At 46.2% G+C, this 70,965-nt stretch overlaps 4 protein-coding genes and 1 long non-coding RNA gene across 7 annotated transcripts; 3 read left to right on the plus strand and 2 right to left on the minus strand.

Annotated features, from left to right (window-relative positions):
- Positions 1–6,741: 6,741 nt before the first annotated feature.
- Positions 6,742–9,346, minus strand: LOC124648949 (NADH--cytochrome b5 reductase 1-like). The gene is made up of 9 exons (XM_047188629.1): positions 9,217–9,346; positions 8,678–8,819; positions 8,403–8,493; positions 8,210–8,287; positions 7,923–8,003; positions 7,743–7,832; positions 7,528–7,593; positions 7,251–7,337; positions 6,742–7,139 (listed from the first exon to the last, which is right to left on the minus strand). Exons 1-9 carry the CDS (start codon positions 9,326–9,328, stop codon positions 7,047–7,049), a joined length of 840 nt encoding a protein of 279 aa, XP_047044585.1. The 5' UTR covers positions 9,329–9,346; the 3' UTR covers positions 6,742–7,046.
- A 5,253-nt stretch (positions 9,347–14,599) lies between these two features.
- On the plus strand, positions 14,600–16,947 carry LOC124706775 (E3 ubiquitin-protein ligase SIRP1-like). Its single transcript, XM_047238442.1, has 2 exons — positions 14,600–14,965; positions 15,748–16,947. Exon 2 carries the CDS (start codon positions 15,798–15,800, stop codon positions 16,779–16,781), a length of 984 nt encoding a protein of 327 aa, XP_047094398.1. The 5' UTR covers positions 14,600–14,965; positions 15,748–15,797; the 3' UTR covers positions 16,782–16,947.
- Positions 16,948–24,688: 7,741 nt separating this feature from the next.
- LOC124706776 (myb-related protein 1-like) lies at positions 24,689–27,108 on the plus strand. 2 transcript variants are annotated; one of them, XM_047238443.1, is made up of 7 exons: positions 24,689–24,846; positions 24,920–25,127; positions 25,198–25,274; positions 25,355–25,412; positions 25,500–25,596; positions 25,674–25,743; positions 26,169–27,108. In XM_047238443.1, the coding sequence occupies exons 2-7, from the start codon at positions 24,923–24,925 to the stop codon at positions 26,877–26,879; spliced, it is 1,218 nt and encodes a 405-aa protein (XP_047094399.1). In that variant the 5' UTR covers positions 24,689–24,846; positions 24,920–24,922; the 3' UTR covers positions 26,880–27,108. The 2 variants fall into 2 exon arrangements, with proteins under 2 accessions (XP_047094399.1, XP_047094400.1); XM_047238444.1 differs by having other exon boundaries at positions 24,923–25,127.
- Positions 27,109–27,586: 478 nt separating this feature from the next.
- On the minus strand, positions 27,587–28,498 carry LOC124705548 (uncharacterized protein At5g19025-like). Its single transcript, XM_047237249.1, has one exon. The coding sequence runs from the start codon at positions 28,496–28,498 to the stop codon at positions 27,782–27,784; it is 717 nt and encodes a 238-aa protein (XP_047093205.1). The 3' UTR covers positions 27,587–27,781.
- An 8,372-nt stretch (positions 28,499–36,870) lies between these two features.
- LOC124706777 lies at positions 36,871–41,377 on the plus strand. Of its 2 annotated transcripts, XR_007004563.1 has the most exons (5): positions 36,871–37,116; positions 37,236–37,327; positions 37,606–39,589; positions 39,871–41,019; positions 41,089–41,377. It is a non-coding gene; the product is annotated as an uncharacterized LOC124706777 (long non-coding RNA). The 2 variants fall into 2 exon arrangements; XR_007004564.1 differs by lacking the exon at positions 36,871–37,116 and having other exon boundaries at positions 37,128–39,589; positions 40,502–41,019; positions 41,089–41,376.
- The last annotated feature ends 29,588 nt before the right edge of the window (positions 41,378–70,965 follow it).

A 70,965-nucleotide genomic window follows, 5' to 3' on the forward strand; every position in this document is an offset into this window, starting at 1 on the left:
GAAAAGACAATACGTCAACCACGCGCATCAGGCACCTCGGCATCTTATTAATAGGTTAGTCCCAGAAAATGCATAAAATCATTATAAAGTGTGAGCAAAACATGTAGGTATTGTAATAAAACTAGCATGGAATATCAGAAATTATAGATACGTTGGAGACGTATCAGTATCCATCCGAGGAAGGAGAGAATCTTCTTACAGTGCGGCTTGGCAGCCTTCACCAAGGACTTCCACTTCTCCTTGTTTATTCCCTTCGTTTCACCAGCTTTCGCCCAGTCGACGTTTTGCTGGCTTTCGGCAACCAGGGCTATGGTACCTTCAACTCCAACCTTTAAGTTTTCTTGCCGAAAAGCCAGCCCAAGATCCTCCTCAGGAATGAAGCGCTTGGCAAGCTCAGAGAAGGCATCTGGTTGTTTATGCTTGGGGAAGAAGTAGGGGAAGAGGCGTGTGAACACGGTCCGCGCATCGACAATACTGCTGCGCGCCAGATCCCCATGAAGTTCAAGGATGCAGAGGGCGTCGAGAAGACGATCCTCCTCAGCTTCCCGAAGGACAAAATCTTCACCCATTTTTCCTGCTGAAACAAAATTCGGGTTTATCAAAAAATATGTGGAGAGCCAATCTTAGAAGAACCTTGAGAGAGGTGATCAAATAACTTACTGACAAAGCGCCGATTTTGCGATTCTAAGCGGACTATGATGGCCTCTTCACGCGCAATTTGTTGAGTCGTCTTCTCGCTCAAAGCATTTTCAGCGAGATGGAGCCTTTTCCGAACATCTCCAACAGAGGCAGCGTCTTGCTAAGCTTTCTTCCGAGCTTTTTCGCTTTGATCAATTTTGACAGCAAGATCATCGGCGCGTTTGTTGGCTTTGGCGAGAGCCTCTGGCGAAAGGAGAAGTTGCAGGAATTTTAAGTCAAAATACAACACAGTTTAGTTAAGGAAAATTAAAAAAAACCCTATCTGCAGGAAGCAAGGTTTACCTTTCAAATCTTCGACGGTATCACGATACCCAATATATTGAGTACCGAGATTGATGAAATGTTTCATCAGAGGCTGCAAAAAGAAAGTCGACAGACAAGCTCAGAGGGGAAAACCTGGACAAACGATAAACAATATAGTTGCAAGAAAACTTACATCATCCAACGAAGGAGTCGTCGAACTACCAGCGAAAAAGTCGTGGCTCTCGCCAAGCCCAATCCTTGGTATTTTCGGCGAAGGGGCTCGTGGGCTAGCGACAGGAGTCGATGCTTCCACATCTTGCTGGCGAGGAGATGAAGGTTCTTCCGCAGCACGGCGTGCTTCAGAAAGAACATGGTATTCGACGTGCTCGTTGGAGCCGCCATATTGGCAACGGGTTCTTCTTCGCCTCTGTCAGGAAAGAAACATGAGAATATATTCACAGGAAATATGCAAACATAAGAAACATCGTAACTTACAAGCTAATGATAGCATCGTCGTAAGGGAAGAAGCCACCCTCTTCTTCAGGGGACGTTTCCTCGACAGGTGACCCAGTGGGCTTGGAGGTGCTGGAATCTTTGACTTCTCCCCTTTTCCTTTTGTTCCTTGGAGAAACAACGGAAGGAGGAGAGCGCGCTGATTCAGAAGCCTCTGACTCAGTTTCCTTTTCGGAGTAAGCCGCGGATTTGTTAGATGCAGCGACTTCACTCTCTAGAGGAGTAGATTCTTGTGGGTCATCATGGACAATGGCTTGCTCATCTACCTCTCCGCCTTCAGGAAGGGGGACAGAGAAGTCAAGACTTGATGGTTCTGCAAGGACAAGTGTATAGATGAACCCACAAAATATAAACAATATAGAGCAGTCAAAAAAAGAAAAGAGCAACTCGAGGATGTATCATTTACCTTGGGAAGGGGGTGGCTGCCGCTGTATGGCTCCACCCGACAAGAGACTGGAACCTCATCTTTCTTGCTCAATGAAGAAAATCGTCGAATAAGCTTTTCCAGGTCCTTCATAGCAAGGTCCTTGGAAATGCGATCAACGTCTTCCTCGCCAGCATACATCCAAAGGGGATTTTTGCGAGCTTGTAGAGGTTGCACCCTGATCCTAAGGAAGTACGCGGTAATCTGAATACCCGATAGCTCTTTACCGTGGGTATTCTAGAGTTGATGGATGCGTTTCATCAGAGCGTCGGTAGCCGTTTTTTCTTCGGCAGAAGCTTCGGCGTTCCAGGATCGACGTCTCACGATTTTCGTGGCACCATCAAAAGGAGCAATGCCATACTCCTGGTTGCCGACAGATTCGTCTTTCATGTACAACCACCTCTTGCGCCATCCTTGGACGGAATCGGGGAACTTGGCATCAAAATAATCTACGTCGGGTCGGACGCAAATGCACACGCCGCCTACATTATAGACAACGCTGCGAGAGTTGTTGTGCCGGAGGTAGAAGATATGTTTTCACAGGCCCCAATGGAGATGGGTCCCGAGGAAACATTCGCAGAGGGTGATGAAATGGGAGATATGAAGGATGGAATTTGAGGTAAACTGGTGCAGCTGAATCCCATAAACAAATAGAAGTCCATGTAGAAATTCATGGACAGGGATGGAGAGACCGTGGATGAGATGGTCAACGAAGGTTACCCGATATCCGATTCGAGGCTTTGGAGCACTCTCATCGCCGGGGAAGATGACGGAGTCCTCCTTCTACGCCAAGCCAAGCTTCTTGAGGCTCCTCTTGTCCTGGTTGGAGAGCTTGGATCTCTCCCATCCGGAGATCTCCACATCCTCCATAGCAGCAGTGGTCTTTGGAGCAGAGTGTTTGGCTAGCCTTAGGCGTGGAGGCATGGAGCAAGCTTTGGCGGAAAGGAGAGTGTTTGGCAGCGCAAGGGAGCAGAGTTTGAGGATGGCAATGGCGAAGGAGAGAGAGAGGAGATTTGAACGGCGCAGCGAAGGGGAAAGAATAAGGAAGAAGACGATGGTTTATAGGAAAGGATTGATTCATCGCGTCGTTAGATGGAAGGGAAATGGATTCGATGCCTTACATGTGTCTACAAGGGCACAAGAGTCTTTATACTTTGAGGTAACTAAACAGGCGCTGCAGTACGCGTGCTAGGAAAAGCGGAGGACGTGTGCCCCCACTTGCGTAACGTGTCAAGCGACGTAGTGTTTGGAGCCCACAGGTCAGTGACACGACAGAACCCGCAACTTCCCAATAAAACGATCGTGGCCATCGTCAGTGCTGATGTCACTATAAGGGAAATTTCGACTGCAGTTCTTCGAAGATTGGCGGTGAAGGAGTATTAATGATGCAGACAAAATAATTCCGGGAGCCTTTGATCAAATACAAGTATTTTTTCAAATGCTCGGGGGCTACTTTTATAAGGAGTTTCATATGGAGTTGTCTCAAACAAGTCAAACATGACCTACAGCCAAGTATAAATACTCGACTGTAGTCTCGGGGGCTACTCCCATCGGGACCGCTAATCGCGCACCCGGTAAAGATGGGAAAATAGGCGACAAGCCTACAATACAGTTACAAGATAATAAAACGGTGAGCCTACAACCAAGTACAAGCACTTAGTTGTAGCCTCGGGGGCTACTCCCATCGGGAACGCTTGTTGCGTACCCGATGAAATTGAAGAAGTTAAAATAAGTATATTTCAAGTTAAGATAATAACTCTTCATAAGTCAATATAATAAGTCATCATTTGACTCGAACAAATGTGCCATTCCAACAGCCGGAAAAAGCACTCGACAATATATTCTCAGAGTGCCTTAGTCGCGATTTAATCTCTGAATGTCGTAATACTTTACGAAGGTAAGACCCCGGGATCTTTCATGTGTGGCGTGGTATCGCACATGAATGCGCTCTGCTACTTTTTTCCGTATCAACAGATGCGAAGAAAAATCATAACGGACGGGTTAGGTATTGGAATTCGGCATATGGTAAGACCTTAAGCGGCACATGTCGAATTACGCTAGTATACCGAGGTCAAGTCCAGGTACTTGACCTTGAAGTAGGTTTTTGCGGGATTGCCACGAGAGCAGTACCTGATCCGTCAGATGAACCAGCCCCATCTACCATTATCCAATATATAATTGTTTTATGAAAATTATTCATATACTCGTAGAAATCATATGTTAATTGTAATGATGGAGATTTTACTTTATTCTTCGATTCAAGCAAAATCTCGGGGGCTACTGACATAGGCATCCCCAATGGGTCTGCCGAAGATGGTACCCGGGGTTTACTGAAGGCCCATGACTCGAAGGAATATGAAGCCTGGAAGCCCAAATAACCGTCTACATGGAAAGATAGAATTGTATTAGGAATAAAGATATTTGTAACTTTACGGGTCAAACTCAAAGAGTCTCCCGAATCTGTAACTTGTGTAATACGAAACCCTCGGCTCTGCCTCCTATATAAGGGGGAGTCGAGGGACGAAGAAAGGATCGATTTCATTATCAACACAACCCTAGTTTTCTAGCTGTCGAGTACCTTTCCGGCTAAAACCCTCGAGATCTACTTGCCCTCTACTTCCACGAAAACCCTAGTCTACAATCTGTAGGCATTGACAAGTCGATACCTTGTCACCGCCTCCCATCGGCGGCATGCCGGTGGTGGCTGGTGGTGGCGGACAACGCCTTTCCCTCCGCCTCTCGCCGGTGAGGGGCGATGATCTTGGGCTTCTCCCGCGGTACGAGGTCGCCCGGGGCAGCAGCTTTGGGTTCGACGGTGGAGGCGGCTTTCTTCTTCGCCGGAGGAGGTCGGCTGGTTGCTGGGGTGGCGGATCACGAGATCCCTCTACCCCGGCGATGAAGATCTAGTCGACGACGAGCTAACGGCGAAGGGGTCACCGGTGAACACCGAGCCTTGAGTTCGTTCTTGGTGGATGATGGCGGCGGCTATTGGCGTCGTTCCCCTGCGATGGTATCATCTTTGCTGGCATCTCCGTTTGCTCTCGCCGAGTTGGGGACTCGCGGCTGTCGGTGAAAACCGTGTCAAGATTGGCGGGCTATGGCGGCGTTAAGCGTCGCTTCCTTCTTGAAGGCATCGTCGTCGCAGTCCGTGGGAACTCACTCGTGTTGCTCTGGGGGACTAGATCCAGCCAGGATCGGACGATGACGGCGCTTCCTGCGTCGTGCTACCTCTTGGGGCATCGTTTTTGGAGCAGCAGTTGGATGGAGGTGGTTTTTGGTGGAGTGATGTTCATCTACCACGTTGTCGTCGATGATTCTCAGCGGCGTGGAGTTACGGGGTATCGAAGACGGGCGAGGATTGCTGGACGCGGGCAGGATGGTGGAGCTGTTTGGTGTTATGGTGACATCGACGGCAGGCCTGACACGGTCCATACGTTGATCTTGCTTGGATATGGGTTCGAGATAGATGGCGGTTGCGAACTTTGCGACGTGTGCAATGGCACACCCTCAGGGTTTTGCTTTTTGGATGATGTATGTTGGTGTACCGTCAGGGAGTATGGCCTTGTTCATGGCCCCCCTTCATAGTAGGTATAGCGAGTTGTCGCTAGGAATGAGGCTTCGAGATTGATTTTTGTATTCCCTTTGTAAGGCATTGCGAATAATTTAATAAAGAAAAAAGTTGTGTGCATCCTTTGGATGCAGAGGCTGGGGCTATGCTCCTTGATCGAAAAAAGTACTTCCTATTTGTGTAGTTTTGCGGATCTAGAAAGAAAGTTACACAAGTTTTGAGCAAGATTACCCCTAAATAATTAACATGAGAAAATAGAGGACTTTACATAAGATAAGAAAACATAATCAAATTCCTATTATAAAATCTCCAAAAGAGTAGTGCAATGCAATATGCCTTATATTTTGAACTTTTTCTCAAAAAACTACATTGCTTATATCGAGAAACAAAGGGAGTATATACTAGTGCGTATTAAACTATTTTTTCTTCTCCACCACTGTTGATCTTGGACCAGCAGAAACGACCACCTTCCTTGCCGTCGGGGACAAGACCACTTGGGACAGGGATGGCGTGCGGCGCCGCACCGTGGTCGAGGAAGATCCTCCGCAGAGGCATGTCGGCGAGGAGGATGGAAATACACCGGTGCATGGAGCACCAGAGGGCGGAGTGGCCTTCACCTTGGTCAAACATAGCTTGGGCTTGATGTCACCATCGTTGAGAAACTCTGCCGATTGCAGCTTCACCACCATCTCCAAGAACTCCAGACCCTGGAGTCTAGCCATCCCAGTCGTCACCTTGACGGCCACATCTGGCGGGGATCCCAAACTCTAGAACTCCAGCGCACTTATTAAAGGACTCTTTGTCGCTCTTCCCTATACGGCGCCACCACCATGGGAACAAACCGAGGACTTGCTGCAACGAGCATCTCCTACCACCGCGCGGTAGCGCTAGCGAGAACATCCTTCGTGCCATAAAGCCATACTCCACATGGAAAAACAACAACCTACAACTACCCCTATCTACAGGAGAGAGTCAGCCTCTCATTCCCCACCCACTCCGGCTAGCGAGGCCGCTGGAGGAGAGGGGAAGAGGAGCCAAAGCAACGGAGACAACCCTCAACAAGAAAGGAGAGGAGAGGGAGAGCGAAGGGGAAAATGAGAGCTGTTGTTCCGTACTAAACTGTTTGGGTACATCGTATCAAAATAGTATTTGTTACTACATGTACTGCTTCCAAAATACAGAAGTTTTATATGTAAAGCCATACTACTGTGGATTTTAACCTCTAGGGGAAACTATATTACTACTATGGGAGGTTGATTGTTAAAATTGACAGTTTCATGTCTTCAACGGAGCATCATGTGTCAATCCTTTCTTTATTGCAAAGCGGAAAGCAACGTACAACATGAAGAAACATTCCTCACACAAGAAGCAGCTGCTTCACGTCTGAAATGGGATAACATCCGCAGACAACTGGCACGGCACAATAGCGCTCCAACTCAACTAGGTTTTGTATCACTCAGTCAAATTATGCCGCTGTATCGACTATGGGGGTTCGTCTGTATGAGCTAAATGGCACCAATCGGCCCAATGTCAAACTGAATTGAATGAGAAAGGCCATGCGGCAATCGTTATTTTGGTAGGTTTCCCACCCGTCGGAACCTAGAACTGGAACTGCATTTCCTTGGTGTAGCCAATGTCGTCTAGGTGAGCAGCCATGGCTTTGTTCATCGGAGGAGGTCCACATCTCAATATCTGAAACGAACAGTTACACGGTGTCACATTCTGCTAGATGAAAAACGCGTAAGCTTTCACATAGAACTGATGGTTCACTGTTCAGTGGTTCAGTGAAGACTCGACACTTACCTGAATGTCTGCAGCAGGCGCTGGACAGTGACTCTGGATCATGTCCTTCGAAACAAACCCAACACCACCATCCCAGACTGTAGGTGGCTGCACGTGAAAAACAACGTGTATGATGTAAGGTGTATGCTAGGAACTTCAGCATAATATATTGTGCTAGAGAAAGAGTCAACACTAGGTTAATGTGTAAAAGTTAATACTAGGAAAACAGAAAGGGTTAGCCAAGTAATTTATTACAGGTCACGAGATAAAGTTCTAAACTTCAGGACAGAATATAAACCTGATTCAAGACATAGTAGATCTTGAAGCGATCAGGATAGTTCTTAGCCAGATTGTCGAGTTCTTCCTGAATGAATCGAACAAAGAAATAAACATTAGTCTAAACACCAGCAATCAACACAACCATACCGCCATAGTAAGCTGCATTCATCATAAAGAGGTCATAGTGTAAGACGAAGTAACCCAAAAGCAGAAGGTTTGCGAATAAAATCATACCTGCAGAAGAATGTCATCATACGTGACATTAGCGTAGATCAAGTGGACTTTCGTACTGTCATTTGGGTTCTCAAGAATTGCCCTTGTGACCTACAAGAAGATAGCAAGATGCGTTGCTCAGTACTTACAGAATTGTTTCGAATATTAACTGCCCGCAAAGAACTTTGGACCATCTATTACTTGGAACATTGGGGTAATTCCTGATCCTCCAGCTATCATACCAAATGCCCGCACTTGTCCAGGTTGGTACTTGAAACGGCCCTAGAATGAGAGATGAATTCATTTAATCTCCACATCGAAAGAACATGCATACCATTCTGAGTTCGCACATTTCATAAGCAAAATTATGCAGTGTAGTGTCAGTTATGTTTCAGGGGATGTACAGACACGATAAAATTAAATCCACATAAATGTACGAAAAATGCCCAAATGAAGCAGAGTATATATGAACAGAAAGATAGACATACCTTGGGCCCCTTCACAGACATATAGTCACCAACTTTCATCTCACGAAAATGATGAGACATTCTTCCTTGGGGATACATCTATATAATTTGAAATGAAAAATTTAAGGTGAATTCACAACATCAGCACAAGAAAAGATGCCGAGACAAAACAACGCAGCGGTAAAATAAAGAGAACATGTTCAATAACAGTTACCTTAATAACAAGCTCAAAGTATCCGATATCAGAATCCAGCGTTGTAGGAGTATAAGGTTTGATTACTTCCTCCCCAGTAGCATCCTGCCCTCTGCAACCAGGTAACATGCAGAACAACCAAATTATAAAAAAAGTACTCACTCTTCGGACCAGAAAAGGAATTTTCTGGCTGAAAACCATGACTCGTATATCAGGATAAAACTCTCTTTTCTATCAATGCATCGAAACTTTGCATTTTCGTGATAATCAGGAAAGAAACGAGGATGTGCCCAAACCTGCAGCTTATATGCTGGCCAATTGGAAGGCCCAACACAGAAGTAGGTGTCGGGAGAGCAAATTTGAACTTGGCCACATTATGACTGATCTGATTCTTCTGCACAAGCTTGAACTCCCTGAAGTTCTCAGCATCCAAGCAGCCTAAGGGGACAAATCATAGCGCACACTTACAATCACCCACAAGATTAAAAGGCGGGAATCTTGCTATAAGTAGCGGGAACTGTCTGCCCAGAATTAGTAAGATTATGTAAAATGAATCGCAAGGACTGCTTAAAAGTTGCATAGAATCTGCAGATGCAAATAAACGCGAGCTAAACAGTCGAATCATACTGCAACTCTGGATAAAGACTGAACAGGTTCAAAGATACCAATAGTTATCTCTATCGACCCACATGATTCAGTTCAGATCAACTCCCCCCAGCAGAGCATCCGCGATCCACAGAACCCACACACCAATCGGTGTGGGACGCGCCGGACAGAGCTCGACCACGCACGCGTGAATGCCCATCAATCGGTACGGTTTAGCGCGCGGACGTACCCTTGGGTTTCTTGCTGCGGAGGAGGATGAATCCGGCGCCGGCGGCCACGGCAACGACAGCGACGGCGACGGCCACCGTGGTCTCCACGCTCTGCCCCTGCAGGAACTCCATCAGCCAGCAATCTTCGTCTCTAGTGGGCTCGCTGCTGGCGAGGAGAGATTTGCGTGGGGCTCGGGATTTATGAGAGTGGTGTGGCGATGGGGAGGGGTAGGTGGGGGGAGTTTGGAGGAGGGAGACGGCGAGGTGGAGAAGACGGGGGTTGGTCACTCTTTTCGTTGGAGGCTTCTATTGCCCGTGCGAGTGATCTGCACCGTTCGATCGTTGATCGGACGGTGCAGATGCATGGAAAATGTTGGGTCTGTTCCGTTAGTGGTAGCTGTGTCATTAGGGCATCTTAGTTTCTACATTAGCTAGATTTTCTTTTCGAAGTTGCATTAGCTAGACTTTCGTTGACTCTTAGTCTGATCATGTGGGTGGAACGATCTGTTGATGTAGAGAACATAAAGAAAATGGGAAATCATATGGAGCGTATGGACTTTGGAATCTTGCCCGCCCCACATCGCAATCACATCTCCAGCTATCGGATCTCGATTCAAAATCTTTCCCGCGAAGCAAACACAACCGTCAGATCTTGAGGTGAATAATGGATCACAATTCCCTATTTTCCTCCTTGCCACATGGCAACTTCCCATTTGTCCTCCCCTAAGAAGCCACCCTACCCGAGCCCTAGAAAATTTGCTCGTTGCATATGAATGCATTCATGGCTATTAAAAATTTCTCCGCTCTTCGTGTAGATTCTATGTAAGATGTGATTATCCTGTATAGGTTGTTTTACCATCGACTCTAAATGACGTGTAGGACCAAAGAGTCCAGACTACTCTACTTTTGGGGGTGTCCTTCTAGATGTTATGGTGAATGTTTACTAAAGACGCATGCAATTATATGTTACCAACTACTACCTTTGTTCTTGTTTAATCGACATGCGAACATGCATACATCCCCCACTAGCTAGCCTTGACTCCGCATCAATTATATCCGAACGGAGGGAGTAATTATTTGTCTTGCCACCTAAGATAGTTGAAGATGTGCAGAGGATACCATTAGAATCGATGATTCTTGACTAAGAGTCATGATCTATCGATAACATGATCATATGAGTCATTTTATTGCTTCTATAACAAATTTGCATTTAGAAGACACAAAAATTTAATCACTATCTAAGTATGCCATCCTAACTTGGAAGGAGAAGGTTATCCTCTCAACATGTGGATCATGTTGATGCACAACATATAGTTTCTTGTAAGACCACCAACTCCCCCGCTAGTTCCTTTCCACGTCATATATATACAATATTTATGCATCATCACCTCCTTTCTTCTTCTTTTTGGTAATTGTAGAGCTTAATACACCTCTTTACTATCGGCACAACTCTTCCCTCTCCTTATCGTTATCCATCCAAATGTCTAGCCGACCGCCTCATATTTTTCCTTGTACACAACCATCGAACATCACGTCCATCACTTTTTTTTTCGTATTGGGAGTTAGGTGAATCTCGTCAAGTATAACAATAACATCATAATCATGTCTCATGCATGTCTACCGCCGTGGTCTTCATCGACAAAGGCACCAACACATACACATAGTAGATGTGTGTGACGGGTGTGAGGGAGAAGCTAGTATAATCTACACGTATGAGGTGAAATGGCCCAAGCTAGCTAGACATGAGATGCAGATCTTGTATACAATGTTGAAGGAATTTAGAGCATCCCCACTCGTTGGCGCTCCCCACGCCCAAATCCGGACGAAACTACCGCCGGATTGGACGAAATTAAGTCGTGGGGAGTGCCATATTTCCAGTCGTCCACCCGGAGTTCGGCGGATAGAGTTTAAATTCAAACAAATCGCCGTCCCGCGCTACAAGTACGGGCAGTTGATCGGCAAAAGGAGCAAAAGGATCGGCCACGGATCGGCGATCGGAGGGAAATTACACGGAGACAGTGCTCGTCGGCAGTCCCGCCGGCACGGCGGTGTCCGACGGACCCGCTTCCTCACACGCCGTGGCCGAAGCGGCGCTGCGGCGGGCGACGATGAAGCGGCGGCGGCAGTGGACGTCGGCAGCGCCGCAGTCGACGAGGTAGATGGTGAGGTAGACGAGGTAGGAGCCGGCGGAGACGACGTAGTGGCTCGGAGGATGTCGTTGCGGTGGCCCCGGTACCAATTCCTCGTCTCCTCGTCCATCGGTTCCATGTCGCCGCCGCCCACGAGGAACGCCAAGTCCGTGTTCCTCTTCTTCGCCGCCACCGTCGTCTTCGACAGGGCGATCCGGGCGCCTTGGTTGGCGAGCATCTCCCGCCACCTGCCGTCGAACTTGTCGTTCCTCCCGTCGGCGTGCGATCTCAAGTCGGCCCAGCACTTGTCGATCGACGCCTGCATCCTGTCGGAGAGTGGTGGTGGACGAGAAGACGCCGCCAGGAACTGGAGCTGGAAGACGAGGAGATTGGGGGATTTCGGCGGGAGAGAATGGGGATATGCAAGCAAATTGGAGGGAATGGGGAAATGCAAGCAAATTGGAGGGAAAATCACGAGATTTGGTTTTCCGGCCGCCGACTACGCGGGTCCACACGCCGTTTCGCGCGCTTTCGTTTCGTCCGAGTCCCCGAGCGCGCTCCGGGGCCGGGGTTGGCGTGGGCTCGCCGGATGGATTAAGGGCCAAATCCGGACGAAAACGAGGAACCGGGGGCGCGACTGGGCCGAATTTCGCCGTCCGGATGGAAAAAACGTCGCTCGGGGGCCTCGTCGGGGGGACGAGTGGAGATGCTCTTAGACAGATTTCTATGGGCGGATCCAACCGGCCGTTGTTAGGGTGGAGCAGGCCTCATCCTAAGATTATGTCATGTATGTCAACGAAAGAAGATGAAAAATATAATAAAACGCAGTGCACATACATCCCAGGATCTTTGTTGCTCTGCACTATCAAAACTTTCTAGATCCGTCGATATCGATTTCGATCCATATATGATCACGAGAAGACCACGAACTCAACTCTGCCATGAATGGTGGCTGAAAAGGCTTCGACGTTTTTGTTTCTGGGTACACTATATATCAAATTTTAGTTTGAGACGAGCCTTACGTATGTCAGTGTGGCCTGTTTTCCAAACTTTTCAAACGTCATCCTACATACGACATAGACGATCGCAGTTGCACCTAAAAGCTGCCCATGCTTTTTCCTCGGGTTGGTAGGCCCCGCGGCGGGCGGGCAGGCGTTTTTCGAGCATGGCAGGCCGCGTGAACTGCGCCGCTCTCGATCAAACTACTCGCGGCGTTCTCGGTGTCCCGTTGTGCAGTGGGCCGAAAAATGGGGAAACTGGAAGAATCAGAAAGCGAGCTAAGAGCAGAACGGCCCATTTCCGTCTCAATCCCAGGCTAGAACGCTGATGAGCGATGACGACATGTCGACGTGGGCGCTTGCGTGATTCACCTTTCTTCCTTCCTTGCGGCTGAAAGCGTCGCGAATATTTAGCTTGCTGTTCGAACCAGCAAAGTCACACAGAAGTTGTTGATCTGTAGAAAGATCACGGCGATAAGTCAATCCCGCCAGTTAACTGGCCTACCAAAGAGGAAGAGCTGAAACAACGATCCATAGTGGGTTTTTTCTTTGAAGAGTGCTCCAATCTATTCATAATTCACAAGACTAGTATATAAGAAAATCTAAAAACAATAAAACTTACAGTAGGTCTTTGTACACCTAGCGACGACTACAAATACTGTAGCGAGCCGAATGTGTCCACCGTCCTCGCCCCTCCCTCATTGAAGCAGAGCAAAGCTTATCATTGTAGAGAGCTTGGTGTAGTACATAGACGAGAAGTGGTCATCCAGACCCCAAGTAACCAGGGCAACTGTCGTTGATGAAGAGAATCGTAGATCAGAAGACACACGGACCAAATCTAGCAAGATCCGCCGGAGACAAACCTCCACACTCCCTCCGATGAGCCTAGACACGCATCACCGAAATGGGGGCTAGATGGGGAGGACTTTATTCTATCTTCAGGGAGTCGCCACCGCCACGTCTTCCTGACATAAACCCTGAATGTACCGAGGAAAACATAACAAAAATGGAGCCCTCCCGCCAATAAGGATCGGGATCCACCTAGCCTCCTCCATGACCCTAAGTTCATGTGAGGCAAGGCAGATCGGCGGCAGCACCGACAGAAGGCAGGGAACCCTAATCACCTAAGTCCTTCTCAAGAACAAAAACAACAAAGATTTAGTTAACCTTCCATATTTCTTTTCTTGCTCGAGGCACAACCTAGTACGCCTTGGAAGGCTTGGAAGGCAGATGCGACGATGATGGAAGGGGTTTCGGCTACAGTTATAGTGCGAGCTTAGGCAAGCATGTAAAGGATGTTTTTTTGGGTTTCGTGACAATGCCTTGTTATAGATTGTCACACTCAATTTAGGTAAGTTAGATGAGTGTTTGATTCTAGCCACACCGTCGTTCGCTTTGGCTCATGGGAGGAGATGCTCCAATTGCGAATATTTCACTTTAAAATACTCGAAATATATATTTTCAAAGTATTTTCCTTTTTGACAATGTAGGTGTTTGTGTCTTCTACATGTCCGAATTTTTTGTGAAAATTTACATACTATGTAGTATCGTGGTAAAGAAAACACACACAAAAATCTCCCTAAAGGCTATCTGTCTCCAGGAATTGTCTCTTTGCACAGGCCGCAATACTGTTTTGCTTGAAACTTTAGATAGTCCAAGATGTACATCGATTATTCTTTTTTTTTTTACATTTTGAATTGTATTTTTTCACAATGGTAACATCTGATCTGCGAGTCAAAGTGGATTTCCACACCTTAGACAATCAATCTTTATATATTCACATACATTAAAAAAATGCAAAATTCTCATGGCCAAACCAAGAGGGTGCTCACCTAAGATTAGGCAAGTTTGGGGGAAAAAAAGTGTGACACGCTATAGCAAAATTAGCTCCCACCAAACAGACCCTCCCACGTGTCGCTAAGTGTGTAGGACAACAACTTGCAAGCACTAGCTAGCTGGATAACCGCTTAAAAACGCATGTTTTACGTTAACCTCACACTTTATACCGGATTTCTTGCTTGCTATCAACTTTGTCGAAAATCGGACACAAAATATCTGAAGGAGAAACACCTCGACCGAATCCATTATCTTGTATATTCCACCCATTTCCCCCTCATTTAGCGTGTGAAGAAAACAAGCCGACAAGTTAGTTAGCAGACCGACAAAATAGAGCAAAAACCCCAGCAGCACCAGCAACAGGATTAATTTGCAGGTGGGCTGCTTTGGATGATGACGAAAAGGACGTGTTATCAGCCAGCCAAGCTAACCCCAACTTACAGGTATTGTAATCAGTCTTCGGAAAGATCAGAAGCTTTGCGTGCTTCCGAGTCATAACAAACTTCACTAGCTGGATCTTCCAACAAAAGAACTACTAGTTCAAAAGAAAACGAAAAGAAGTTCATTTGTTGGAGATTTGCGCCTGGAAACATATTAAAAAAGATCCTCCCTTTCTTTATTGGCAAGAAAAATAAGGGACGATAGCGTCCATGGAGTAAAAGTAGTACTATCCGCCAGTCAAGCCAGCTAGCCTGCTCTGTAGCTTCTTCTTCTTCTTTGGCTGAAGCGAACGAGGACGACAACAAGGGGCGGGGGCCGCCGCAGTCCTATCCGATCCAATCCGATCCACGGGAGAAAAGCCAAAGGTGAGCCGCTTCTTCCCATGATGAACTTTCTCTCTTGCCCTCTTAGTTTCGAGCTAAAGGATGGATTTTTTTGGGGACCGGTGTTCTAAATCAAGAACGGATGGAGCCGGTTTCTAAATTCCATCTCTCCCCTTCGAATAATATATTGTTCTTTCGTAAATGGATCGAGGTTAGGTTGTTTGTTCGTTCGGGGATTTCTGCGCTGGTTTGTTTTAGGTTGGGATCGAAGACGAGTCTCGCCACTTAATTATTTCCAGCGCAATGCCGCGTGAATCTTGAGCAGGTGCCGGAATTGGTTTCTTGTTTTCGTTCTTCTTTTGGGGGAATAGTATAGTATCCTGTTCTCCGAAGAATGGAATCGGCACCTGGTTCTTGAACCGAGAATCTTGGCTCTTGATCTCTGCCTCCCCTTCTCAGAGATCTCGGTTTCGCCTCATCTTTGATTGGGTCTTCTCTTTAGGACAGCTTTGCCGCTCCTGTTCTTAAAGAAACCATAAGTTGGGGTTAATTTGTGTTTGATGCAAAAGCTAGCTCTGTTCTTCTCCTTGTTCTTGTTCTCATGTAAGATATGCTTGTTTGTCATAGTCACAGATGTATATACAGTAAAAAAAAAAACAGATGGACACCACACTGTTCATCATGTATTCATGTTCCACTTATTGGTAAAATTGTTCATGGATGCTCTACTTATTCTCGTAGATAATAAATTATATCATATAGTTGATTGGTTCGAGATTTATACAGGTCAACCTATAACTAACTCATGGTGCCTGATTCAACAGATTTGACTCTTGCTGGTGCTCCACACTTGATCTACCGAAGGATTTGCAATATGGCAGAATCCACCGTCACGAGGTATTGGTGCCACCAATGTGAGCAGGCCATCGAGGAGGCCATGGTGGAGGAGGTCAAGTGTCCACTGTGTGACAGTGGATTTGTCGAGGAGATGATCGGTGAGCACTTTGAGGCATTGACAAGGCAGCTATCGGAGCAAGGGCTCTCGCAGTGGGACCCAGTGGACAACTCTTTTGAGCAGCCAGGATCAGTGGGGGACAGCGATGATGAAGATAATAGCGATATAGGCCGTGAGTTTGAGGGATTCATCAGAAGGCATCGACAGGCATCGGCACTACGCCGTGTGCTCGATAGTATCCATGATGACCTTAGAGATGACAGGGAAAGAGACAACTCCATTCTGGTCAATGCCTTCAACCAGGCCCTCGCTCTGCAAGGTGCAGCACTTGACCCTGACGAGGACCGAGGTGACAATGGCAACTCAGGTAATGATGATGGTTTGCTAGAAGAGTATGTCCTCGGGGCAGGGCTGAGCCTGCTTCTTCAGCATTTGGCTGAGAATGACCCAAGCCGGTATGGCACCCCTCCTGCAAGGAAAGAAGCAATCGATGCACTGCCCACTGTCAAAATCGAAGAGGCTGTCAGCTGTTCAGTCTGTCTTGATGATCTAGAGCTTGGATCCCAAGCTAAGCAGTTGCCTTGTGAACACAAGTTCCACTCTCCTTGTATCCTGCCATGGCTTGAACTCCATAGTTCCTGCCCAGTTTGCCGGTTCGAGCTGCCTTCCGGTGAGACAAAAGACTTGAGTGAGCCTAGCAATGTTGATCGAGAGAGCAGCCAGGAGGAGGTCTTAGCTGATGGCCCTGCAAATGACAGCGAGGACACTAGTAGACCTTGGGCCATTGTTCCTTGGTTTAGTGGACTGTTCTCGACACCTGAACCACAGAATGTCAGAGGTACTTCTACCGATCAGCAGCTGCCTCCCGCTTCTGGAACCAACCCAAATGCAGGGCATAGTTGATCTCTTCCACTGTCTGTGAATAATGATCATACATCTGAGGATAGTGATGCAACTTTGTTCAGTAGAACTCCTATTTTTATCTATCGGGATGAACAACTGGGTACAAAGTTTGTGACTGCTTTTGACATATGATTTGCGCTCATTTCAGTTTGCTTCCGTCTTATAACGAAGTAATCGCCATCTTATTACACCATCTTCTTTCTTTTCCCCTTAGACATGAAGACTGATGCATCCATGATCCTTAATATCTTGATCTACTTTGTTTTTACAAGCCAACGGTGGGGTAAAAGCCCCACCGGAAGTTACTCTGCCGGCGAGCGAGTAACTTCTATATCTTGATCTACTGCTAGTGTTAATTCATTATAAACATCGCCCCGAAATCAACCTCTCTCATCTTTGTTCAAAAGGTTATGAGTAGGGTCGTAGGGAAGTGCAGCCAGTGTTGTGCATACAAGGTGGAGGTATTGTTGCCCACAATTATGCATCTGGTTGAAAAATCGACTTCTTCTGATGGCTTTGTGTTGATTCGATGGAATTTCCTCTGACAGGCAGCTACTTGTTCAGGAGTAAACAGGAAACTATTTATTGTCTATTTGTGTCTAGCTTTCCAACCCCTCCAGTCATGTTGTATTCCCATGGGCACTGTCTTCTCTTGGTGTTATTTTGATATAAACCTTTGAATGGTGCAGGTTTCATATGTCTTTTGGCATCACAAATGTCCCATTCCTCTTCTTGTAACAGTCATCGGCGATTTAGCTCCAAGTTGATCGCAGCCTCTTGTTTCAGCCTGCATCATTGCTCATTTGCTTAGTGGGTGCCATCGAAACAAAATGATGCGATATCTAAGATGATCGCATCTAAATCTAATCCAGTCTGTTCATCTTTAAACAAGCAGGAAATGCTCGGTTCAACTCAGGACCATGGCGGCGACAAAGAAAAGGAATGCCAAGCTTAGTGGCTGTGGGATCTATGCTTGCCTTTGCATTATGCATCTGATTATTATTCCTAACGTTTTAAGAGGTGCTTATAAGCATTGTCTGATATGAAATTCTCCAATGTGGTACTAATCAATGGTGTCTAGTTAACTTTCTATTCTCGAGTATCGGGTGCGAAAACCTGTTACCGTCCTGGTTTCTGGAGATCAGCAAAAACTACCAGTTCTCAGTGTTAACCGGTTTCTTGGACCTGGTTAATCGTCTTCGTGTGATGATTTACTATGGATTTTGCAGTAGACTGATTTCCCCATGGTCCATGGAGGATCAGACAAGTTTTTTTTTTTTTACCATAGTTGATCAGACAACCCGTGCAAGCAAGCCCAGGCATTAGTCGGAGTTCTCATGAAGTCATGATCGTGGTTGTTGTTTAACACTTGTCGAGTTTTGGGGTTTTAGGCGAAGCATCATCAGGCATGCATGTTGCTGACTCAGATGCATGTCCCTGACTGCCATTGCTTCGCAGCAACTCAGTTAGCTTTCGACATCCTTCCTGTATGCATCACCCTCTGGCCCAGTGAACCTTTAAAACGAGTGATAGTATTACTGCTGAAGTGCTGATCATATTTGAATTAAAACAACTACAAGAATTATCAAACAGAGGAAGTATAAGAGCATCTCCAGTCGCGTCCCCCAAACCGTCCCCCAAAGCGCGCCGGATTGAGCGTTTGGGGGACGTGTTTTGTTCGTGCCGCCTTTGGGGGACGTCGCTCCCCAGCCGCGTCCCCCAAACGCCGCCCCAAACATTTAAAATAATTTTTTTAACACATAAACCATTTATATCAAATGTAGCATATGAAAAAAAATGTTTTCGAGGATTGTTTTCAAATTAAATTACAACAAACAATAAAACAAGTAATCAAATATAATAAAAAGGGCTAGATGATACATCAAGGTGCCACGGTATTTCCTTTGATCCTCCACAAATGCTCAACGAGATCAGCTTGAAGTTGCTCATGCACATTGCTGTCACGGATCTCTGCGTGCATGACCACAAAATCAGCAAAATCTGCGGGCACCTCATGATCAACCTCCGCGAGAGGTCCTTGACACTCATAGGGACCAACATGTGACCTAACATGATTCTTGCGGTCATCCTCGATGATCATGTTGTGCATGATCACACAAGCCTGCATCACCTCCCACATTTGGTCGTGAGACCAGCTTAGAGCAGGGTGCCGGACAATGGCAAATTGTGCTTGAAGCACACCAAATGCCCGCTCGACATCCTTCCTGCAAGCCTCCTGTCGTGTAGCAAAGTGAGAATTCTTCCGACCTGATGGATTCGAGATTGTTTTGACAAAAGTGGCCCATTTTGGATATATACCATCGGCTAGATAATAGCCTTTGGTATATTGGTGGCCATTGATCTCATAGTTGCATGGTGGAGCATGCCCTTCCACTAGTCTCGCTGAACACCGGAGACCGCTCGCAACACGTTGATGTCATTGTGTGATCCCGCCATGCCAAAGAAAGAATGCCAAATCCACAGGTCATAATCTGCCACGGCTTCAAGCACCACACTTGCAATATCCATGACGCCCTTTGTATATACCTTGCCAAGCAAACGGGCAGTTCTTCCATGCCCGAGTGCATGCAATCGATGCTTCCAAGCATTCCGGAAATCCTCTGGCAGCATTTTGTGCCATGATCCGTGCAGTCTCTTCCTCGGTTGGCCCTCTCAAGTAGTATTTGCCAAACTTTCCCACCACAGCTCGGCAAAACTTGTACATGCACTCAATGGCAGTAGACTCACTCATGCGAAGGTAGTCGTCCCGTGTATCGGCAGGTGCTCCGTATGCAAGCATCCTCATGGCGGCGGTGCACTTCCGAATGGATGAGAACCGAGAACGCCTACGGCGTCGAGCTTGAGCTTGAAGTAGGGGTCGAACTCTCGAACGCCGTGGAGGATATTCATGAACAGGCCCTTGCTCATCCTGTACCGGCGCCGAAAATTGTCGGCATGTGTTGCCCCGTCGGCGAAGTAGTCGTTGTGCGGCATGGCATGCCCCTCCATCCTCTGCCGGGGCTTCGACTTCCTTCTTCCCGGCCTTGATCCTCCGCGGCGCGGCCTCTTCCTCTTCTCCGCCTCGGCGTCAAGCATGTCTCGGAGGGAGGCGATGATCGGCAAATGCTCCCGCAGGTCGTCGTCGAACGCTTGCTCGTCCTCCGGCGACGGGGCAACCATCTCATCGTCGTCGTCCATGGCTAAAGCAAAATCAATGGTTAAAATTGCGCCGAGGCGGACGACGCAACAAACAGCGACCAATCGCGCCTACACGGCAAGTCGTCGAGCACCTTACGTGCGCGGAGGCGGGCGGATTTGACGGCGCGTTACGGGAGGCGGCGGCGACGCGGCGGCGGCACGACCGGCGGGAGCCCCGGCCGCGACAACGGTGCCGACTCGCAGCACGGATCGGACGCCCAAACGGCCGGGAAATCCAGCGGCGGCGGTGGGGTGGGAGGCGCGGGAAGGAAGGAGCGACGAGAAAAGAGGCGCGAACCAACGGTTTATGCAAATAGTCGCCGACATGTGGGAGCCCGCCTCGCTTTTCGTTGTGTCCGGCGTCCCGATGCGTCCCCTGTGGGACGGGGACGGGCTCGGGGCGCCGGACACCGTATCGGGCGCGCCGGACAAAAAAGGGCTTTGGGGGACGCGGCTGGAACGCTTTTTTTGTCCGGCGCGCCCCAAATCGCTTTGGGGGACGGTTTGGGGGACGCGACTGGAGATGCTCTAAGTTCTCCAAACATGGTTGCTATTCCGCACCACACGGATGGAGCGTTTGGCACATTGGAATTCTGTCACAAAGACCGCACAATTCCTCTACCAAGTAGAGCATTTGGTCCAGCGAACAAAGAACAACTTCTTTACAAGCGCTAAGCGCATGTAACCCGAACTAGAATGGCGTGTGGAGAGACTCACATACTACCTCCATCCACATCCACCTATCTCTATCCTAAATCTGATCTCCAGCGAGCCGCGTGGGTCTACGATACCATTTGCACCCCTCCAACTTTCGGTAGCCAGCTTTAGAGCGCGAGCTGTGGAGCTGCTTGCATATCCACCATCGTTTTCATTTTCTACCTATCAGGTGCAAGCAGATTCGTCGATGCCGAACCTGATAGAACAAGAATTTTGCAGGGTCAAATTTCTTATACATGGTTAACACACATTGCTAACATTTTGCAATAACTGTGAGTTTTTAATTGCGCCAAATCATGAACATATTCTATGTCAAGAGGAGGTTTCTCAAAAGGAAGATACTGAGACTTACGGAAGACGCACCTAGGTAATCATTCTCCTCTGCCATCTGCCAAGTCTAAGTGGAGCCTGCAGCACTATATCTAGTGCCTGTCTAGGCTCCTCTAGCATGCAGCCATGTAAGGAACCCAGGATCCATTTTCGGAACTAGAGCCAAGACTCCGCTGATAGAAAGAAGGCAACACAACTATTACTCATATAGCCGTGCCATGAACATAAGCCACATACTCAAACAAATGAGGAAGAATTTTGAGATCCTGCACAAGTTAGTGCACCTAGTGCAGACAATTACAAGGAAGACCTGAAATTCCAAATACATGCTATCATATAAAGAGAGCATCATCACGTTTCTGCCGAAAGAAATAGGTGATTGTCAGCAAGTTTTTTTGTGATCCCGTTGATCAGTACCGTCTCCTACCAGGCAGACAAATCTTACTACACCTAACACCCGAGAATGTGATAACAAGGTGGCTATATCTGCGATAAACCAGGAAGCGAAATGTGGCACCATTGCGTACAATTTAAGGGGAATATTGCTCATGAATACGACTGATGTTAATCTGATCACTGGAATATGAAAAAGGAGCAAAATCAAAAGCACTGACCAGGATTGAAAATACCATATGCTTCAGTGATGCTCCCAAGAAAGAATATGAAAGACGTCCCTCTCCGACCACTTCAATATAATTTTAATCATAGATTTGCTTGAAACAAATCTAACCACGCGGCATAAGCGCATATACATAGCTAACAAGGTAAAAAAAAAACTCAAGTGCAAATTCGGCATTAGATACCATATCAGGAACGAATCTTTTCAGGTGCTTCCCCGGTGCCCATGAACTGCAAGAGCATCACATAACCACTAGACGAGACTAGTTGCTTAACGAGCATCGCTGAACAGTAACTGTCAATAAGTGTAAGATAGTCGCCGCCGTGATAGTTTATTTTGCACGCTCAGGCAGCATATATTCTCTGAAAACCACAGAAAGCTGCAGTGCTTGCAAGGAATAATGAGATTACGATGTGGGCAAGGAGCATCAACAAAAAGAAATAAAAAAAATCATCTAGGAGCATTGATGGGAAAGAAAATGCATGCCAAAAGCATACCTCGCCAAAATTATGCGTTCAACTTGAGGTTGAACACAGATGCCAAGGACGCTGAGAAAAGTATTGATGCCTTGGCGCTTGGACGAAGAACCTCCATTCATGAGATAAGTAGCTCGTGCAATTGGGATGCGCTATTCATGATTGATTCCAACTGGATTTGTACTTCACTTTATATGCCACCAACAACCAATTTACAAAGGATGATTGGAAAAGGAACAAACGGTGTACTAGTGTACTCTTCTGAGAAAAAAAAAAAGGATCAGACGCTTGAAAGGCCCTTCAGTTTTATTGACAACGGAAAGATTCTTAAGACCAAAGATGTTTTCTTGCTTACCAAAAAAAAAGGCACGCGGAAAAAATGTATGCTTGCAAATCCTCCCTACCAGCTGCATCAGATTCGTTTGTTTTCTTATACAATTATCTAATTACGATTACCATGCTAGTCTGCTGATTGTGTACTCATTATATGCAAGAAATTCAGTGTAGTAGCAATCTATCAAACAGACAAGGCTCTAGGTTAGCAAAGATGCAGAGGCAACAAACGTGAAAAGAGGTACAAAGAGGCTATAGCAGAAAGCTTTCAGGCCATATATAACCCACAATTCTAGAACAGCTACCAGACCAGTCTCTTACGACAGAATATGCTCCCACAAGCTGAAGCAACTTTGTAAAAGATGGAAGAGCAAAGGATGATTCTTTGGATTCTCTTTTGACAACTTCTTTACACGTTGATAGCAAGACAGCCCACCCTCCCCAGTTCAAATAGCATGCAATACCTCATAGGTAGGTAAGCAGGAAAAGAAACAAAAATTGACATACAATGCTAGATAAAGTAACCTCTGAAAAAGAAACATAAATTGACATACAATGCTACACAGACGTGCACAGTCATCAGCACACAAGAGTAAATACATACAGTACTACATGGATGCTGAAATGAGTCAGTTGTATTGCCATAAACATCAGGAAATGAAGAGCAAATGTTCTTCCCTAAAATAATGGAGGGTATTAATTTCTGGAAGACGGAAAAAGATGTAGCATAAAAAGAAAGTTATGGTTACCAACTTACAATTGCCAGTGGCTGGCAAATGAAGATTTTAATGAACGGGGCAAGGGTTCATCAGTGATAGTGAAGCAGAAAGAAGGATATTCCTGATAGTTCATCCCCTTAAGTGCAGAACACAATTAACTCATCGCAGCTGAAAAAGTGTCGCCGCCTTGCAGGTGGTCCCAAGTGTCGACATGTACCACTGGCATAGTCCTTACGAGGTGCCACTTCAATCAACTGAATTGTACATAGAACTAGTGCAAAAATACAGTAGGCACAAAGGGGTATTCAAACTCTAGAGCTTGTGTTCCTTTTTATATTTATCCTTTATTATGCATGGCATGAATACATGAGGATGAGGATAACTCATGCCTTCTCTATCAGAAGACGCAAAGGCAAATTGACGAAATGCGGTAAGTTTGACAAACTTGACTACAGGAAGAGAAACAAATCAGATCAATAGCTTCTTAACTCTGGTAAACCAGAATGAATTTATTGTATTTGTACCCATTGTTATGTTTTAGAAGGAAAAGAGAGGGAGGGAGAAAATAGAGCCTCTACTTTTCCTTAGAACTCACATATATCTTTTCAATGCATTGATTAGAAGAATGATTGTAATAAGGCAGCTGCCTATGTTAGCATAAAGTACTGAAATGATGAAGGCTGTGGAACGCGTACAGGATCATAGCACATAAGTACTGCTGTTTGACTGGTGATGTTTAAAAGCAAAGTGGTCTGGTTCAAATGGAGCTTAAAACACGCAAAGGGCATAAGCTTCTAGGTCCACACTTTTCTGGACTATACAATGAGAATATGTACCAATCTTAGGAAAGGACGCTGATGGAACTTATGCTTGTTCATATTCTATGCACTTTACAGTAGTACAAAGGACAGCACAAAATTGACAGAAAATTGTGTTTTCAGTGTGTAGTGATGGCACTCTCCAAGAAGGCAACAAGTATCAACTAACGTAAAATTAGAGGGTCATTGTTTCATTTGAATAATAGATACATTGCTGCATTCCACTATGAAAATTAAATTCATCAATCACGTAACATAACCCATCGATACTAAAGTATTTCTAACACCGACTAAATGCTCATACCAGCTAAGATAAGAGAGAAGCTGCACAAATATTTCCATTAGGCGAAACACGTGATTCAGATAACAGATAATATGCCAGAATGCAACATTCAAGAAAACAAATTGCTCCAGTTGTAGGTATTTATTCTATACATACACTGCTACTGATCAAATGAGTAAAATATGCAGCTGAAGTTCCCGTACAGAATACAGAGATACAGTGTAAGGTTTCATTATTGAGGGGTACAAGGTTGCTGTTTCTTAGCAGTCACAGGTTGAAACTAAGTACCGGTATTTTGGTTTTGGTTATTATTTCCTAAAATAACCAAGGACAGCATTTTCTGTCAGTTGGGTTAAAGATTGTTCCTTTGCTTCTGTTCCAAGATGCTAGATTCTATGTTTCCCCATATAAGGAGCCCCTCACAAGGTATTCCTTATCAACCTGAGAAGACCAAAAGGGTATCAATAGGCTTAAGCTCACTCGGACAATAGCGCTGGTATTCGTCTTGCCAGTAGGGAAGTACTCATATAGAGAGCAAGGGCAAAGAAGAAGGAAGCGACTGGAGAACACAAGTAAGAAGTTGGTTAAATTTTTTGGACCTCCACGTTTCCATTGTTCTAAAAAAAATCTGTCCATTCTACGCAGAAGATGTATCACCAACATCAGGGCCCTAGTGAGCTCTTCACTACTAGGACGAGCTTTCCAATGGAAAGGCATCTGTTTCTACATGGAGGAAGTACACAAGGAGATTCTGGGTTAGTTCTCTCAACCGATGCAAAACCAAGGCTGAAGTGGACACCCGAGTTACATCAGCGATTTGTAGATGCGGTCAATCAATTGGGTGGAGCAGAGAGTAAGTATACAATTTTTATCTTCTAAATGTGAAGTCGGATGAAATTCTTATACTCCTGTTCATCACCCAGAAGCTACTCCAAAAACAGTCATGAGGCTCATGGGAATTCCAGGACTTACCTTGTATCATTTGAAAAGCCACCTCCAGGTACGTGATAATCAGTAACTCTCCTGTTAAAAATGGAACCCAGAACTGCAGAACAAGTCATAGTTTCTTTGCTATTTCAGAAATACAGGCTCAGTAAGAACCTCCAAGCTCAAGTTAATGTTGGGACAACCAAGAATGGTATGCCAAAATTTAATTTCCATAGTTCCATCTCTACGATTATAACAACCTTGAATGACATAACAGACAAGTCACGAAATTTTGCAGCCATAGGATGTGCAGTTGTTGCCGATAGCATGCCTGGAACAATAGGAACAAGTGTGCCAGCAATGATCAATGCAAATGTCATTCCACAGGCAGAGAAGTAAGAAAATAACCATGCAGTTTAGAATAGTATTTCATGTGAATATTGAAGTAATAATCTCTTTTATTGGGTGCCAGAACTATCCAAATTGGTGAAGCCCTACAAATGCAAATTGAGGTGCAGAGGCAGTTAAACGAACAACTCGAGGTGAGGTACTGGAAACTACTTGTGTAATAGGCTCTTAACCAAGATCACTCAATAGACACATACAGTAGATGGAAGTCAAGATAACCTAAATAAAGGTTCCAGCTGTCACTCTCTGGTGCCAACCGAAGAGAAAATGACTATGTATTCGAAATATTTTTTTGACCTCTGTGAACACTGCGCTTCCCACCGCCGGTAATGGCCCCATAAAACAAAGTACAATATAATAATTAGAGAAACCAAAGAGGTGAAAAAGGCAATCCATGGAAGGGTTTGGCACCACTCACTGAATTCTGATACTAAATACCTTCTTCTGATTTAGCAGTGCACTTTTATTAAATTACAGCAAAGCAACATATCATGCATTCAGTGTCTACAGCATGATCTATCAGTACAGTGTTTCTAACCTGAAATTAAATTGGGAACAGGTTCAACGGCATCTGCAACTACGGATAGAGGCCCAGGGGAAGTATCTGCAGGCAGTTCTAGAGCAGGCACAGGAGAGCCTTGGAAAACAGAATTTGGGTCCTGCAAACCTGGAAGATGCAAAAATGAAAATATCAGAACTAGTCTCGCAAGTATCAAATGAATGTTTCAGCAGTGCAGTTACAGAGATCAAAGGAAGTCCAAGTATGCACAGACTAGAGCCAAGGCAAATCCAGTTTGTAGAAAGTTCAACCAATAATTGTTTGACTGCAGCCGAAGGATTCATCAGCGAGCATAGACAACGTAGACATGGAGTGCTGAAAGCATATGATGATAGTTCAATATTTTGCAGAAAGCAATCTCCTGACCATGAATATCAATTTTCCCTTAATAGAAGCCTAAGCGAGCGTAGGATGGGCCAATTGCACAATGTAAAACAGTACCACAGAGGGGAGTTTGGAAGTGAAAGTGAGACAGAGATTCAACAGGAGTATATTACACCTCAAGGGAATGGCAGAGGCAGCACCACCAGTTCAGCATCAGGTAGCAAAGAAAGAGATGCAGACCGACTACATCCTGGAGAACCAAACTGCAAGAGACAAGTGGTTGAACATCCAAGTTCTGGGAAGAAACTTGATCTGAACACTCAAAACACTGATGATATCGATCAGGGTTATAGGCATTTTGATTTAAATGGCTTCAGCTGGAGCTGAATTGCTAATAGTATGCAATATGACCAAAGAAAAGAGATGAGCATAAATTTCTCCAGGCATTTCGGTTTGTTATTTGGTGATTGAACTTAGTACAACGAGGAAAACGTTACTAGTACATAAGAGTTCAATCACTGAGTACAGGAAGTGAGGTGTTATGGGTCGGCAATTTATATCCATGTAAAGAATACCATTTTTGCAAATTTAAGCAGTATAGGAATATCAGTGACTACCAGAACCACACAGTACCAAATAACAAATTGAGAAATACTCATCCATGTAAACTGAATTCGAGCAGTAAGAATATCTGGAATTATTATAACCTTACCGTCCCAAATAACAGCACAAAATAAAGTTAGTAACAGATGCTATCCCTGTCGATGCGGAGATGCTATGAGCTCAACACGGGTTGAAACAAAAACAAACAGTTGACACATGAATGCAGGTTTTACACGACTAACATTTCAGAGAAGCATACGTAGAACAAAAATGGAAGTAGTTCATCCACGATCATCTCTGCACATAGCTCGAGACGCAACCAGCGTATTAATCTGACCCGTCCACATAGCATAAACAGGCGTACCGTAAAGTCTGCACCGCACTTATTTATATACCAACAGGCAACATGCAACAGCCAGTTACTGCATAATCCAAAATGAAACCTGCTACTCAAGGAAAGCTATGTAGTATAATCTGGGCAGTGCATCATAAAGTCAAACACATGTATATGTATTCCTTTGTTCCTCTCCTTATTCTCAGCTATAGTTGCTATAAGAGCAGAGCACTGTATTTTGTATGTAACAACTAGAAATACTTATTATTATGGAGCAGTAAGAGTATAGTTGCTTCAGGGCTTCTCCTGCTGGGGGGAAAAAAGCCGGAAGCGGTTTTGGGTGTCTGGATGACTACTTCTTGATCCGGCGCACCTTCTTGGCTCCCCAGACCTCCATCCTGCCCTTGGCGCAGCCGCAGGGCGCGCGGAAGGTGAGCACGGAGCGGCCGTTGGGGGGCGCCATCTTCCTGAGCTCGGCCTCGAGCTCCCGGTGCTCGTCGCCGAGCTCGACGGGGCGGGCCGCGGCGAGGAGCGCGGAGGCCCGGCCGGCCGCGAGCGGACTCCCGCGCACGCACTCCTCCGTCTCGAGCTGGATGTCGAACTCGACGGCCTTGCGCAGGCCGCGGCAGCGGGGCCGGCCGCACTTGCGCGCGTGGTGGCCGGCCGCCTCCCAGGCCAGCAGCCCGGCGACGGCGGCCACGGCCGCGCCGGCGCCCGCCGCGAAGGCGACGTAGGAGTAGGGCTCGTCCGGGTAGTGGCGCACCAGGTCCGCGGCCTCGCGCGCGAGAAGGCGCGCGTAGGGCGCGGCGAGGAAGGCGAGCGCGGAGAGGACGGCGAGGAGCGCGAGCACGTCCAGCGCCGCGGTCGGGGTCGGCGGGGAGCGGTCGCAGAGGGCGGTGAAGGGCCTGCGCCGGGCGGTGGGGGAGGGGGAGGAGCAGGAGGAGGGCGCGCGGCGGGGGCGCGGGCGGGCGCGCTGGGAGCACGGGGAGGGGTCCGGGGAGGGGGTGGAGGCGCGGCGGCGGCGCTCGAAGGCGCGGAGGAACTCGATGAGGCTGCGGCAGTCCGCCATGGCGTCCTCGCCCGATGCGGAGGTATCCGGAATGGAATTTGGGATCGGGATCTAGACTACGCCGGCCGGTGTGGGTTGGGCTGGACGGACCGACGCGAGCCGGTTGCGTGGTGGCCCTGGAGCCTGGATCGGTTGGTGGGCGGTTCGTGTGGGTCGCCGTCCCGTGACGTGCTCGGCGACGCCGCGTGACTCCAACCTTGGACTTTCTATACTTTTCTCTCTTCTACTCTCGCTTCTGGGGTTCACCATCGATCACATGCTTACACGCCATTCTTTTCTTCTTTTCCCCTTTGTTTAGCACGACTATGAACATCACAACACTCAAATTCCATTTTTATTTATTTATTTACCACCCTACATTCCAATTTCCAAATTATTAGTCAAAGCATTTGAGCAAATTTTGTTCAAATACGACATACTCCATCCGTCCTCAAATAAGTGGACATCTAGCCTCAAACTTTGTCCATGAAAGAGCGTACTTCTATGTTTTCAATGTACTTTAAATTAGCAAAAGGTGTGTCTCTCTCATTGCACGAAAATCAAACCTAATAATATTCAGCACATGTTATCTTAATTTTGTACATGCACATAGCCTATTAGAGGTGAAATAATTAAAGAAGAGAGAGATGTTGATTGCATCTTCCCAATGCAATTTTCTCTCCTTTTACTACCTTGAAAATTCCGCATGTCCACTTATTTATGGATGGAGGGAGTATATCTCTAGAAGTGTTTCAATGTGCATATTTACTTATTTTAGAAGAAACTACTGTTGAAATATTGGACCCACTTTTAGTGGCCCAAATTAGATTTCAGTTTTTCCTATAAATCTCAAAGCCCACATAGTGACAGCCTTGTGAGTTTGAGCCCAAGTTGGTGGCAGCTCACGGGAGGGAGTTAGACCACCTTATAAGGTGGGTTGTTTCACCACTAGTAAGTGAGTGAGAATAGGAGTGCTACACGCGCGCGCTCGTCTCGACTCGACTCGACACGTCACGACGCGCGCGCCGCGCTCGTGTTGAGTGGATTGAGCCTCGAGCCGAGACTTTCCTTACTTTTTGCACCTCAGGAAAACGAACAGAGTCCTAGACGGACGTGTCCACGGTTAGTCGGTTCGGGTCGCTCCCGGATCGTGGGCTATCTGTAACCGACTCGAAACGTTCGTGCGACGTGGGCGTGGCCCACGTTGCCTAGGGTTTCCCGAGCCTATATAATCTCTTGCCCGGCTACCGCAGAAATACATCTAATACACGAGTTAGGGTTTCCACCTCTCTCTGCTTGCGCCGCCACCGTAGCCTACTCCATCCCGCGCGCCGACGTGCATCGACGAACGGGAGAGCAGGTCTCCGGAACCGCTCGTCCTTGCGATCTCAGTAAGGAGAGGGCGAATTAGGTTTTGGGAAGCGCTGCGCGCGCTTGCTCAAGCTCTTCATCACGGGTCGCCTTCCGTCCAAGTCGGGCGGTGCTGCCTACCGTCGTCTTCAACGCCGTCTACTTCGACCCATCGTCCCCGTCGTCAACAACGTTGTCATCAACAACGTTGCTGCTGCGACAACGTCCGCTACACCTCCACCGCCACCTCCACCGGATCGGTACGTGCGACATATCTCGATTTGTTTAGCGATGGATGTTGTACCGTTTGCTCCGCTACTTGTTCATGTTGATCACTCGCATCTAGTATGTTCGAGTTTCACATGTTAGTAGTTACTTTCGTCATGCTTTATATTCTGCAATTAATCATGGAAATTGTGCCTAATTATCCAACAATCCAAAAACCTAATTGTAGGCAATTTCCTGAGTTAACAATGGATGGTTTTGCTGATGCACTGAGGCCGGATAAGTTCACCGGTGTGCACTTTAAGAGATGGCAAGTTAAGGCCATGCTGCGGCTTACTCATATGAAAATATTCGACGTTACCGATGGTTTACACGAAGGAACTATATCTGACCAAGATCGAACAAGTTCAAGGAAAACAATACTCTCTTCGTCGTATGCGTTCGAGTATTCTTGTTGATCGTACGTGTGATGTGTACATGCACATAACGGATGGTAAAGAGCTACGGGATGCACCGAATGCTAAATTCGGTGCAACCGATGCTGAGCGATGAACCGTACATCATGGAGAGCTTCCATGACATCGGGATGGTAAACAACCGTTACGTAGTCGAACAAGCTCATGAGATACGGTGCATTGCGAAAGAGCTTGAACTCTTTAAGTGTGCCTTACCTGACAAGTTTGTGGCTGGATGCATCATCGCTAAGTTGCCCCCTTCATGGAGGAACTTTGCCACAACTCTCAAACACAAGAGACATGAGATATCAGTTGAAAATCTGATAGCGTCTCTTGATGTTGAGGAGAAAGCTCAGGCTAAGGATAATGCGAGAAAGGAGAGGGTCGGTCTAGCGCCAACATGGTGCGAAGAAACCCTACGAGCAAGAACAAAGGGAATAACAAGCCCTCCTTCAATAAGCCTATGAAGACTACAACCTTCAAGAAGAAGAAGATGATAAACAAAGCAGATCCGAGCTGCTTTACTCGTGGAGAGGCTGGCCACTTTTCTAAGGACTGTCCCGAGAGGGCAGACCGCAAGAAAAAGGCGAGGCAAGTCAACACGGTGACCGCTAGCAATGCTGATGGGTACGGTAATCTCTTTACTTGTTCTTTCGGTATTTCAATCTCCATGTTGGTGGATTGATACAGGTGCTAATGTTCATGTGTGTGCCGACATATCCATGTTCACTTCTTACCAGGTCGCTCGGGATTCTTCCGTCTTGATGGGGAATGGGTCACATGCTTCGTTCGTGGTGTTGGCACGGTAGATCCGAAGTTCACTTCGGGGAAGATCGTGCAGGCGAGGAACGTGCAGCATGTCCCTACTATGAACAAGAATCTCGTTAGCGGCTCCCTTCTATGCGAGAGATGGGTTTAAGGTTGTTTTAGAGTCAAATAAAGTAGTTGTTTCCAAGTTTGGACAATTTATTGGTAAAGGCTATGAGTGCGGAGGCTTGTTCCGCTTTTCGCTTCTCGATTTCAGCAATAAGTCTGTGAACCATATTTGTGGCAATGTTAGTGATGATACCCAGTGTTTGGCATTCTCGTTTATGTCACATTAATTTTGGTTTAATGTCTCGGCTATCCAGTTTAAGTTTAATTCCGAATTTCACCATTGCCAAAGGTTCCAAGTGCCATAGTTGTGTGCAATCAAAGCAACCTCGGAAGCCTCACAAGGCGGCCGAGGAGAGAAACTTGGCACCTCTAGAACTCATACATTCTGATCTATGCGAGATGAATGGTGTGTTGACAAAAGGTGGAAAGAGATATTTCATGACATTGATTGATGATGCGACTAGATTTTGCTATGTTTATTTGTTGCGAACTAAAGATGAAGCTTTAGACTACTTTAAAATTTATAAGGCCGAAGTTGAAAATAAATTAGAGAGAAAGATCAAGCGTCTTAGGTCGGATCGTGGTGGCGAGTATTTTCCTAAAATCTTTGATGAATTCTGTGAGGAACATGGTATTATTCATGAGAGGACGCCTCCCTATTTGCCCCAATCAAACGGGGTTGCCGAGAGGAAAAACCGCACGCTGACCTGACTTGGTGAATTCCATGTTAGCCACTTGCTGGTTTATCAAAGGCATGGTGGGGGAGGCTTTGTTGACTTCATGTCATGTCCTGAATAGAGTTCCTAACAAGAATAAAGATAAAACCCCTTACGAGGAGTGGTCTGGGAGAAAACCATCACTTTCGTATTTGCGCACATGGGGATGTTTGGCGAAAGTCAATATTCCAATTACTAAGAAGCGCAAACTCGGACCAAAGACAGTGGATTGTATCTTTCTAGGTTATGCTCCGCGGAGTGTAGGCTATAGATTTTTAGTAGTTCAATCTGAAGTACATGATATGCATGTTGATACTATTATGGAATCTCGTGATGCAACATTCTTTGAGAATATGTTTCCTATGAAAGATATGCATAGCATTGCTAGAATTTCTACTGAGATAGTTCCTGGATCTAGTACATCTAATGAGTATTTTTGAACAATCACATGAGATTGTTATTGAGAAGGATGACAATGAAGCTCCTAAACGGAGCAAGAGACGGAGGATTGAAAAATCCTTTGGTGATGATTTCATTGTGTACCTTGTGGATGATACTCCCACGTCCATTGCGGAGGCATATGCATCTCCGGATGCGAGATGACTGGAAAGAAGGCTGTCCATAATGAGATGGACTCGATTCTTTCTAATGGAACTTGGGAGTTGTCGGAACGACCCCACGGATGCAAGCCTCGTAGGCTGCAAATGGGTGTTCAAGAAGAAGCTAAGACTCGATGGTACTATTGAAAAGTAAAAGGCGCGGCTTGTAGCGAAAGGCTACACACAGAGAGAAGGCGAAGATTACTTCGACACCTATTCACTTGTCGCTAGACTTACCACCATTCGAGTACTACTATCCATGGCTGCCTCCTATGGTCTTATCGTTCATCAAATGGACGTAAAGACAGCTTTCCTTAATGGAGAGTTGGAAGAGGAAATCTATATGGATCAGCTCTGATGGGTTTGTAGTAAAAGGTGCGAGAGAAAGGTGTGCAAGTTGCTGAAATCTTTATATGGCCTGAAACAAGCACCTAAGCAATGGCATGAGAAGTTTGATAGAACTTTGACTTCTGTAGGCTTTGTTGTCAATGAGGCTGACAAGTGCGTTTACTATCGCCATGGTGGGGGTGAAGGTGTTATACTATGTTTGTATGTGGATGATATTCTGATCTTTGGTACAAACATGAAAGTAATACACGAGGTCAAGTCTTTCTTGTCAAAGAGCTTTGATATGAAAGATCTGGGAGAAGCCGATGTGATTCCGAACATCAAGCTGATTAAGAACGAGAGTGGGATTACTCTAACGCAATCCCATTATGTTGAGAAGATCTTGAGCCGGTTCGGCTATATTGATAGCAAGCCTTCTTCAACACCTTATGATCCCGAGTGTGACACTACGCAAGAACCGGAGGATTGCCATAGATCAATTGAGATATTCTCGGATCGTTGGCTCACTCATGTACTTAGCGAGCGCGACTAGACCCGACATCTCTTTTGCTTGTTAGCAAGTTGAGTAGGTTCATGTCAAACCCGAGTACCGATCATTGGCATGCACTTGATAGGGTCATGCGCTTCCTATGTGGTACAATGAGTTATGAGATTCACTATTCAGGGCACCCAGCTGTGCTTGAAGGATATAGTGATTCGAATTGGATCTCGAATGTAGCTGATCCGTACGCCACAAGTGGGTATGTATTTACCTTTGGAGGTGGCGCAGTGTCATGGAGATCTTGCAAGCAAACCATATTGACGAGGTAAACTATGGAAGCGGAACTTATCGCTTTAGACACAACCATCGTTGAATCGGAATGGTTGCGTGAGCTCTTGATGGACTTGCCTGTGGTTGAAAAACCTGTTCCGGCAATCCTTTTGAATTGTGACAATCAAACCGTAATTGTCAAAGTGAACAATTCTAAGGATAACGCGAAGTCATCAAGACACGTCAAGAGACGTTTGAAGTCTGTCAGGAAATTGCGAAACTCCGGAGTAATAACTGTTACATATATTCAAACAGACAAAAACCTGGCAGATCCCTTTACAAAGGGACTATCACGTAATGTGATAGAAAGTGCATCGAGGGAAATGGGTTTGAGACCCGTTGATGTTGCACCATAGTGGTAACCCAACCTTTGTGATCGGAGATCCCGTGAATTAGGACCTGGGAAGAACAAACTAGTGGTTTAATTGAGGAGAGTATTCTGTAACCCTCTCTATGTGAAAATGCACAACTCTCAATTGCTTTGTAAGGCAGGTTGGCAACAAGCCTTAATGTGTTTATGTTGGCTATTTTAGCAAAGGTGCTGTCCTACTGAGCATTCTTGAAATAACACACCTATATGAGTCCGATTGTTAAACGTCGCAATCTATGAGATTTGGGTGATCTCTAGTAAACTCATGAAGAGACCACGAAGTATGACGCATATGCTTCACCCGCGGGGTAGGCTGCGGCAGCCATGTACTGGTCATGACTTTGAGTGAAACCACTGTTCACGCAAAACTTGCAATTCAAGGCTTAGTCCATTGTTCAAGTGTGAATGGATGTAGCTTAAGGTTCTAGGCGGAAGTTCAACTTAACAGTCTCCGCTGAAACACTGGTATATAAACAAGCAGCGAGTATTGGTAAATCTCTAAATGGGGATTTGAGATCTGGTGGGGGATTGTTGAAATATTGGACCCACTTTTAGTGGCCCAAATTAGATTTCAGTTTTTCCTATAAATCTCAAAGCCCACATAGTGGCAGCCATGTGAGTTTGAGCCCAAGTTGGTGGCAGCTCACTAGGGAGTGGCAAGAGGTGGGAAGTTTAGTCCCACATGGAAAGTTGGGAGGAAGTTAGACCACCTTATAAGGTCGGTTGTTTCACCACTAGTAAGTGAGTGAGAATAGGAGTGCTACACGCGCGCACTCCTCCTCCTCCTCGCTCGCTCGTCTCGACTCGACTCGACTCGACACGACACGTCACGACGCGCGCGCCGCGCTCGTGTTGAGTGGATTGAGCCTCGAGCCGAGACTTTCCTTACTTTTTGCACCTCAGGAAAACGAACAGAGTCCTAGACGGACGCGTCGCAGTTAGTCGGTTCGGGTCGCTCCCGGATCGTGGGATATCTGTAACCGACTCGAAACGTTCGTGCGACGTGGGCGTGGCCCACGTTGCCTAGGGTTTCCCGAGCCTATATAATCTCTTGCCCGGCTACCGCGAAATACATCTAATACACGAGTTAGGGTTTCCACCTCTCTCTCGCTTGCGCCGCCACCGTAGCCTACTCCATCCCGCGCGCCGACGTGCATCGGCGAACGGGAGAGCAGGTCTCCGGAACCGCTCGTCCTTGCGATCCTGTACGGGAGAGGGCGAATTAGGTTTTTGGGAAGCGCTCTGCGCGACTGCTCAAGCTCTTCATCACGGGTCGCCTTCCGTCCAAGTCGGGCGGTGCTGCCTACCGTCGTCTTCAACGCCGTCTACTTCGACCCATCGTCCCCGTCGTCAACAACGTTGTCATCAACAACGTTACTGCTGCGACAACGTCTGCTACACCTCCACCGCCACCTCCACCAGATCGGTACGTGCGACATATCTCGATCTGTTTAGCGATGGATGTTGTACCGTTTGCTCTGCTACTGTTCATGTTGATCACTGCATCTAGTATGTTCGAGTTTCACATGTTAGTAGTTACTTTCGTCATGCTTTATATTCTGGAATTAATCATGGAAATTGTGCCTAATTATCCAACAACTACGTCAGCTAAGTTTTTTTTACGTGGACTACGTCAGCTAAGTTGGAATTGTGGTAGTGTGAGAAGAATTTGGCTAACTCGTAGACACGTTCAATTGTTGTTAGAATTAGAATAAAAGATGGCAGACAAATTCTAACTTTATTGTATATGCTATTCTCACAATTTGACTCCGGTTCAAGGTTTCCTTGTGGTTATGGGATACTTTATGTTCACAAGACTGGACCAAAGACTCATACTCCATGTTGCATGACCATGCGTGCAATTACAAAGCGTATGTCACGTCGAGATATTCAAGTGTAAAACTTTCTTCGCACTATCATCAGTTTTTACTCTCCAAAGGACATTTTTGGCAAAAATACAAAAGTTTGACATGGAATCAACTTATTTAGGAAACAAATTTGAAAATAAATTTTTCCATGAAGCTATGATCAACATGACATCTAACCTATAATAGATGCCCCCCAACGGGGGACTCACAGGGCATCCACGTCCGCCACTAGGCACACACGGGCTGGCCGCTCCATTTTATTTCTCTGCATCCGCTTGGGCCACATGTCATGGTACGATTGGCTGAGAGAGGAGGGGAAAGAAATATCTATCAGGATCCACGGGAAAAAGGCAGCGGTTCTCCTCCTCCTTTGATTTTTTCCTCTCCCTAGCCGCCTCCCTCCTCCCCGATTTGCTCCTCTCCCGAGGCTCTACTCGTCCAGGTCGTAGCACGCCGCCGCGGGAGGAGCGCCGGCTCGCGAGTAGCACCAGCGCCGGCGGCTGATGCAGGAGAGAGAGGAGCAGGTGCACCATCTCGGCGACCTCCTCCGCGGCGGCGAGCGAGGCGTGAGTGCGGGCCGCCGCGGGGGCGGCGCGACGGCGGGCTTGCCCTCGAAGCGCGCGTCGACGTGGCGCGGGAGGGCGTCGGCGGCAGAGAGGCGGAGCACGGGGCGGCCGAGGGGGGCCGCCTCGGAGGGCGTGAAGTGCAGCGGCGCGGCGGCCTTGTAGAGGAGCGCGATGCGGTGGCGCCATGCCACGGGGCAGCCGTGGGAGCCGTAGACGCGGACCACGTCATCGGGGTCAGGGTCGACGGAGACAATCCCCCTCCTCTCCTCTCTTGAGCTGCCGCCGGTGCTTTCCACCGAGACGGCGTCGTGTCGTGCCATGCCTCCACCATCTCTCTAGGCAGTTGCCTGGCTGTAGCAGTTTGGCCGGATGGATGACAAGCAGCAGCGCAAGACGCTGGCCAACAACACAACAGTCAGCCCTCCTCTGCCTATTCTCTTTGCAAGGATCTACAGGTTTTCCCTCTTCTATTTCTCTCTATCGAACTCTACTCTCCAAGAGTCTGCGATAAAAGTGGAGGCAGACTCTACCTATTTGATTTAGCTCATAAAACATCTCATCTTGATTTGTGCAGATCTATTTTTACTGCTGTATGGAAAGTGTTTGATGAAATTCCTAGATAAAATTAATGTATGCAAGGAATCGGTCATTGGTAACATCTCATAGGTCTGGTTACAGTTTTGACTATGCATACTATTAAATAGTATGTATTTGTGGAGTGCAATCTGTAAAAGGACAAAGTGAGACATACCGAAACGCAACTTAGATTCAACCTCCATCTTTTCTAGATTTTTAGACTGAACATTATCACTATTAAACTAGAGTAGTTTTCAGATGCTACATATATATGGCAGGTCCTGATGTCATATGCTTCAAAGAATTTAATTTATGGAGTGAGTTGTATGGATATTTTTGGCTGATTGGTCTTCTCCATTTTTTTAAAGGTGGATTTGGATCTTGGAAACTAAACGATGAAACAATTTAGCCAATGCTGCAATACTCGGATTTCTAAATGTCATGTAGAGGATGAGTGCCAGTGCTACAATTATCCTTGCTGGTTGCTTTGGCATCCTATTCAGATCGACAACATCCATTGCTTTGTTGTTGTTTGATATTGAACATTTTGTGTTCTCACGCAGGTGTTGCTGTGCTTGTGGCCGGGTTGCTCTCGGTGGTGATTCCTGATGTTCGATACAAAAAAAAAGTCAAGTTTTGCTCTTAGTCCACCGCCATCCCTTCCCTGAATCTTTTTCCTCATGACAAAATTGATTCAGTTTCTTGCATATCTAAAAATTGTACCTGAATATTTCCAGGTTGTGTTTCAGGCATTGATTCGTTGCGGAAGATTTACTTTTACACATGCTGATAATGGTGGCGCTACGATGAGGATCCGAGGTTCCACTCTCTCAGTTAAGATCCACTTTTTGTATTGAATTTGTATGGAATTACTCCAAATTAGTGTGTGCAAAAGAAATATCATCGCTAATTAGTTTTACACTAGAAAAACAATGCGCCAGTATATGAACTTTTCAGTCTTATGTATCCACAAATTAGTGGCTTCTAAAAAAAACTAATAGCATACATCGACTCCTCGTCTGATCCAGGTATGACGTTGATTTGCCGTTCTCCCAGGTTTCTCTCTCTGATCAGTGATTGTCATTAATTCAAATAAGATCATCTGTGTGGGGTATCCTGGATCAGAGTAGCAGACATGGAGATGCCTGCCTGTTCTATACGTTTGTTTTCATGCCTTTCTTTGTTTTTTTAGTTTACCTCTATGTTTTCCTGCTCGCTGAGTCAAGTGGCTCTTTTTTGGTTCGTTATTCCTGCTTGTTCTTTGCTACACTTGAATATTTCATATACCTTTCCACTAATCTCTTGCACTAACCTTCTTTATTAACTTCAGGCAAGAAAATGGATGCATTTCTTGAACTGGTGATAATTACACTTGAAGAATCAAGGCATGACAAAGAGTAATGAATATTTCTTCCAAGCTTAACTATTACCATGCATATGGATGACCTGCTACAAATATTCTCTGTTTGGTGTCAAGACTAATTCTTTACTATTTAATGGCCATGGCGTTCACATGGGTACTGTGATGCTACATAGATTACCTCTTATGTGTTTCTATCGAACATTAGACCAACCTTGATGAAACATAGTTATCATGTTTGATGGGAAACATATATAAGAAACTAAAATAGTTTGCTCTCTTAATCAATTTCTTGCTTGGGGTTGAAGAGCCTGCAGATGGCATAAAACACTAAGAATTTCGTTGCGATGGACATATTTTGAACCCGCACATCGTGCAACACTGCATGGATCAACTCTTGGATTATGCTATGTATTACCTCGAGCATTTTCAGAGGTGACAAATCTTGCATGCAACCATCCTTTTTCTTCTGGTATGATCAAAACTATATAAAAACCATGAGTAATTGACTGAAATTGTGTGTGTTTCTGATCATGCTAGATATTTCTTATGAGAGCTTCAGTAAAATCCTTCACTTATTGTAAATTTGGCAAGATGCATTGTTTATTTACTGAGAAGTTGTCTCTTATAGATGATTATTCGTAGCTTGCTGGAATAGACTTCTTCAGGTGACACCAATGTCAATTGATTTAAATTTTGCTCATATTTATTCTGACACTTCATCAGTTGTTTGTTCTAATTCCATGTCAGATATAGCTGAGAAGCTACATCAGATGATTTCTTTACTTCACTAAAGATATTGGTTTCTCCCCCTCACTTAATTTATCTACCGGAAGCTCTTATCCACTTCGCTGACGATACAAGCCACTTGAGGTTTGCATGGACAGATGCATGCTACAATATCTTCACTCTAGGTGTGATTGGAATACATGATCTTTGAGTTTGGTTTCTCTGAAGAACTACAACCTGCCCTTCCTGTTTTAATTGTCATGGTGTGTTCTCGGTACAAGCAATATAGTTAAATTTAAGAAAAATACTAGCTTGCAGCTAAGCTCATTATATTTTTGGTCTATACATGTGATATAATTAAATTTAGTGAAAAATATTAGCTTATGTTGAGGTATTTCAGTTTTGATCATTATACAGTTCACTGCCTTCTGAGCCCATTCTAGGATAAATAGCAAGGTCCTTTGTTTTCTTACAAAGTTTCTTCATAACTAATTGTACTCGGAGGCATCTTCTTGCTGAGTTAAGGTTTTTTTTAAAAACGAAGACCATCTATATGAATTAAAGCTGGACATGCTCTTGCTGAGTTACTTCTTGGGCCAGTTTGATTTTTTCATTACGTTTTGTCAGATTCCTTTTATCGCATCTTTCGTTTGTATTTGTCCAAACTATCAGAGAACTTGGAGTTGAGACTAAGAATCTATTTTTATCCTCTTTTGTCATATATATCTTGCAGAATGTTCAGCAGGTTATGTGCTATTTTTTCCTCTGGTAAACAGAACTTCCTCTACGTAGGAAGTATATAATGAGTTTGATTGTGTGTTGATATTGAGTGCTCGCAAGAAATTGAAATAGGCTACAGATTAGTTTACTTTGGTAATCTATGTTCAGTACCATTTTCCAAATATATGTTTCAGTTATCCTGCAAAAAAGACTTCAGTTGAGTTGAATCCAGTTACAGGACTGAACAATTAGGGATTTGTACATACATATTTCGTTGTGATCTGTGGCACAATTTTTGTTCATGTGCCTTACTAGCTATAGTCTGTAGTATGACACTTATCATTGGTATTGGTTCTACGCTACAGCTTATTTTACGACTTTTGCATAGTTGTCAACATGTTTATACTAAATCTTTTAGCTAGCTCCTAATATTTCACTATTCTATTCTTTTGTAGTACACTTGTGCAGTACATGGTAAGAAGCTTTTGGAATAGGGTGTTCACTAGGGAGTTGGCAATGGCAAGTCTGCAAATATGTCCTAACAAGTTGGTTGTGGATGAACTTCTTGGGCCAGTGTCTCCAATTCTTTCAACTCCTTAGGCAGACGGTAGACGTTCTTATTATTCCAGAATCGGGCAAATGGGATTCAGACACATTCTTGGCTCCTGGCATGGCTCATGCAGATACCTCTTTGTTAATCTGACTGATGATTTTACTACATGGCAACGTACTAAACGTGGCGTTTATTCAGTCAAGTCAGCCTAAAGCTGACACGAGCTAATTGCCTAAATTTTGGTATCTGAACTTCCTATAAACAGTGTGAAAATAGAGATGACCATGCTTTGTAATCTCAAGTATCATGTCTACTATGACATAGTTGGCAGACTTTATCTTCAGATCATTTGCTATGCTATCTCATGTACTTTGAGAGAGAATGGTTTCACAAGATTTTAGTCTGTAGTATATTCAACCTGTAAGACAAGCTCCCTAACCTTTTTGATGAACAAGGAGGCATCATGCACTAACTGACACTTTTTTGTAGGTCTGCACATTTTCCAGAAACAGCTGTTGTAGGCCAAGAACTGCCTGGAGTTGTCCACCTGTTGCTGTGGCTCCTGTTTGGCTTACTCAATTTTGATGGAAGGAAGGTAAGTTCTTCAGCCTGAGGGCACCCGTGTTGATACATATCTGAACTTTCACTCTAATACATGGTAATTTTGCTCAAATGCTCTAATTGCCTGAACATGTGTTAATCCTTTCGGTGTTTGGCCCTGTCAAGTAATATATAACTGCTGGTCATAGTTGATTTTCTTTCATAACACTAAATTTGTAACCTGCCCTACACAGGCTATGTAACTCCAGTATCGGCTGACACCACATGAAGGGTGGTAGGTGAGGAAGGATGTTGTAAACTGCGCGCACTTTCCAGGCGAGAACAGATGTAGCAGTTCGTTTTGTAGCAACTTTGTTTCTCTATTTTGCATTAGTTGCCCGGTGAAGTGAACAAGGTGTGTGTGCTTCTGGCTGAATACATACCTTATAGAGTACTATGTATCTAAAGTTTGTTGTTACCCGTGAACATTTCTGTTAATCAAATCCACAATGTGTCATTGATTCAAAAGACTGAGTTCAGTTAAAAATCAGCCTTGGGACATGCTAAGACAAGATTATCTAGAGAGTACTTTTGATATTCCTTGCTTTTGTTAGTCCTGAAAAAACAGTGTTAGATATTGCAATAATATTTTACATTTTCCTGATTATATGTAAATGTTTGTGATTTTGTTGTTTCATTTTTATCGTAGTTATGTAAACTGTACATAGGTGAGAATTCAGCGGGGTCGTGCGCCAAGGCGCACATCTAAATCTAGTCTAAAGGTATAAACGATGCCCCCCATAGGGGGTTTCACAGCGATCTGCGTTTCTGGGCCGTCGGATCTTCAAGTCAGTGCAATCTGGTCCGTTCATTGTTGCCTCCCCTCCCACTAGATAAAACCATGCAATGGCCATGTGCTACCCGCCTCTGGCTGCTGTTGGGCCCCACCATCGTTCGGGCCCGCATGTCGGTGACTGCGGGTGAGAATGGTTTCGGTCAGGCGTGGTTGGGCAGGACAAAAATCCCCTTCCCGTGGAGACAAAAAGGCCATCTCCTAATCTCAAAAGAAAAGGTCATCTCCTCCAATCCCCTCCCGTTCTTCTCCTCCACTCCCCTCCCATGCTTCTCAAACCCTAGACAATCCCCATCGCGCTGCTGGTCTTCCTCCCTGGCTCCCGCTCTCCATGGACGCGTCCCTCTCCCTCCTTGATCTCCTCTCCCGGTGCTCTCCCCCGGAGTAGCGCAGTCGGTGGAGGCGTGCGGGAATGGCGCCGTTGATGGTCTCGCGGGCGCGAGGGAGGGCGCGCGGGAGCCCGCGCGGCCGGCCAGGCTCCCTCTCCTCCAGCCCTCCCTTTCCCCTTGGCCGGAGCAGAAGAAGGCAGCAGGGCCTCCACCACGCCCCTCCCTACTCGCCCCCAGCTCGACCTGCTGCTGCGAGCATGAGGAGCAGCCCTCTCTACTGATTACCATTCCCATGGAAGCTTCTTCCTCCGTATCAATGGCTCCTCCAGCTCTCCATCCTCTCTATCCCCCCTCTCCCACTTTCTCTCTCTCAATTGAATCTCTGAAATGTTTGTGTTTGTGCTGATTTTGGGTGCAGGTTTTCTCCATGTCCCCCTTTGCTACAGATCTAGGTATGTACAAAACTTTTGCCTCACTTCGTAGTTGAATGAGTAGAACAATGAAATTAAATCGACCACTGGTTTGTCTTTTGGGGAGTATTGATTGATTTCCCACTAAAAAATATATTGCCTTATTCTGGAGTGTTAAAAAATAATGTGGCAACTATTGCATATGTTTGCTTTTTATAATATTGCACACAGGCTCTGAAAATGTTTTTCTCAATACTATATGCGGAAGATTTCATTCTTACTAATTTTGAGGTTAACCTGTTTAATTGGTGAAGTCTAACCACATGGCAGTGCTGAAAGATGGTGTGTATAAGACCCCAGTAAGTACGCCCATGTTTTGGTTCAGAAAAGTACACGCATGTTGTCCATGTGAAATATATACATCCAATGAACTTTGGTTTATCAAGTGTTACTAATTCCATGTGATCTTTTGTTTTTCTCTAATTCAGATGTTTCACTACAGTTGTAAAAAGGTAAACGCAGCTGCGAGTGTCCTCTCTGTGCTATTCTGAATTAGAAACTCATTTCTATATGTTTTCATTTGCACATCATTTGCTTGATGACCTTATTGAATGATATTTTGTTTTAAATCTGTGCAATTGAAAGTCGGGGCTGATGTCTCGAGCATCAGGACTGCAGCATCACCCCGTCGGTGGAGGACGCCAAGCCTGTCGCTACCCATTATCCAAGCTGTCACCGGCGATGAGAAATTATCCGGAGCTTAGGCCACCATAACGTCTCCAAATCCTCAAACAATCAGGTAGAACCTTACGCTTGCGCCAATAATCTGTTTTCTGGCTTGCTTTTGTGTTGGTCTGATACATGGTTGTGAGAATATAAAATGAGAATTTAGATGGAAAAGGGAAACACCACTTTAGCTTATCAAGGTGTTAAGGTACCCTTGTGCATCAATTCTTGCCAGATTTAGAGTTGGCATAGATATCAAGTGAGGAAGGAAACGATTTGGTTAGCATTTATGTGCACATTCTAGGTCATAGCATATAACTATAAGGACTTGTTCATGACATTTATATACATTCTTAATACTTGATTTCAGGATTCTTAATCATCATTCAGGCTTATTCGGGCGAAAGCCGCTCATTTTGTGTGCAAGGTGATGATTTATCTGTACCAGGATGACGAATATTTTCTGTTCAATCCTGCCTGGTTTAGTTAGTTTATGTTGTGGTTTCTTTTGGTGTGTAACTGGTTTTCGTGGTTCAGTTAATAGTCTCGGTCAGTTTCGTTTTTCAAACGATTGCTACTCTGATTTATTTACTGTCCACGGTAGGCCACAGCTGGTGGTGAAGGTAAAATTGTAGTTTCGTAAGTTGGAGTTAAGCACACATTTTTTAAATGCTACACCTATTGTGTGAGGAGTGGGATTGGCTGTCGGATGATCGGTTGGTGGCCGAGCGAAGTAGCCTAGGCCGCTGCTTGCTGTGTGTCGCCGCTGGTGAGTGTCCTCCACCCTGCACATCTCCTATCCTTTGAGGATTTTGCACTATCACTTCCTAATGTTTTCTCATGAATCACATAGGAGGATTTTAAGCTTGGCTGGTGAACTGCCATCTCCACTTGGAAAACACTCGTGTGAGGAGTGAGGTGTGCAATTGTTCCAATTCTATCTTCCACTACCCCCTTTTGGTTTAATTCCCTAATATTTCATCTTTGTTCATTTAGATTCTTTTTATTTATGCCTACAGGTTGTTTCATGAAAACGAAAGTGGGATGGAGGGGAAGATTGACCTATGTACTATTCATTCCCCTCAATAGATTTTATTTTCTGAAATCTAGCTTAAAATATATGACTTACATGTACACTATATTGTCCCTTGATTGTGACTTTTCTATACAAGCTATTATTTTCTAAATAGATGAGTTATTTATGCGAGGCTTTTTGAGAAAATCGTCGATGGGAGCAGCTGCTAATGAATTTCCTTTCTATATCTCATATTGTTTAGCGGGGGAGTAATGAGAAGTACCAATTATTGTGATTAGAGGAAAATTCATAGGATGCAATAATTTTCATGCCCTGTATCTATAGACTTGGAAGAAGCCAGTTGTATCTATAGACTGTGGCTGATGACCCCCTTCGACCGCGAGGCCGACCAATTTTGCAGCATGCAATCTAAAAATATTCTTCATCTAATCTTTTTGTCTACAAGTTTATAGGTTTACTACCAGATTTCGATATTCCGCTCGGAAAAGTTCTCCATCCATAACCTCGCTGACTTTTGTGTACTATAGACTACTGCCGCGGCGCCGCTCATGCCTGTTCATTGTCCCGTGTCCGCAGGTACGCGCTGGATGTTAACTTTGAGAGGATGGATAACGTGGTGACGCATCCCCGACTGGTCGGGGAGGCACCCGATATTCAACCGGAAGAAATTACCATGCTCCTCCGAGTAAGAGCTGCACTTGGGGCAACGGATTCTCCCGGATCTTGCTAGGAAAACAGATCCGAAGGTGCTACTTGGTTTCTCATTGCTAATGAATTTGGTACATTCACAGATTCCCCATTGCTTGACCAGGCAAGAGGACTGGAATCTTCGCTGCCGCTCGATGGAGGAGGGGGTACGCGGGCTTCAAATGGAGGTGCATCATTTAGGATATCTGATGTGTCGCCGTCACCTGGAGTCGCCTCGCCATCGTGGTTGTTATATGCATGTGTGCGTGCCTAGATATCTGCCTATTTGATTGCTTGTGGGGTGATGTTGATCTCTTGGCCTGTTTGCCTAGCCATTTTTCTATTTGATTGCCTGTGTGGTGATGTTGATCTACTCGCTTGCTTGCTTCCTACTAGGTTGGTGATTGATTCTACTGATTTTCTCATTGCTAATGAATTTGTTAGATTCACAGATTCCCCACTGCTTGACCAGGCAAGAGGACTGCGGAATCGTCGTTGCCGCTCGATGGAGGAGGGGGTGCGCGGGTTTCAAATGGAGGTGCAGCATTTAGGGTCTATGATGTGTCGCCTCCACCCGGAGTTGTCTCGCCATGGTGATTGTTACCATTGCCTAACAAGGTACCTTCTCATAGTTTCTTGTTGTGTACGACACTGTGCGCTGACTTCTATATATGCATGTGTGCTTGCCTAGTCGTCCGCCTATTTGATTGCTTGTGGGGTGATGTTGATCTGTCTGGCTTGCTTGCCTAGCCGTTTGTCTATTTGATTGCCTGTGGGGTGATGTTGATCTACTGGCTTGCTTGCTTCCTGCTAGGTTGGTGATTGATGCTACTGGTATTTAACTTGAGGGATGCATAATTCGGGATGGATTTCTGGTTTGGGTGATCTTCTTATGGCCATCGGTACATCTGCGAGTAAATTGGCTAAATGAGGTTGGCATAGCATTAGTTTATGAAAGATGCATGCTATTTTTTATGTTCAGAAGTATTTATTAAGATGGCCGCCTACCATTTTTCATTTACTTCTTCACATCTTATATCCATTAAGTAGCTAGATCCAATTTCTGTTATGGACATCTTCTATGCCATCCATGGTTAGTGCAGATTTTGTCATCCGATTGTTCTCTTCCTATATGTGACAGGTTTAGTACTTGGTTTTCTTTACAGCTGCTTAACAATGGATTTCGATCCTGTGAATTGATGTAACAAATAAATTTTTCAATGTCAGCTGCAGACAAGATATAGGTGTTGTACCCAACATTGTTTCTATAGGTATTCTTGTTGTGCATTACAATGTTGTTTTCTTAATTTATCTTTCAAAAAGGACATGACAATGCTATCGATGGCTCAGCTCCAGCAATATCTAACAGCCTGTTTTACCTTTATTTCAGTTGAGTTATCTATTATACATCACACTGTCCGCTGATGCATATTTGAAGTTTTTTGAAATCTATTGAAATTGAAGGGAAATAGGGATACAAGCAACATGCATCTTTTATGCTATTTTCTTATTCCATATACAGTTGGTTGTAGTTTCTTGAAAGTAAAGTGAGGTAAATATATGTTGGTTGTAGCAAAATCTAACTAGCACTCGCTATTATCGCCTTTATTTTAGGTGATTTTCCTACTGCACATCACAATTTCTGGTGACTTCATATCTGAAGTTTGTTGTAGTTTTTAGAAATGAAGTAAAATATGGACGTAGGCAGCATGCCGGTGTATACTTTTTCGAAGCTGGTGTACTTAACCTGCCCATACCTAAAAAGCATGAAATATTTGGTATGAAGTAGTAAAAAAACGTTATTATGTTGTGCTCTTCCACTCTTTAGATTATCTTAGCTCCATATATGTTTCCTAAATTGCAATGATAGACAAAACTCTATTAGGCTAATACTGAAACATCACATTATTTATCATCACATTGCATGGTGAAATTTATTTTCTTACCGGCAGTATCATTGTCAAAGAAGAATAGCCAGGCTTCTTACTTAAGGATAAAATAATATACACTAACTCTAGGGTTTTACGTTGCTTAATTATAATACTCACTGCAGTAAATAAAAAATGCATTCCATATAGATTCTGCTGTCCTTATATAGGACTGTATTTTATCAGGTGCGCCCTCTCACAAAGAACTCACAGAATTGGGCATTCATTCCAATTTTAGCAACCAATTGCTATCGTAGGTATGAGTACTACAAATACATTTTTCTCATCGGTTACTTCACTTTTGCTATTCCACCTTTTATAATTAGAACTTTTTTTGTAGAGATATATCCATCTATGCAAGGGTCAGAATGAATGGTGGAAGCAGGTGTTGTCTGCATACCAAGGTAATTTTTTAGTGGCAGTAAGCAGAATGAAACATGACCGTGTTGCACTTCTTCATCCTGCATACAATGCATAACCACTCTCAATGTAAGAGGGTGCCAGCTTGTATAGTGGTTAAATCTATCGCCAACAAGCTGGTTATATGTCATGGTATGACCGCTAATTTGTCTACCGCCGAAAAAGTTACGATTTCCTTTTCAGAGAATCATTACGAACTATTAATCTTGGTGGAGGAGAAGAAACTTTGTGCACTAATTGTTGTGCCTACCGGACCTGCAAGTGACACATTAGTACACCTAAGAACTATAATTGTCGATGAACAGTCGTTATCCATTACATTAAAAGAACTACCCTTGCATATGTGGACAAGTAATATTGTTGAGCTTGGACCTTATTTTGCAATAGAGCACATCAAAAAATAAATAAGGCAATGGAAAACCCATCTAGCTATACATGATTGCTATCCAGGTTCTTGAAAATGATACCACAGCAACTTCAATAGCCGGAGACTGTCTGGCTCTAAGTTCTTAAGCAAATGTACCGTTTTTGTGGAAAAATCGGACTATGTCCATGAAGTAGTGTTCGGACCCACCTATTGAAATATATTCTTCAGCGGTGGTTTTGCATCCTTGGCCAGTACTTATTATTCATCATACATACACACAGATGTTCGTGTGCGAGTTAAGCTTTTGAAATGATATTGATTTTTTTTTCTACGCCTTACCAAACACTATCCTTTCATATTATTATATTATAGGTATATGTATTTTGGATAATCAGTTTATTAACATTGTTTTTCACTTTTCTTTTTTCTACAGAATTCAATTTCTACTGATGACATTGAGTTTTCTGCTCATTCGATTTGTTGTTGGAGTTTCTCATGGCAATACGCCGGATAGCTGCCTCTGGAATACAAGTGCAGCCAGTAGTTTGTATTGGGACCTTTTGAGATCATGTGTTCTGTTTGTATGGATGCTATGGAGCTGTTTTAATTGCAACGCTTCAGTTTTAGCATATCAGCTTATCTTAGCAAGATGGCATTAATTACTGGATATGCAAAACCAGGATTTTAACACAGAAACCCCGGTGCCAATAAGTAGATAGATACAACTGATTGCAGGAGCTTGATATTTCTTAAGTACCAAACTTCAAGTATCTGCAGATGACTGTACTGCTTAGGCTACCTACAAGAACTACCGCACTTCAAGAATAAATTAGCAGTTGATATATGCCATGTTCAGTGACCCCTCTTCTGTAATTTAGTGTCCATTTCTATGTTTGTCACATAACCAGTATCTATTGGAGAACTTCTGCTTCTTTTGTTTCAATATTATCTCTTACTTTTCTGCTTGGTTCCTTTGGCAATGAGCTATCTCTATATATAATTGGTTTTGCCTTACTTTTCTAGATTTAGTATATTTATATACTGTCCAAAACAAGAATCAATAAATTATCCAACTCGAAAATAAAATTCAGTAGACTACGGTCACTTTTCTCCTGAAACCTTTTCTTATTAGTTTCCTTTATTTTGATGGTACTAGCTAATATGCAAACACAATAGTTCAGTTGTTCACAGCAAAATAGTACTATGCTGTCAAATTGACATTCAAATTATATAGCCCACTTTTCAGATGTTGATGCTTCTAGCGTTGCAGAGCAAGATACTCGCTTTCAGTATAAGGCTTTACAGTAATTATTCAAGAAATATTAACATACCAGTCAGCTGATGGATCTGCTTGCATCGCTTGGACTGGTCGCTTCAATCGTTTTCCCCCAATTCGCTTTCTGCTCCTCTCCATCTGCCGCAGCCTGCTACACTAATAGTGCTTCTTCGCGTTCCGCTGCTCTTCCTGCCGATGCTTGGTAAGTTGGTACTACTGACCGGTCCTTCTTCACGTTCTGCTACTCTCCATCCGCTGCCGACTATCACCACCAGCCGCTGGTTCGTCCTCTCTAAGATCGTTGATGAACTTAGCGACACCGAGCTGTCGGATCTTGGCCTGCAGCTAGCCGTATCGGTGGAGACGGCGACATGGTGTAACTCTCATGTGCATCCTCCGCGTCCTCTTCCTTGGGCAGCAGCACGCCATCGTCCTGCGTGCCAGTATATCCCCCCCCCCCCCACACACACACACACACCGCCGCCCAACATCTCCCTTGCCGCCGCGGGCCCTGTTGTCGATACCAACCCCTGCCATCGCACGCCACGTGCTGCCGGAATCGCCGCCGAGTTCTTGAGACGCGGAGCTGCGCCGCGGGAGATCGGGAGGAGGGAGGGCAGTGACAGTGTGGTACTGTGGTGGGCGGAGGAGGTGTCGCCTGGTGGCTTGGTTGGAGCACACAGAGCTCGCTCGCTCCATGCCCAGGATAAAATAAAATAAAAAATCGAGTAGAACGAGCCAAGTTTGCATGCAGGCACGCGTCACCGTCTTCCTTCCTGCTACGTTCCACGTGAGGCTTCGGTTGCCCAGCGTCCTTCTCGTGTGACCGACGAGTTCACACAAAGCATCGTCGACAAATTTTACGCTCTATGCCAGAACTCAATTCGGCTCCTGGATCTGTATGACCTCTCTACTAAAAAAACATATTTTAAAGTATTAAAATATTTTAACAAAAGAAATTACAGGTATATTTTTATAATATATGTTTGTTCGTTAAGTTTCACGAAAAACCCATAGTTTCTGATTTTCTGTAGTGTATGTAAAAAGAGAAAACTTATATTATGATATGGCTTTGTTTCAGCACTGAATTTTATCTTTTTTACACACGCGACACGACAAGTTGATTTTTCATGAAACGATACTGTGAGCGCGTAGCACATGAAGATGTACGCGCGAATTTTTTGTTTCAATTTTTTTAACACTTTAAATATATCTAACATGCATTTCAAAATAAAGGAAGCATATACTCCCATGTGCCAAAGCATCACCCTCCGTTCTATGACATGTACAAATAACTTTAAGAGCTAAAACACCCTGTAGGAGAGGGAAATTTCCTTTGTACACACCCACAATTTTAACGAAGAACAAGTGCATAACTCTCCTCAAAAGGAGACGGCTAGCTACTAGAGTGAAGGACATAATAAATGCTTAATGTGTAAACTAAAACAAGCACATGAAATAAAAAGACTTGCTAGAGGCTGGTTTCTTTTTGTTAGACATATGTTTTTATTCTCTAAACAAGTGCTCAATATAATGTATCTTAATTATTTTGTTGGATAGAGCACACTGACGCGGTTTGGAACAAGCTCTTTTTTCTATTTTTAAAGACTTGAGCTTCACCTTAAACATGAACATGCCATTTTAGAAAAGAATTAGGAGAAAATGAGGAACAGTACTTCTCTTAGATCTAGAACCAAGGTACATTATGGTGATTTATTATATCGAGCATGGGTTAATCTTCTACTCTTAATGTTTCTTTGATCTAATTGTTGCTTAATTTACCTTTACAGTTGTAGTAGTATTAATTTTTGGTGGTGCAAGTACCTATTAGGTTTACCCGTTTGTGTGTCGTGGCCTCTAAAGACCATGCTGCGACAATGGCCATAGGCAGCTCCTATTTTACTGATTGTATATGTGTTTGCTACACCGTTCATGATTTCTCATGCTTTAGCATAATTTTATCCAATAACCTTCATTTTCCACCAGCTTTTTTTATTGTTGTTATAAGAAATATAAATCACCCCCAATTCCACGGGAACATTGGCACTAACTTCACGGGACCGTGCGCCAAGGCGCACATCAAAATCTAGTTTTCTATAACATGAAGGAGTTGACCAAGACGTCGTCCTCTAAAGCATGGCTATGTGGCTCAGGGTGTCATGACAACAACTCGTTGGATCATACATCCATGCTATGGAGCATATGGCGCCTTGGCCTTGTGGAGGTCATGGCTCCATGAGGTTGAACGTCATGCAAACATGTTAGTTTAGTTTATGACTTGATTTCAAAACCGGTTTATTTTGTGATGACTTTCTAAGATTAGGTTATTTTTATCTTTTAGAAGAGATTACTACGCACGCGGTTTTATTCCACCGGCAGACGAGTTCCGCCATGCACACAAGATGTTTGACACGTTATGACAAAGGAAATTTCATTCTTCTTTTCTAGCTAATTCTGTTTCAAAATTTTGTTGTTGTTGTGTTATAGTAGTAGTTTCACACAAATATTATTTAATTACAATGAGTTCGAGCATTACTTCAAGCACACACGATTACTTGACATTCGACAAAGAGTTTGACATGGACGAGGAAGAAGACATTCACTGGTAGAAAAACAGGCTTCAGGGAAGCCCCATAAGTCGCGAAGGTAAAGCAACAGCGACTAATGGGGTGTTTAGTCGCGGTTGGCCTCGCGAACCGCGACCAAAGGCCTGGGCCCAGGGCGCACGGTGGCCAGCTGGTGCACGTGGGGGCTTTAGTCGCGGTTGGCCAGGCCAACCGCGACTAAAGGTGCCTGAAGGCCTTTAGTCGCGGTTGGCCAGGCCAACCGGGACTAAAGCCCCTCCCTATATATACCCATCCAGCCATTTTGGAGCCAACACTTAGCCATTTGGAGCCATTCTCTTCACAAACTTCACAAGTGAGTGTTAGGTTTGCTTTTGGTTCCTCTTATGCACATAAGGTGTTTGATGAAATGCCCCAAGAGCATGAAACAAACATGATATGAAGTGTTGGAGCCACACTTGAGCTTTCTCATTTATTTTTCCTCCTCGATCGCGGTTAGCAACTTGAACCTTTGATGTGTCGTCATTGATACAATATGCATGTGTGTGTAGTTCATTGTTTAATTTATATTGTTTGTAGCTAGTTAGTTTAACAAATGCATGATGGTTAATTATATATTTTATATTATAATAATGCGAGATGAATCGGCAATGGATGTACGATGTAACCGACTCTACGGCGAGTTCGATACGGGTTTGAAAGATTTCCTCGTAGTGGCTAATGCGAACAAGCGGGGGTTTTGTTATCTGTCCATGTGTTAAGTGTAAGAATCGGAAGGGTTACTCTTCCTCAAGAGATGTTCACATGCACCTGCTCGGCACGGTTTCATGCCAAGCTATAAGCTGTTGGACCAATCATGGAGAAATAGGGGTTATAATGGAAGAAGATGAAGAAGGGACGATTTCATCGATGAAAGCTATCTTTCTCATTTCGGTGATACTTTCATGGAGGATGCTTTGAAGGTGAAGGGAAGGTGAAGAAGAGGATCCCGTTGATGATCTTGGTCGGACCATTGCTGATGCACGGAGACAGCTGCGAAGCTGAAAAGGAGAGGGAGAATTTGGATCGCATGTTAGAGGATCACGGGAAGGCGCTGTACCCCGGATGCGATGATGGTCCGAAAAAGCTTGGGCTGCACCTCTGGATTTGCTGAAATGGAAGGCACGGAGCAGGTGTAGCTGACTCGGCATTTGAAAACTTGCTGAAAATGTTGAAGAATATGTTTCCAAAGAATAACGAGTTGCCCGCCGATGCGTACGAAGCAAAGAAGGTTGTCTCGCCCTCTAGGTTTAGAGGTTACGAAGATACATGCATGCATCAACGGTTGCATCCTCTACCGCGGTGAATACGAGAATTTGAATGAATACCCGGTATGCAACGCATTGCGTTATAAGATCGAGGGCGATGACCACGGTGACGATGTTGAGGGCCGGAAACCCGGGGAAGAGGGTTCCCGCCAAGGTGATGTGGTATGCTCCTATAATACCACGGTTGAAACGTCCGTTCGGGAACAAAGAGCATGCCAAGTTGTTGCGATGGCACAAAGAGGACCGTAAGTCGGACGGGGAGTTGAGACACCCCGCGAGATGGAACGCAATGGAGAAAGATCGACGAGAGAGTTCAAAGATTTTGCAGGCTGACGCAAGGAACATAAGATTTGGTCTAAGTACGGATGGCATGAATCCTTTTGGCGGCGAGCTCCAGCCATAGCACACTGGCCCGTGACTCTATGCATCTACAACCTTCCTCCTTGGTTGTGCATGAAGCGGAAGTTCATTATGATGCCGAGTGCTCATCCAAGGTCCGAAGCAACCCGGCAACGACATCGATGTGTACCTAAGGCCATTAGTTGATGAGCTTTTACGGCTGTGGGGCAGACCTGGTGTCCGTGTGTGGGATGAGCACAAAGAAGAGGAATTTGACCTACGAGCGTTGCTTTTCGTAACCATCAACGATTGGCCTGCTCTTAGTAACCTTTCGGGAGCTGTCAAATAAGGGATACAATGCATGCACGCACTTGCTTACATGAGAGCGAAAGTGTACATTTGCCAAATTGTAAGAAGAACGTGTACCTTGGGCATCGTCGATTTCTTACGAAAGGTCATCCGATAAGAAAGAAAGGCAAGCATTACAACGGCAAGGCAGATCACCGGCCGAAGCCTGCGGAACTCACTTGGTGCTGAGGTATTTGATATGGTCAAGGATTTGAAAGTCATCTTTGGAAAGGGTCTGGCGGACAATCGAGTTCCGAAGGGAGGCTGACGAGCACGTAGCCATGTGGAAGAAGAAATCTATATTGCGGGAGCTAGAATATTGGAAAGTCCTAGAAGTCCGCTCTGCAATCGACGTGATGCACGTTACGAAGAATATTTGCGTGAACATCCTAAGCTTCTTGGGCGTGTATGGGAAGTCAAATGATACAAAGGAAGCACGGCGAGGACCGAGCAAAGTTTGAAAGACCACGATGACCGGCATCCGGAACGGTTTCAAGGTCGTGCCGGCTACGCTCGACCAAAGAAGAGAAGGTCATCTTTTTTGAATGCCTGAGCGGTATGAAGGTCCCGTCGGGATTCTCGTCCAATATAAAGGGAATAATAAACATGGCGGAGAAAAAGTTCCAAAACCCGAAGTCTCACGACTGCCACGTGATTATGACGCAATTGCTTCCGATTGCTTTGAGGGGCTCCTGCCGGAAAATGTTCGAGTAGCCATTGTGAAGCTATGTGCATTCCTCAATGCAATCTCTCAGAAGGTAATCAATCCGGAAGTTCTACCACGGTTACGGAACGATGTGATCCAATGTCTTGTCGGTTTCGAGTTGGTGTTCCCGCCATCCTTCTTCAATATTATGACGCACCTCCTGGTTCACCTAGTCGATGAGATTTCCATTCTCGGTCCTGTATTTCTACACAATATGTTCCCCTTCGAGAGGTTCATGGGAGTATTAAAGAAATATGTTCGTAACCGTGCTAGGCCGGAAGGAAGCATCGCCAAGGGCTATGGAAATGAGGAGGTAATTGAGTTTTGTGTTGACTTTGTTCCCGACCTTAAGCCGATTGGTCTTCCTCAATCGCGGCACGAGGGAGACTAAGTGGAAAAGGCACGATCGGAAGGAAATCAATGATATGTATGGACGGCCATTCTCTGCTGAAGCACACCACACGGTTCGACCAATTCCAGCTTGGTGGCTCCGTACTTTGAGAAACACAAGAATATTTTACGCTTGGACAACCCTGGGAAGCCTGAATCACTGGATTAGGAAGGCCCACATGGAGACTTTCGGCGGTTGGTTGAGAAAACATTTAATGAGTGACAATAAGGTTGTAGATCAGCTGTACATGTTGGCCAAGACACCATCTTCGACTATAACGACTTTCCAAGGGTACGAGATAAATGGGAATACATTTTACACGATCGCCCAAGATAAAAAGAGCACCAACCAAAACGAGTGGTGTCCGCTTTGATGCAGACAACCGAGAATGGGCAAAAGGTCACATATTATGGTTACATAGAGGAGATATGGGAACTTGACTATGGACCCTCCTTTAGGGTCCCTTTGTTCCGGTGCAAATGGTTCAAGCTAACAGGAGGTGGGGTAAAGGTGGACCAGCAATACGGAATGACAATGGTGGATTTCAACAATCTTGGTTACCTTGACGAGCCATTCGTCCTAGCGAAAGATGTCGCTCGGGTTTTCTATGTGAAGGACATGAGTAGCAAACCGAGGAAACGGAAAGATAAGAAAACGATCGGTACATCATGCGATGATCCAAAGCGCCACATTGTTCTTTCGGGGAAAAGAAACATCGTGGGAGTGGAGGACAAGACGAGACATGTCGGAAGATTATAATATGTTTGCTGAAATTCCGCCCTTCAAAGTGAACACCGACCCAAGCATTAAGTTAAATGATGAGGATGCTCCATGGATACGGCACAATCGTAAGCAAGCAGGGACACAAGGGAAGAAATGATGTGTAATAATTTATTGTACCAAACTTTGTTGAATGAATCATGTGAATTATATTACCTGTGATGTGTTTGGTGTCCATTTTCGAATGATTCAATTGACTCGAGATAGCACTGATGATACATGAAATTTGGAGTGACTAAGTCATACTCCTGCATGCATACATGAAATTTGGAGTGACTAAGTCATACTCCTGCATACAGGAAATTTGGAGTGACTAAGTCATACTCCTGCATACATGAAATTTGGAGTGATTTAGTCATACTCCTGCCTAGGCGTATAATATGCATACTCGTAGTCTTCATAGCCGCCGCCGTTGTACTGGGTAGTCGTCGCCTTCTAAGTTGTCGGCGTCGTGCGTCGCTGCTTGTCGTCGCCGTCGTCGGGCGGCGCTCGTGGCTCGAGCCGAGGGTAGCGCAGGCGGGGATATCGCCGGCCGTGATGTAGTCCATGACGCCTGCAGAGTCCGGCCGTACCACCATAGCCGACGATCGGCCTCGTGGAAGTTTCCGGAGGCGAGACCAGTCCTCCTCATACTCGGCGAGCGCCCTCTCACGCCGATTGATGAAGAAGGCGTCCCAAGTATGCTCGGTTATCGGGATGCCGGCGGGGATTCATCCGCTGCTCCGGCGTGAGGTCGAGGTAGTAGTGGTTCGTGATGGCCGCCGGCGCGCGAGCACCCCGAGGGACGGGAGGGACCGGCACGCCGCCGGCGCTAGGCTCCGGCACGGCGGGGACGTGGTAGCCCGGTGGGCAAGGGTAGTTCGAGGCGCAAAGCTCCTCCACCTGCTGGTAGGTTAGAGTGGGTGCGGTGGAAGCCATGAGAGAGTGATGAGAGATTGTAGAGATGTGATAATGTCGCCAAGCCGGGCTACATATATGTAGTGACAAATGGCGGGAAAAATGGGAGCGGGAAGATAGGAGGCGGGAAGAAAGTGGCGGGAAGAAAGTGGCGGGAAGAAATTGGCGGGAAGAAAGTGGCGGGAAGAAGAAGGCGGGAAGAGGGGGTCGGCGGAGACAGAGGCGAGAAGACAAGGAAGAAATGGCGGGAAGAGGGGGTCGGCGGAAAGACAGAGGCGGGAAGAGGGGGCCAACGAGAAGACAGAGGCGTCCGGGAAGAAATTTTGAATTGAATTAGTTTTATTTTTATGAATTTTTTGATAATTTGTATTTTTAAGATTTTTAATTGAATTAGTTTTATTTTTATGAATTTATTGATATATTATTTGTATTTTTAGAATTTTGAATTGAATTAGTTTTATTTTTCTGAATTTATTGATATATAATTTGTATTTTCAAGATTTTGAATTGAATTAGTTTTATTTTTCTGAATTTATTGATGTATTATATGTATTTTCAAGATTTTGAATTGAATTAGTTTTATTTTTATGAATTTATTGATATATTATTTGTATTTTTAGAATTTTGAATTGAATTAGTTTTATTTTTCTGAATTTATTGATATATTATATGTATTTTCAAGATTTTGAATTGAATTAGTTTTATTTTTATGAATTTATTGATGTATTATTTGTATTTTTAAAATTTTGAATTGAATTAGTTTTATTTTTATGAATTTATTGATGTATTATTAGTATTTTTAAAATTTTGAATTAAATTAGTTTTATTTTTCTGAATTTATTGATGTATTGATGTATTAAGAAAATGAAATAATTTTGAAAAAGGCCTTTAGTCGCGGTTGGCCGGGCCAACCGCGACTAAGCCTTTTTCCGCGAGAACCGCAAATGTGGGGCAAAAAAGGCTTTAGTCGCGGTTGGGGTCACCAACCGCGACTAAAGGTAGCCTTTAGTCGCGGTTGGTGACCCCAACCGCGACTAAAGCCCTCCGGCTATAAATATCGCGCGGAACGGCCGCGCCGCGCCGGTTCTTCTTCCTTCCGCCTCGCCCTCTCCGCTCGCGACGCCGTCGCGGCTGCACGCCGCCGCCCTCGCCCGCCGCCGACCGGTCGCCGCCCTCGCCCGCCGTCCTCCGCGCCCGCCGTCGCCCGCCGCCGCCCGCCGTAGAGTCCATCGACGCGCCCGCCCTCCTCCGCGCCGTCCTCCGCGCTCGCCGCCGTCCTCCGCGCCCGCCGTCGCCTCGCCCTCGCCGCCGTCCTCCGCGCCCGCCGTCGCCCGGCCCCCTGCGGGACGAGAGAGATCGAGGGAGAGAGGAAGTGCCGGGGGCACGTACCTCGGCCGGTTTTTCTTTTTTTTTAAAAAAAAATCGTAACTAAGTTTTTTTAATTAAAATTTGTAACGTAATTAGTTACAAATTCAAAAAACAAAACTAAAAACTTAATTAAATTGTTTTTAAATAAGTTAAAAAAATTGACTTAAAAATTTAACTTAATTAAAGTGTTTTTAAATAACTAATTAACTCGCCGTCGCCGCACGTACTCGACCTCGCCGTCAGCGCCTTCTCTCCGTTGTCGCCGCCCTCTCGTCGCGCCCGTCCCGTACGTCGGCCCGTCGTCGCCGCCCCACCCACACCGTGTGTGTCGACGCGCGCCGTGCGTCCCCATCTTCATCGCCGGCGCCCCGCTCGCATGCGGTGAGAGAGAGGAGAGGAGAGAGCGCAGAACTAAAATTTGACTTTACCACCGCGCGTATACGGAGGGGGCGAGCGAGCCCTCGTCGCCCCCTCCGTATACGCGCGGTGTTTTTTTTGGATCGAGATCGAGGGGGCGGCGAGGGTTATGTGTACGTGTTGTCCTCGGCACCGCCATCGCCCTTTCGCCACCGCCACCACCCTTTCGCCACCGCCACCGCCCCCTTCTTCACTTAATTAATTTGTTTTGACTACATGTTTTCGGGATCGACATATGGCGGACGATAGAGCTGACCCGATTATGGACAACTATGATCCGGACGCTCGAAGAACAAATCTTCGGCATCATAAAAGGCGATGTTCTATATGTGCCGACCGGACAAGAAGAAGATGATATCGATTCTTATCTGAACTTTGAGGGTGAAGATGAAGGGCATGGTCAGCAAGATGGTGCTGAAGGAACGTCGATAAACGACGATAATCTTCGGTTGAAAGTAGCAACCACCTCCGGCGCCGAGGTATATATATATACATTGAGCCTGCGGTGATACAAACTCACTGATTTGAATAAATATGTGTGTACTAACGCGCGCGCCTCTCTTTCTTATTTTAGCCCTCGGCCGGATCGTCGAAACAATCGTCGTCGTCAAAGCGTGGCGCAACCAAGACGATGAAAGCAGGAGAAACATGCACCATCGATGTTGTCGACGAAGCAACCGGCAGGCCGCTGGAGCCCAGCAAGAACGCCACCAAGTTTGTCGGCCAATGCGGAGCCGTTGTTAGAGACAACGTCTCGATCACCCTCCGAGAGTGGAATGAGCCAAAGAAGGCACGTGTTGGTTTCACTTTTGTCGATAAGAGAACAAAAAAAGATTGCTTCAACAAGCTTATGGAACATTTCGTTCTACCTCCGGAATACCGCAAATACGATGAGGAGGGTAACAAGATTGCGGAAAACAAGAAGAGGCGCAAGCTAGTCAAACAGTTCGCTCTTTCTAGGATGGCCAACGCATTCCGGAAATACAAGCAAAATCTAGCCCATGACTTTGTCAACCGGGGCAAGACTCCGGATTTCAAAGGACAATATGAGAAACCGCAACATGATTGGCCAGAATTTGTGAAGCAAAAGAAATCGGAGCAGTTCCTTGAACTATCGAAAAAAAATAAGGAAAATGCGGCCAAGAAGGAGTACAATCATAAAATGGGGCCGGGAGGGTATCGCTTTTGGCAGCCTAGGTGGGAGAAGATGGAGAACGAGCCGAGGGCGCGAGGAATCCGTCCAGGTACGGAGGGATGGGACCCAAGGGCCAAAAGCTGGTGGTACGGGCATGGGGGATCGCCGAACCCGGAGACAGGGGAGTGTGTTTACCGGGGCAAAATAATTACACCCACCCAAAAGCTTATTGAGGCAATGAGGGATGCTCAAGAGGGAGGATCAAGTTCAACAGAGAGAACGACGCCACGACAAAAGCCCTCGGGAATCCTGAACACGGAGGACGTGTACGAGGCATGGGGCCCATTCCGTGGAAAATAGGGTTCCCCAGAACGATGACCCGTACGGTTACAGAAGCCGTAAGAGAAAGATGGATCGGGAAAAAGATGTTGTGGCGCAGTTGGTATCGGAAATGGATGTGATGAAGAAAACCGTGAGTGTACTAGTAGCCGAAAGAGAGGCAGCTCGGGCGCAGCATGAAGATCATCCATTGGATCTCGGAAGCCAGCCGCGGAGAAGCAGCGTGGCTTCCACGGAGGCCCCATCGGCTGGTGCACCGACGATCGAAGTTACTGCACCGGAGCCTCTGGTGGTCGAACTTACTGCACCGGAGCCTCCTCGCTACCCCGTGGACGATATAAAGGAGATGAAAGCGTGTCATCTGTATTATCCTATCGGGAACATGTCCATGAAGGTAGCCATCGGCAGTGCTTTACCACCTGGAGCACTCCACCACAACAACCCCATTCAAGATGGCTATGCTCGTGTCACGGTGGAGGACATAGTCCAAGGGTTTGAGGACCTGGACATTGACATTGCTACACCCGAAGGGGCGACAAGACTTGGAGATGTCAAGCGCCGACTCATTCTATGGCAGAAGAAGTTTATCAAGTTTCCAGGCGAGGCGCCAACAAGTCCACCCCTACGGTGGTGGTGGTGGCGGCGGTGGCGGTGGTGGTGGTGGTGCTTCACCTACACCTCCTTCACGAGGGCCGACGCCGCCCCCAATTCACCTCCGGCGGGTAAGCAGCCGCCGCCCCTAGTCCGCCCCGGGCGGGTAAGCGCACGCCGCCCCCCAATCCACCTCCGGCGAAGAAGCGAAGCAGCAGTCCTGGATTATTAACCCGGACCCTTACGTACCTAAGAAAACAAAGGTACCGGAGGTATCACCGAAGCCTCTCCCCACGAGGCCTTGGGAAAGTAGTGCCGAGGAAGTCGAGGCGGCGCGGCTGCTGATTTAGAGAAATGGAAGGCGAGCTGCAAGAAGAAAATAGAGGGCGAGCCCAAGCCAGTATATTCTGATGAGCAAAAGAAGTGAGCTAAGTCATTTTTGAACACACCGTCCCAAGCCGCAAAGAATCTGCCTGACGACTATGCACGTGAACTTCGTAGGCAAGCACTCGCGTTCAAGAAGAACCAAGATAATTTGGCGGAGAAGAAAGCCTTGGAGGAGGCCGAGAAAAAATTAGAAAGGGGGAAAGAAGTCGCCCAGCTCGGGGAACAAAGTAAACAATCGATCGCCCCGCTCATAGTGCAAGCCGCCGGTCCGGATGCCCCCGATATCATAGCAGTTGCGGCAGCACATGGATTGACTGTAACGAGTGCCAGAGAACAAGCGGCCGACTTAGGTATCACTCTTCGTGCACTGTTAGGCCTTGATGAGGCGCCAATGAAGGACGTAGTTTTTACATATAAGAAGAATGGCCCTCTCGTCGAGCCTGCGCGAGAAGAGGATCTACCTCGACAAATGAAAGGTCTCGCTAAATTGGTACAAGAGTTACATAAAACTTAAAAACGCCAAAGACTATATTTATGCGGAAGTTAGAGTTGAGCATCACTACAAACATTACTATATAACAATTCATCGGAGTGAATTGTTCCAGCTGTTCAATCTGCGCGACCTCGACAAATCTATCATCGGTTGCTACGTTCGTAAGTGATTTATTAATTTCTACCCCATCTCGTTCATTGCCTGCACTATATATTGTCCTAACTATCTTGTTGTCTACGCTATTATGCAGAATGAAGAAGCTGGAAATGCAAATAAGGAACATCAATGATGTTGGGTTCATTGACCCACACATCGTTAATTCATATGTGTTAAAACACCACCCCGACGACGTGGAGGAAGACCTGTTTCGGTTTATTAGAAAACAGACAACTCAAAAGTGATATTCTATTTCCTTACCATTTTGGGTGAGTGTTTCGTCTTGAGCACATTCTCTTTTGTTTACTCTCCATGCATGGTATGTGGCTAATCGATGAGTTATATATGCATGATCGTGCATGTATCGTGTCCGCGAGTTCCACTCGGATTCTCGATGGTAATTCAAATTCACACCTCCACGTTCTCGTCCACGACTCTCCGAATATGGATGCGGCGCTTTGGGCCGACATGAGAAAAAATGATGCAAAAGTAATTGTTTTCATTCATTTGCGCTCTATATCGATCGGCCTAATATCAAGTAACTAATTAATAACTCTCTTGTTCATTTAATTTTCTTTGCCTCGTAGGGTTTGGAGACGGTTCGTAGATGAAAAGGTCGGTGAATTCAAAAAGAGCTACATTTTAAAAGGGAAGTGCGGACGACGGGGATATTCAGCCACCGGGGACCAATCTATGTGGATACTATGTTTGTGAGAGGATCCCGAGATACACCAATGAGCGGGACCAGTCGGATGAGCTCAACATCAAGAGGAATAACCTCCGGATGACGCTTAGTCCGAAGCTCGCTTCCGACCACTTCGGGAGGAACTAGCTGGATGGTTCGCGAGGGAAGTCATCGATCCTACAGGAAAACACTACGTAGAGGACGTAGAACTATACATGCATTAAATTATGTATGGAAACTTGTTCAAACTTGTATATGGTCATCCGATGATATTGAATATATATTGTATATTCCTCTTGAATTCTTTTTGGTTCTAATTTCAAATTTGTTTGAAATTGTACATTCATATGCATGCATGTATGTATGTAGTACCGTAGAATATGTGAAACTCCTTCAAAATTACAATAAAGCACAAAAGAAATAAAACAATACAAATTAAACAGAAAACAGGTTTAGGGGGGGGCAGGTTTAGGGGGGGCCTAAAACCCTAAACCTGCGGCGGCCTTTAGTCGCGGTCGGCCAGAAGAACCGCCACTAAAGGGCCTCCGCCCCGACGGTCGCCTCGGCGCCCACGTGGACGGGCCTTTAGTCGCGGTTCGTAAGCGACCGCGACTAAAGGGGGGGGCTTTAGTCGCGCTACTTTGGTCGCGGTTGCGCAACCGCGACTAATGGCAGTTGCGAACCGTGACCAAAGGCCCTTTTTCCACCAGTGATTGCAATGGTTGTTACATTGCACAAGAACAAGCGACCTAAACACGGTGGTACTGTTTTTCAGTCATGAGAGGACTAGGGTTGATGCGCACATCCTGAGCGATACTTCCGTCGTTGGTTTTAATTGGGATCCAAGTTGTTCAAGCACGACGAGGAAAAAACGAAGCGAACCCTCGGGTCGCTTCCCAGGGCAGTTCCAGGGGCGACCCTCCCCCGCGCCGCCACTCCCAACCGGCCTCGCCGCCACTGCCGCCGGCCCCGGCCGCGGTGGTGGCCGGCCCAGCCACCAAACGGTGGTTTGCGAACGGTGGTAGCCATGGGTCGGCTGCACGAGCTGCTGGGGCGGCGGCGGGCGGTGTGTCCGTGGCGACGCGATCCGGGCGGAGTCCCGGGTCGGGGTGGTGGTGGTGGTGGCCACCGGCAGCGCGATGTGCCGGCAGTGGAGGTACAGGGGTTGGGCCGGTGGGGTACTAACCCTAGATCGGTTCAACCCTTGTCCTCTCCGCGGTGTAGGCTGCCGACGGTGGAGGGTCGGCTGCTGGCTGTAGGGCGTTGCTGGGGAGGGCTTCTTCGCCTAATCTCCGCCTTTGCCTTGACCGTCCCGGGATGGTCGGCACTTTTGGGGTCCGATTTGAATAAAGGCGGTGGTCCTTGGATTCTTCTCATACTAAGTTGAAGATCTGTCGGATGCTTGCTCCCTCTAGTCTGGGTGGATTGTCGTGTTCCGGAAGGCCCTGCCGGCGAAATTCATTGTGTGAATAATGCCCGAAGATTGTTGGATTGGGTGGTTTCGGTCGTGCGCAACCATGTTTTTTTATCTGGCCATTTGGTTTCAGAGGGAGTGCTTCGAAGCTCTGTTGGCTGTTAATATCATGGAGTTGTTTTTTTTCCATGGTGCTAGCGGAGAAGGTCATCAAGCCGAGATCGGTGGAATAGCAATGGTGGTCGGATTTTGGAGTGAGGTGGAATTGGCTAGGTGCTTCGTGACTTGAAACATCAACTGGTATGGTGGGGCGACTGCACATGAGAAGTTCAGAGTCTTATTTTTCAGGGTGAAAATCCAAGGTCTGGCCTTAATTGGTTGTGCATGGCAATGTTCTTGTTGAAGATATTGTTTTGAGAGTGAGGACTTTCTTCAGGGTGAAAACCTAAGATCTATGATCGAGCGACGATAGCGTTTGTGCACTGTTTCCTTATTGAAGGCGTCGCTTATGGAGAAGCTGATCTTCTGGTGTTGTCTTGGTGGTGTCAGTGTTGCTGTTTCAGGTTATGGATCTCTGTAGCGGGATTTTTCTTTTTTGTAATTCTTTTCTCTTTTTTGGTTGTGTGCATCCTTTATGCCATTAGGGCATGATGTTGTTGCAGAGGCTAGGTGTAATTGGTATCTTCGCAATATTAATATATACTCTTTATCGAAAAAAAGTTGTTCAAGCACATTGCGGAGTCTATGAGTTTGCATGACATCTTCTTCGAGCAAAGGAGGAATTGTGCCAAAGATCTTGGACATAGCACCATCTAGAAGGTGTCTGCCGCATTGTGCATGATGGCATATGAATCTTGTTGATGACCGCTTGGCAATGGGCGAGAAACAAACCATCAAGTGCGTCAAGCTCTTTTTTGTTGCTATTATTGAGGTGTTTTAGTCTGGAGTATTTTAGAGCATCCAAATACTCAAGACATGGCCAGCCTTTTGTCGCTGTTAGTGGTTTTCTACGTATGCTTGGATCCTTTAATTTCATGCACTAGAGGTGGAAGAACTGTCCCGCAACACGGTATGAACCGTTCAAAGCCGCTTGAGCCTAGGCAAGAGGGAAGTGCTCCCCTCTCTAGTTGTTGCAACTTCCGGGTGGTCGAGCCCTCGTTTGGGCCAGCTGGGTCACACCGTTGCTATTTTCCACCACACTTTCTTCGGCGTCTTCTCCTGGCAGCTTATATCTCATGTGTTGTGGATCGTGTTGCGGGCGATAGTGATGTTTGTGGGTGGCTGCATGGTGAGCCGAGAGTCCTTGGAGTCCTCGTCCCATGAAACATGTTGTTCAATGTTCGTGCGTGCTCAGGAGTCCTCAGTCAGGTGTTGCGCCCTTCGATCCAGGCAGTGGCGGAGCCAGGAAAGCAACCTTGTGTAGTCATTGTAAAGTTGTGTAGTCAAATACATGTATTTATATAAATTTTTAATTTTTTTTTGCATACTATAAGGTTGTATTGCCAAAAGTCTGTGTAGTCAATTGACTACACAGCATAGCCTTGGTTCCGCCACTGGATCCAGGGCGAGAAAGTTGTGTTCTTTCTTTGGAGGTGGAAACATATGGCATTGCGGCTTTGCTTGCTCTTGGAGGTTGACAGTGGTGTGTTTCTCAGTGGCTTGCTTTTTCACCGACTTCGGTTCTTCTTCGGTCGGATCACAGGGTTAGACAATTGCATCGTTGCTCAAGCTGTTCTTCATCTCTCTTTTTTACGCTTGGTGTATTCGTTGCATGTAAGCTAGCACTATGCAAACTTGGCCTCTCAATGCTTTATTAATTTAAAATCGGGCTCTTTGAGCCTTTTATCCAAAAAAAAAAACCATTCCCTAAAAAATTATAAAACCAAAAAGTGATGTCCTAGATTCTAAATTTGATGCCCTACAATACATCATCGAGATGTTCTAAAGCATGATCGAAGCCATGTTATAGAGCATTACACCTTGGTCCACAGCTTCATGCTACAAGGCATGGCTCTGTGAGGTAGGAAGCCATGTAAAGAGGTTAGGGCTTGTTTGATTCGTAATTTAGAAAAAAAATGCAGGAATAGGAAAATGTAGGATTGCAATGTTATGTCCACTCCAATCCTACCAAAATTCTTGTGAACCTAAATTTGTTTGATTCCATCACGCTAAAAAGCAAGGGATTCTGAAAAAGAGGTAAGAGTGAATGTTTGATTTCCTATGAAAGTGCAAATGAATCCTCAGAAAAATTTCTATGGAAATCAATCTCACAAATCAGACAACAATTATATATAGGAAAATTTTCTATAGGGTGTAATCTTACAAATTTTCTATGCAATTTTTTTTGAATCAAATAGACCCTTAGTTTGTGAGTTGATTTTAAAACCGGGTTATTTTGTGATGCCCGTCAGTTTAAGTTACTTTTATCATTTTTCCCTTTCAAGAGAGACTACTATGCGCAGTTCTATTCCACGCTCTTAGGCCTATATGCGGTTATTCCAATTTCCGAACACATGAGATGAGACGTGCCCCAGGGCTCGACGAAAGCAACTCATTACACACCATCGATCATACTCGAATCGACTTCATAATACGCGGACGAGCTGGCGCCTGGCGATGCAACGAAACCATCACATCGCGCCATGGCAGGGTCCAGACTCTGTCATCACACGTCGACTAGCTGTCATTTTCCGGCCCCTTAATTAATTTCTCGTGGTCTTTTCTGCCACATTGACGCGTCGACCATCGATCCATCCATTGGTTGGTGTTGGCTGCTGATGGGTGATGGCTACAGGGCTCCAACCATGGCTCCCAGGTACATTCATGCTTTTCTCTTTCTTTGCGATGATCATTAGTCATCATGTGTTAATTGCGGACTGGGAGTTTTGGAGTTTTACTCATTGGTAGCAAACAACGGGATACAAGTAATATCTGGTCTATCTAGAAGCCAGACGTGACAGCCTACTGGCAAAGAAGTAGCCGCCTTTACAAGAGAATGAACATCCACATTTGACTCACTGTACTCATGGACTAAGTGCATCTCCAACGGACGCTGCAAAAATCAGCGCGCTATACCTAGGTTTCATCGGGCTGTAAACAGATAGCGCGCGCTGAGGTGAAAGTTGCCCCGCCGGAAGCGGCATTTTGCGGCGCGTGCTCGGGCGGAAAAAGTGCTTCTCCGCCGGGCGCGCCATTATGAAGCGCGCGGCGCGAACGGCTACTTCAACCGTTTTCGTTTCAAAATAAATCAAACAAATCAAACAAAAGACGAAAATTTAATTGAAACTATGAAATATATTAGAAGTTCGACGATACGAAATACATTTTATTTGAAACTACTCTATCCTACTCCGAATCCCAGTCGTAGTCGGACGAGTGGCTGCTCGGAGTCGTCTCGGACACCGGCGTTGAAGTCCACTCGAAGGAGGAGGAGGAGGAGGAGGAGAGAATGATGGTGGATGTCCCTGCGCCGTTTTTCTTCTCCTCCTCCCTCCTTGCCGCCTTCTTGGCCCTCGCCGCCTTCCTTGCCGCGGACTCCGCCCGGCGCTTCTCGTGGCTCGCCTTTTTCTTATCCGCCGCCGCCTTCTCCTCCTCCTTCTGATTGTAAAACGCCTCCATCGCGGCGACGTCTTCGGGAAACTGGCGCGCCCACTCGAGGCGGAGGCGTTCGTCGCGCTCGGCGATGAGGAGCCGCTGCTCGAGCTCCCGTCGGTGGCGCTGCTGCTCGCGCGTGATGGCCGGCGATGGCGGCGCGAGCTGCTCCGCCTGCTCCCGCGTCCAGACATCGTGGAAGTTCATCTGCCGGCGGGAGCGGCCGAGGCGCCAGGCGACGGCGTCGTACGCCCGCGTCGCCTCGTGCGTCGTGTCGAATGTCCCGAGACGGATCCGCTCGTCGCCGGAGCGGATCTCCGCGTCAAAGCGGCCGCTTGGCCACGTCCGAACGCCGAAGTAGCCGGAGGCGAAGCAGCGGCGCGGAGGCATCTTTCTGGAGACGGAGGCGGAGCGTCGGCGCGGGAGGCAGAGAGGTGGGGAGAGAGAGAGAGAGAGAGAAAGAGAGGGGCGGAGCGACGGTTGGCGTGTTCGCGCGTGCCGCGTTTATAGCGCGCGGCAGCCCACGCGGCAACTTTCCCGCGCGGAATAACGCAAACACGCGGGCGCGGCAAAGTTTTTAGCACGCTCTTTTTTCCCGCGTCCGCTGGAGGTTCGCGCGGGCGCCTGCACGCGCCAAACTGGCCTTTTTTTCCGCGCGCGCCTTTTGCAGCGTTTGTTGGAGATGCTCTAACCGAGACCTCCCTAAACAGAGAACTTGTAAGCTCCATTTCCTTCAAAATCATCACATACCGGCAAGGATTTTTATTCTTCAGATTATTCACCACCTCCAAACAATCCGAGACGATATGAACATGAGCTAGGTGAAGATCAAGCCATCAAGGCCCTAATGATAACCTCCAGACTAGTGGGGTCCGTAAGCCCCTGGTACACCGCTGCCGACGCACCAGCGTATTTCCCTTTTGTCATCAGTCATAACTACACTATGCGGCTACCGCTCCGCGATCTCCCTGCCTTATAGTCCTGCATCGACCTGAATTTTGAAATGACCAACTGCAGGCGAGCTACAGGCTTTCTTCCTCTCAGTTTTCCTCCCCTTGCCGACCGAGGATGACCGGACAGTGAGCACCTCGAGCTCCTCCAAGTGTTTATTTTACGAAGCTTAACGTTGCAATGGGACTCTGAAACTCGTGATCATGGATAGCTTTGCGCCGCGCCAACCAAGTAGCCCATAGCATGATCAAAACCCTTGCTATTAGGTCAGCATGGTTCAGAGTTTCCAATAACCAGAAAATCCACAGTCTCGCATCTTCAGTTTGGTTTGAGATCAAGCGCTCCGTCAAATCTTCATCTGCTACAGCGCGTGACTCCATGAATCTTCAGCATGGGCTGGCCCAGTTAGAGTCCGGTCCAGCCCGGTCCATGAGTTAGTCGGTCCGACTCCAGCTCGTAGCATGATTCCGAGTCCTCTATATAGACCTAAATCGATTCACCAGCTCTCAGAGCATGTCTAACAGACCCCTTAAAATCCGTCCACCCCGTAAAATTCCGGCGGGATACGAGGCAGGCGCGGTTTGGGCCATATAGCAGGCCCCGTATTCGGGTCGGCCCGTTTCGGCGGAATACGGGGCCCAGAAAATCCGCACCGCCCCCTACTTATATCCTAGCTCCGCCGTGCGCCGTCGCCTCCCCAGTTAGCTCCGGTGAGAAATCCCCCACTGCACGCCTTCCCATTCCAGCCGCAGGTCGCCATGTCGGGTCGCCGAAGCCGTACCGCGTGTCCGGCGAGCGGATCAAAGCAATCCCGCTCGCCGGACACCGTCGTGGAGGCGTGGCGGCGCCAATGCAAGTGCTCCACCGCGGGGAGTCGCCGTGCGGCGTGCCGGTACGCCGACGCACTTTACGTGCCGCTGTCGCTCCGTGAGTTCGCCGCGGGCGGGCGGTGGTACCAACAAGATCCGCCGCTCAAGCCGATGAGCGGCGCGGACTTCGAGAGGTGGCGCACCGAGTGGGAGAGAGACCGCGCTTCGAAGGCGGCATGGGTGGCGCGCATCAGCAGCACCAGCGGCGGAGGAAGTGGAGGAGATCCGCGAGCCGGCGAGGAGGAAGCGGAGGAGGCAGAGGAGGAGGCCCTGTTCCTGCAGGCGGTGGCCGCATCCGAGAAGGATGCCGCCGAAGCTGCTCGGGTGGAGGCAGAGGAGGAGGCGGCGGCCATCGCTGCCGTCAGGGAATTCGAGGCGCGGGAGGCTGCCGCCAGGGAGCCGCTCATCGGCTTCGTCATCCTTGACGAGTAGATAGCATCGCAATGTATGTATGATCTGCCGTATGATCAATGATGATAAGCTATCGATAATTTTTCCGGGGTTTTAATTTTTAAAAATTCGGGGCGAAATACGGGGTCTGCTAGAGGGAATGGTTCTTCCGTGAGCAATTTTTTTATACGAAACGAAATACTCACGTTATACGGGGCAGAGAAATACGGACCTGTTAGACATGCTCTCACCGCCTACCCAATCAATACGGACCTGCAACACCGGAATCGAAGGGACAAGAGAATCTCGGCGAGTCGAGGAGCAATGGCGTTGGCCGGCGAGAATAAGCCGGTGGAGACGATCCAGACGGGCAACTGCGGCTCTGAATCTGATGTTCGTAGTAAAGGGCAAGATGCGGCTTCCCGATGAGTACCTCAGTCTCATCCTGTCTATGCCGAGAGAGAAGCCCGACTACGAGCCCGAGGAAATGGAGCTGCCCTTCATGACCGAGGAAAGAACGCAGCAGCACAGGGAAGGCGCCGCCCGTTCCAAGAGGATCCGTGCTAGCTTCGCGGAGTTCCAGAAGAGGAGTTCCTTGAGAAGGGCTACGTCGAGATGGACGACGACTACCTCACCAACATGGCCGAGTCAGAGAGAGAGGGCAGGGCGATGTGGGAGGAGTCGAGGAAGAAGCGGAACCCTATACTCACCTTCGCAGCCCGGGATGACCCCAACTATGCTTGCTTCGTCTATGGTCCGTTCGATCCAGTGAAGCAGGCCGAAAGCTTGCTCTCTGAATTAAACTGAAGGGAGGAGCACGATGCATATGGTCCATATCTATCTTTTTAGCCAAATCTATCTACTCCTATGTCAACTGTGTAGGTTACAGCTTAGTTATATGCCCGTCCATGTTATTTAACTGTGTAGGTCTGGCTATTTATGTTGGTACGCTCCGGAACTAAGTTGCCTATGTTTAATTTGTTGATCGATCTTCTGTTCGCTATTGACATGTGATCCTTTGTCCGTACTCCAGAACTAAGTTATGTCGATTGCGGGTGATTTACCCTCCTTGTGCCACACAAAATTTTGCTCTATGAAGTACATGCTTTATCCTATCGAGACAGGGAACCTTGCATAGTGACTAGCCTGTGGAAATTTGTGCTGGGTGTTGTAGCTCAGCACTGAACATGAAAGGGCTGTTGCAGATTTTGATTTTGAGGGGAAAACAGACATATAAATCCAGTATTCCAGTGTGGTAATCGATCTGTTCTTCTCGTTCACGAGGATCTGAGCTAAGCGCCTTACTCTCGATAAATGAAAGTAGTCGGCTGAAGATCGACGAAGACACTTGATCGGCTCTGGCCCCGGGAACACGGAGACCAGGAAGAAGAGAATTGGTGAAGGACTAAACATTCATCTCTTTTTGCAAAGCGAAGGCCCATGGGAACTGTTAGCGTTCAGTTGCAGCGAAAGCGATAACATTGGGCTGAATATTATAGGTCAGAGGGGTTTCGGCCGAGCAGTCTTGGCCCATGAATGTATGTTATTTTTCTCATTTTTGGCATGGGAGAGCTTCATTGGCAAATCCTATACACTTCTCGCTGCGCTGTATATGATCGACACGCTCACCCCATTTGCCCTTCCCATCGCATGTGGGCTGGCCCATCAGCACTGAC

Source organism: Lolium rigidum, chromosome 4 (assembly GCF_022539505.1).
Source record: "Lolium rigidum isolate FL_2022 chromosome 4, APGP_CSIRO_Lrig_0.1, whole genome shotgun sequence".
Taxonomy (NCBI): domain Eukaryota; kingdom Viridiplantae; phylum Streptophyta; class Magnoliopsida; order Poales; family Poaceae; genus Lolium; species Lolium rigidum.

Excerpts from the sequence above, each read along its gene's own strand:
- LOC124648949 (XM_047188629.1), bottom strand. The coding sequence starts at position 9,328 with ATGGAGTTCCTGCAGGGGCAGAGCGTGGAGACCACGGTGGCCGTCGCC. Across the intron at positions 8,820-9,216 it reads CCGCAGCAAGAAACCCAAGG|GCTGCTTGGATGCTGAGAAC; the intron begins GTACGTCCGCGC and ends TTGTCCCCTTAG. Across the intron at positions 8,004-8,209 it reads TGTCTGTGAAGGGGCCCAAG|GGCCGTTTCAAGTACCAACC; the intron begins GTATGTCTATCT and ends CTCTCATTCTAG.
- LOC124706775 (XM_047238442.1), top strand. The coding sequence starts at position 15,798 with ATGGCAGAATCCACCGTCACGAGGTATTGGTGCCACCAATGTGAGCAG.
- LOC124706776 (XM_047238443.1), top strand. The coding sequence starts at position 24,923 with ATGTATCACCAACATCAGGGCCCTAGTGAGCTCTTCACTACTAGGACG. Across the intron at positions 25,128-25,197 it reads TCAATTGGGTGGAGCAGAGA|AAGCTACTCCAAAAACAGTC; the intron begins GTAAGTATACAA and ends TTCATCACCCAG. Across the intron at positions 25,275-25,354 it reads ATTTGAAAAGCCACCTCCAG|AAATACAGGCTCAGTAAGAA; the intron begins GTACGTGATAAT and ends TTGCTATTTCAG.
- LOC124705548 (XM_047237249.1), bottom strand. The coding sequence starts at position 28,498 with ATGGCGGACTGCCGCAGCCTCATCGAGTTCCTCCGCGCCTTCGAGCGC.